We start from the raw sequence: 72,089 nt of genomic DNA, 5'->3' as shown, positions 1-72,089 counted from the left end.
CTGCATTAAGAGGGCAGATACCTTCCCTCCCTGGGGCCCCCCGACCACCCATCTCCAGGTCTCTCTGCAGTGAAGTCACTTGGGCTGCTTCTGCTTGAGTGATGGGCTGCCTGCTGCATCCTCCGAGGGTCCCAGGAGTGGACCAGGAGGCAGGGAATGGACCAGGCAGGAGCTATGGCAGCTCCTACTACTCTCCCGACTAATTAAAGAGAATGAGTTGAAGACCAAGGCAAGCCCTCAGCAGAAAATTTCATGTGTAATAGCTGCTCCTCTTAGTTCTGGTCACTCTTTTAGGACCATCTGAGCTCCCATGAATGATGCCAAGGCTCTTCCTTTGTGAAGGCTATTAGGTCAATGTTTTATGGGCACTGGCGAAGGAATAATAATACCACTCTTAGAAGTTCTGGACTCGAGAGTCAGCTCTGCCACTCTATGACTGTGGGCAAGCCACTTACATTCTTTGGACCTCAGTTTTCCCAATGATAGTCTGTTTAATGGGCACAACAATACCCAGGCTACCTAATTACAAGGATGAGTTTGAGGGGCAAATGAAATTATGTATGTCTCAAAGCACCTTGTAAAACATGAGACTATATGATTTTTATTCAATGAGAATTTGGGAAAGAACTCAAAAGACATTCCTAGATAATATTTTTTTTTTCCTGGAAAAACAAAAACCAGAAAGAAAATGAGAAAACTGGGTTGACTTCACTTTCAAAATGAAGATACGGCTTGGCTTTCGGTTCCCATCTCCCATCTCCAACTTAAAAACAAAAGTCTCTAAACTCAGCATTTTAGAATCTGAGAATAAAGATGCTGCTTTTTTTTTTTCAAACAAGGACTGTGACAAATTTATGCTTTGAAAAAGCATGATACAATGATGACTTTTCCCTGGGTCTTTACCTCCCATCACTATCTATAAGGCAAGGGACCGGAGCCTGGAGACCATAGGGAGCCCAGGAGACAGGTAGGGCATATCAGTTTCACCCCAGTGACCCTACCCATCACTGGTAGTGGCTGGGTTGTCATCAGAATCTTAAAAAGGACTGTGTGTTCAAGTGCCCCCATTGGCTGCTTCTGGGTCATCTTCATTCTTAGCGTGGCCTTTCTGGTACTAGAGGTTCTCCTGGACTCCTTGAAGTGTCCAGGTACTTCTCAGGGTTCCTCCATGCCTGAGGATCTTTGTCACTGGATGGAGTGTTTTTCTACCTATTTCTGAAGCTTCCAGAAGTTCTTTAAAACTTGAGTCCACTGAATTGCATTCTTCTCAGTTTCCTAGGACAACAGCAGATTGTTTCTTATTCTTAGATTTCTTAAAAAATTTCTTTGGGGATTTTGGAAATGAAGGTGAAATCATTGTTGCCTTGATTTTCAGTCTTAAAACCACCTGTCGGGAGCTCGGTACTTTTTTTAGAATTGATTAAAATCAATATTGGGAACTAAAAGATAATTCTTGGACATGTTTTATGGAAAAATTTAAAGACTATGGTCTTCCTTTGTAGGGAATATAATTTGATATTAAATCAGCCTTATTATATTATTCAAATTTTATATCTTTATTTAATACTCTTGAGTCCTTTTGTTTGAGGATTATCTAATTAAATAACATATTTAAAATTCTGAGAATCTCTGAATTTAATAGAGTTAACTCATTTATCTGGTTTTGTATTTAATAGTTAATCTATTTATATATTATGACTAATATTTGGCTTTCTATTATTCCATTTTGCTTTTAGGCTTATTTGCTTTCCTCTTCTTTTTTAAAAAAAATAATGCTTAATTTCTTTCTTTTATTAAAAATTTTAGAAAGGCAGACCCCAATTTTGTTCTGTTAGTGGCAGCCCTTAAGTTTTTCAAGTACATCTTTGATCATTTTTCTCTGTCACTATAAGTCGGTATCTCTCCGACTTTCCCATGTGTATAATAGAAAATGTCTTGAATTTGTCTTTTCCCTCATTAAATTGATTTTCTGCAGTATCCAACCTGCTGTTCAGAAGATGGTTTTTAATTAATCAATTGTGCTTTTTTTCTATTTGCTCTTCTCTTATCTCAGATTGTTTCTTTCTCATCCTGCTTGCTCTAGTTTCTGGACTCATTGTCCTTTGAATATTGTTGAAAAAGCAAATCAGACATTTCCTAAAGTTGTCTGTTTCTTGCAGTAAGTCTATAGGGTGAGAAAAGGGTGGCCTTTTTCTTAGACCTGCAGGAGTTTCAGCGTCCAGTGCCTTCTCTGCCCCATTAGCAGGAGGATGGCTCTCTCTGCCACCTCTCCTCCAAGAAAGGACAGTTCTGTGGGCTTTTTTAGTGTCTCCTCCATGTACTTCCCAAGCAGCTCCTCTGAAATGGGAAGAGGGATGAGGAACTGGTCTCCTGAACTCTCCCCCCATGTCTCTGGTCATCCTGATGAAGGGCAGTGATATGTGACAGACAAGACAACACCAACCAACTCTACTGATTCCTCACTGCCTTGTGGGAGAAACAAAATAAAGCCATGGAACATCACTCAATCAATCTGAGGCTGTCCCTAGATCATGGGTATTCTCTGATCTCATACAGAGTTAATGCTAACAGGTTTCTTTCAGTGACAAGTTTGATCTTTTTTTTTTTAACAAGTACATTAGTAGATGTAGCATCTCCTGTTCTTGAAATTGATTCATATGCAATCATTATGGCAGTGTACAAAGATTCAGTCTACGATGCTGAATACACAGTGGTCTTACATTAGCATACAACTGGAAGCAGCCTAGAGGTCTAAAAATAAAGGATCGATCAATTGGTTAAGACTTGGTGATGCAGCCCTTCAAAATGCTGCTGCTGCTAAGTCTCTTCAGTCGTGTCCGACTCTGTGCAACTCCACAGACGGCAGCCCACCAGGCTCCTCCATCCATGGGATTTTCCAGGCAAGAGTTCTGGAGTGGGGTGCCATTGCCTTCTCCCGCCCTTCAAAATAGAGCAGGACTATTTTATGACATGGGCATATTTTCATTGTCAAGCAAGTAAAAAGTCACAAAACCTTGTTTGATCCCATTTTTTGATAAAAATAGTGTAAATAAGTGTGTGTATGTGCAATAGAGAGAAAGCAGAGAGAAATAACAGAATAAATAATATGTGTACTTAATCTTTCAATCATGTCTGACTCTTTGCGACCTCATGGACTCTAGCCCATCAGACTCCTCTGTCTCTGGAATTCTCCAGGCAAGAATACTGGAGTGGGTTGCGTTTTCCTCCTCCAGGGGATCTTCCTGACTCAGGAATCAAACCCGTGTCTCCTGCATCAGCAGATGGATCCTTTAGCACTGAGCCACCTGGGAAGCCTGAATATACCAATATGTTAATCTCTGCATGAGGCTAACTACTGAGATTTAAACATTTTTTTCTTTCCTGATTTCACTTGTATTCTCTTCAGTGCACATATAATGCTTCAGTATTGAGGGAAAGAAGATATTTTTTCTTTTTTCTTTTCAGTTGGAGGATAATTGCTTTAAATTGTTGTGTTGGTTTCTGCCATACAACAACGTCAATCGGCCATAAGTATACATATGTCCCCTTCTTCTTGAACCTCCCTCCCACCTTCCACCCCATCCCACCCCTCTAGGTTGTCACAGAGCATGGGGCCGAGCTTCCTGTGTTATTCAGCAACTTCCTACTAGCTCTCTATCTTACATATCGTAATATATGTTTCAATGCTACTCTCTCAATTCATTCACCCTCTCTTTCCCCCACTGTGTCTGTGCTTTATGTCTGTGTCTCTATTCCAGCCCTGCAAATATGTTCATCAGTACCATTTTTCTACATTCCATATATATGTGTTAATATATGATATTTATTTCTCTCTTTCTGACTTACTGCACTCTGTATAATAGGCTCTAAAAAGAACTTATTCTTTAAAATATTAGTTCACTGGAAGATTTCTGGGAATCCTTATAGATGCTATCTCAATATTAGATGATCTTACTATTGTCTTACCATTCCCCCTCCCCTGAAAGAACAAAATTGGAAAGACTGGATATTCCGGGCATCCTTTTCCATGAGAAATCATATTGATGTTCATTATTATAACCCTGGTGTGCTGGAGGGTTCTGAAACAATTTCTGAATTATCAGAAACAAAAAGTATAATTCTCTTCTTGTATATGTACATTTAAAATTTGTTTTTATTCCTTCTCTGAAAGCCAGTACATCCATAAAGTGATGAAATTCTTGAACTAGAAGGGATCTCAGGGGCAGTGGTAAGCTGGAACTCACTCAACGTGGCTTGAGGCATCATCCCAACTATATGTCCAGTCATGTCAAACCCGAGGCTTGAAATCAGCAGCAGTGGGAGTATTGACACCATGGGAATGGGCAAACACTGCCAGTCAGGGGCCTTCCCCCTCTAAGGACTGGTTGTTTATCAGAACACCATCACTTTAGGGATGATCTAATCCACGAAGGAACGGGGGAGGGGGTGGTGCTTAGGAGAAGTAATCTGCCCAAGGTCATGTGACAACTTGAGGCTGGAGCTGGCCTGACAGCTGGGGCCTCTCAAATTCCTCCAGCCAAATATCCCACAAGGGCTCTGCTAAAAACAGCCACAACTCAGGTTTTTCCAGTGCTGAAGGGAAGCCTGTTCATTTCATTCAGGAGCAGGAAAAAAAATCTCACTTCTAGAGTCTGAAGAAAAATGAGCAGAGTGCCCACAACCATTATTTAACTTTATGCGGATTCACAGAGAGACTTGGAGCGATGACTCAAGACAATTAATCTACATGGGAAACTAAGCACTTATCAGATAATTGTTAAAAAAGAAAAAAAGCTTAAATCCCTGTATTAGACAACAAAATATTCTTACCGTTTCTGCAATGATTTGTTAATTAAATTGCTGCTAAAACAATATTTATTTTTCACCTTAAAATCAGCTGAATATCAATCTACAATCAATACAATGTTGCCTGGAGGCATCACTTGCTTCAAATTTGCTTCACAAATCTGCTGCAGGTAATTTATACCCAGTCAATAAGACATGTTTCAAAAGCCACTTTTCCCTCCCAACAGGCAACCCTGGTCTAATTTACAATTGGATAAGAACTAGCAAACTATACACACCTGAGTTAAATGTAATTTGTAATAGGATTGTTTTGTTTTTTTTAAGCAGTAGTGAAAGATTTGATTTCGTCTGTTCGGTATGCAAGTAATCTTTGGCTATTTCTGGGATGATAACTGGAAAACATAAATTGCTTTTGTTTCCCTTTCAGGCATCATTTTTTGTTGTTGTTATTTGGGTGGGGAGGGGGGACCTTCAGGGACAGTGAACATCATAACTGCCCTCTCCTGTACACGTTTGCAGAATCCACTGGTAAAAATTCAAGAGGCGATATGATTGTTTGGGTTTATTTCTTAAGAAAAGGAAATCTTTATTCCAAGACAAATCTTCCTCTTGTTATCTGGGAGGAGGCAGAGGCAGAGGCGAAGCAAGAGCCGTCAAATTTTGGCTGAATGAAAGACTTACAAATTAATCCCAGGGCTTGAAATCTCAACAAAGGTTGAAATCTATAATTAGCGTTAGGAAATACAATTAACTTATTTGGCAGCCGCGGTGCAGTCTGGGTACATCTTCAGCCGCGGGTGGATACCATCCTTAGAAACGTTCTCTGGGAAGTGGGTCTCTAAGCTCTCACCCACCCTCCCCATTTCATTCCACCAGCTGCCCCATTTGATTGGTTAAGTAGTTCGGATTGCACAATCCTCTCTTTTTCTTTTGGATTGATGTGTTTATTACTTTTTGTGACAGTGGCTCCCAAGGCAGATGTTCAATAAAGGGGGGAAAAAAAATCTGATACAGACCCAAGTCAAGAGAGAAGCGGTGGAGATTGCAGAAAATTGGGAAAGTTATCATAAGCATGGAGCTGTTATTGGCGATTTTGCTCCCAGCGTTTGTAGCCGTTGTGTTATTTACTCTTCTGCAGCCGGCAACCTAGCGGGGAATTATTGAAAGTCGAGTTTCCCGAGTTTTAAATTGCCCTTGTTTTTTGTGCACACCGTGCACATCAAAGGGAGGGCTAAATTGAAGCTCTGAGAGATGCGAGCTGTGCTGTCTCTCTGTCTCTTTGTCTCCCTGTCTCTCTTTTTCCAGAATGAGGAGAGTGGACTTAGCTTCCTAAGGATATTGTTGTGGTTGAGTTGCTTAAATTGTGTCTGACTCTTCTGCGACCCCATGGGCCATAAACCCTGCTAGGCTGCTCTGTCCGTGGGATTTTCCAGGCAAGAATACTGGAGTGGGTTGGGATTTCCCAGGCAAGAATGCTGGAGTGGGTTGCCATTTTCTTCTCCAGGGGATCTTTCTGACCCAGGGATCGAACCTGCGACATCTGCATTGGCAGGCGAATTCTTTACCACTGAGCCACCTGGGAAGCCCCTCTTAAGGATGAAGTTGTGTTTATTTGATGGTACCAGGGAGCAGGGTCAGGCTTGGGCATGACTGTGACCCTGGTCTTCAGGGTTCCTTGGGGCCCCAGCTTCCCATCCTTGGCTGCCTCTATGGCTCTGCCCTCTCCCCGAATTCCCTGCTCTCCTGGCTCTCCTCCTTCCTCTTCTTTCCCAACTCCTGCTCATTCCTGAGTCCCTGGAAGATTTACCTGCCTTAGACATCTGCAGGGGACCCAGTGACAAATCCATGCAAATCAACTTCCTCTGATATATTTAAATTGAAGTATAGCTAATTTATAATGTTGTGTTAACTTCTACTGTACAGCGAAGTGATTCAGATATATATATATATATACATTGTTTTTTGGAGGGGGGGACTTCCCTTGTGGCTCAGCTGGTAAAGAATCCACCTGCAACTCGGGAGACCTGGGTTCGATCCCTGGGTTGGGAAAATCCGCTGGAGAAAGGCTACCCACTCCAGTATTCTGGCCTGGAGAATTCCATGGACTGTATAGTCCATGGGGTCTCAAAGAGTTGGACAAGACTGAGTGACTTTCACTTTCACTTTCTTTTTTTTTTAATATTCTTTTCCATTATGGTTTATCATAGGATGCTGAATAGAATTCTCTGTGCTATACAGTAGGACCTTGTTTTTTATCCATTCCATATATAATAGCTTATATCCACTAATGTCAACCTCCCAATCCACCCCTCCTCCCTTGGCAACCACAAGTCTGTTCTCCATGTACATGAATCTATTTCTGTTTCATAAATAGGTTCATTTATGTCCTATTTTAAATTCCACATATAAATGATATCATATGGTATTTGTCTTTCTCTTTCTGACTTACTTCACTTGGTATGATAATCTCTAGTTGCAACCATGTTGCTGCAAATGGCATTATTTTGTTCTTTTTTATGGCTGAGTAATATTTCATTGTGATTATATTCCACATCTTTATCCATTCATCTGTGGTTGGACATTTAAGTCAAATCATCTTCCTCTGAAACGCTATGTTTTCTCCCTGCCCCTGATGTAATTGAAACACATTCAACCAGATGCCTTGTAGAGACAACGCACTTCATCAGGATTTCCATCAAATAGGCTTTCAGGTCCTTCATGTTTCCAGGTTTTCCATAGGTCCCCATCTATACAACTGCTTCTCAGTCTGCCCAAAGGCCATTTTTATCAGGTTTATGCCCCTTCACTTGCTTCTTAATGTTCTTCTTCCACACAGCACAGGAAACTCTTCATCTATAAAAATTAACCCCCTCCCCAAAAAGAAAAAAAAAACCAAACTACCCCATAGGAGAACAAGAACATCTCAGTTTGGCAATTAACTGGATTTGGGAATATTGTTGTTATTCAATTGCTAAGTCATGTCGGACTCTCTATGACCTCATGGACTGCAGTAAGCCAGGCTTCCCTCTCCTTCACCATCTTCTGGAATTTGCTCAAGTTCACGTCTGTTGATTCAGTGATGCTATCTAACCATCTCATTCTCTGCTGCCCTCTTCTCTTTTTGCCTTCATTCTTTCCCAACATCGGGGTCTTCTCCAATGAGTCAGCTCTTTGCATTAGGTGGCCAGAGTATTGGAGATTCAGCTTCAGTCCTTCCAATGAATATTCAGGGTTGATTTCCTTTAGAATTGACTGGTTTGAACTCCATGCAGTCCAAGGGACTCGCAATAGTCCCAAATAAATATGTTTCCAAGGAAGTTTCCTCTCTTGGCCTTTCCTAAGGCACATCCACTCATTAAAGCTCTGCAAAGGCCCAAAGTAAGAAAACCTGCTTCATGTTGGCTTTCATCTGAGGTTTCATGAAATTATCTGGCTGGCTAAACGATCATTCTAGAGAGACTGACTGCATAGTCTATGTTGCAGTTTTCGTGCTTGGGTCTAGGACGGCAGTGTGTAAAAGAAGAGGTAGTCTCTCTTCCTACCACCCCACAAGCCAAGGAGAGATGCCACAGAGGAAACCAAAACTGCCGACACCTTGACCTTGGACTTGCAGCTTCCACAGCTGGAATAAAATCGATTTGTCTTGTGTAAGCCACCCAGCCTGTGGTACTCTTTATGGCAGCCCTGCTAAACAGAGGGAAAACTGGCTTTGGGTGCAGAAATCAGTCATAACTGTCAAACTGATTAGAGAAAGTAAATGTGCAGGTAGTGAGGAAGGAGAGAGAAAAAGGGGAAGGAGCTTGAGTAAACATCCAGGAGGGCAGTGGACTTTCCCCAGAGACCCTTGGGGATAAGCCCTCCTTTTTACTTGAGACATGCCAGCCAAGATGGAAGCAGCCTGAGAACTTGGGAAAGAAGCGTGTGGACAGCACAGCTGGCTTCCTGAGTGATAGCAGTGGGTCTATTGATCCTACCCTGTCTTTTTTTTTCAGATGAAAAGTGAATTTTTGAACCCATGAGGGGCATCACCCATCAAACAGTTTTATTTATTTCTAACTTTCATGTTTGACAACTTTAGGCTCAGAAGCATTGGTACTGGTCTCTGTAGAGTTGGAATGATGGACGGGAGGGAAGTGAAGACTCTCAGGTATGCATTTCAAAATATTTTTTTTTAAATCAAGAAATTGCCAGATGGCCAAATGATCAATAGAAACCTCTAGACGGAATGGGTATTTGGTTGAGGCCAGGAAGAAATACTCTAAATAGCATTGGAAAATGACCATTTTTTTAAAAAAAACAAACCTCCCTCGGATGTCTGCATCATATAAATCTAATAAGACAGAGCGAAAAATATTGGATTTATTTTTACAAGTTAGCGATGACCTTCTGACCTTCTGAATGGATTCACTTCGCACGGTTCCTCTTAAGGGCCTTAGGGTGATGACTAACTCATAAAAATAAATCCAATATTTTCCCCTTAGCCATGTCATAGCCAATGTAGGAATTCAGATGATGGGGTAAGGGAGGTGGGTTTTCATTTCATTTGACCTCCCATTATGAGAGGTGCTGAGCCCTCAACCCTGGCAGGGCCTCTAGCTTCCAGCTCTCCTGTAATCAGTGAACAAAGGAAGAAGAACAAGCTACCTGTGTTGGGACCAAGCCCAGGGCTGGGCATCATGGGGATGTGGTGGCCAGACACAGGAGACCCGTATACCTGGAGGGAAAATCCCACTTTGGTCCAAGGTAAAAGGTAATCCCCTTCTCTTGTTTGTGGGTGGGGCAGTGGTTTGGTAATGAGGCTATTCTTCCTTTGGTCCAAGGTAAAAGGTAATCCCCTCCTCTTGTTTGTGGGTGGGGCAGTGGTTTGGTAATGAGGCTATTCTTCAATGAGAAGAGAAACCCCACCTTTGATGAAGGGTCTTCACAGAAGAGGGGATTTGGCCTCATGGAATAATCGAGGTTGGGTCTTCCTAAGGCTGGAAACACCACTTGGATCAGTGCTTTGACTCCTGTCACTACCAGGAACCCTTGTTGATCAAACATATATATCCAGGCATGGGAGAACTGTGAGGATATGCAGTTGACAAAACCAGACTCTGGCCCTGTCCCAGACTGTTGGAATGCAAGATTCCAACAGTCACCCAATAAACACTGTCATCACAAACTGAGATCAAGTCCCCAACAGGGCACATGTGAGTCCTAGGCAAGCCAATGATGGCAAGACCCTGACTGCAGGGGGGAAGAGGGCAGTTCAAGGGGACTTCCTGGGGGAAGTGGCGCTAGAGCCGAGAGATGACAGGCAGCAAACAGGTAGCAGGGAAGTGGAGGAAGAGGGACCAGCATTCATGAGGCAGGTGGGGTTCCCCCAAAGCAGGGGAACTCTGTGACAAGCAGTGTGCCTGGGATCGCCACATGCAAGAGGAGAGGGAGGAAGCAGCTGGGTTCATAGGTGGAGGCCTTGGGGAACCTTGGGGAACCCCCAGGAGCTGAGAGGCTGGGATGGCCCCTCAGATCAGTCTTGAGCTGGGCTGAAGGTGCTGGGCCTAAATACTCCCTCCCCCAGCCCCCACCCCTCTGCCACAGCTGTTAGTCACTGAATGCAGGCCCTCTGGGGTGGGTGGGTGATCTGGGTAAGGCAGCACAGCTTCACCTGGGGCATAGCTCTGTCATTTAGGATTAGGCCCACGTCCTCCTAGTACCTGTTCATTTCTTTCTGCCAACACCCCTCTGGACCCAGGGAGCATTGGAAGTTTCTCAGCTACCTTGTGAAGGAGTGTTTATTTCTCCTTTATTTATTTATTGGCTGTGCCGGGTCTCAGTTTTGGCACGCAGGGTCTTCATTCCGGGGTGGGGGGCTGTGCGGGGAGTTCCCTCTAGTTGTGGTGCATAGGCTCCGGAGCTGGGCACTCTGGCTTAGTTGCTCCGCAGCATGTGAGATCTTAGTTCCCCGACCAGGGATCAAACCCATGTCCCCAGCATTGGAAGGCAGATTCTTAACCACTGGACCACCAGTCATTGTGTTAGTTGCTGAGTCATGTCTGACTCTTTGCGACCCCATGGACTGTAGCCCACCAGGCTCCTCGGTCCATGGGATTCTCCAGGCAAGAATACTGGAGAGGGTTGTCATTTCCTTCTCCAGGGGATCTTCCCAACCCAGGGATCGAACCTGCGTCTCCTGCATCACAGATGGATTCTTTACCGTTGAGCCACCTGGGAAGCTCCTTTGCATATTTTACCACAATACAAACAAATGATGTGCCCTTTGACCAATGCCTCTTTATTTCTAGCTCCCCACCCACCACCCCCACTTCTGGCCACCACTACTCTACTCTTGGCTTCTGTGAGCCTGACTATTTTAAATTCCACATATAGGTGAGATCATGTAGCATTTGTCTTTCCGAGTCTGGCTGATTCCACATAATGCCCTCTAGGTTCATCCATGTTGTCACACACAGCAGATGTCCTTCTTTTTTAGGGCTGAATAGTATTTTCATTGTAAAAACAGACCTCTATTTCTTTTGAACAAAGGGTACGATGTTTGAGTTATACAGGATGTTATGAGTTCTGGGGATCTAATTACAGCATGGTGATGATAGTCAACAATACAGTATTGCCTATTTGAAACTTGCTAAGAGGATAGACTTCACTTATATCTCAACACACACACACAAATGGAAACTCTGTGAGGTGACAGATATGTTATTTAGCTTGATTACAATGATCTCTTCACAAGGTCCACATATATGAAGGGCTTCCCTGATGGCTCAAAGAATCTGCCTGCCAATGCAGGAGACGTAGATTTGATCCCTAGGTTGGGAAGAGCCCCTAGAGAAGAAAATGGCAATCCCCCTCCAGTATTCTTGCCTGGAAAATCCTGTGGACAGAGAAGCCTGGCAGGCTGTATAGTCCATGGGGTTGCAGAAGAGTTGGACACAACTTAGTGACTAAACAACAACATATATCAAAACATCGAGTTGTACATCTTAGACATACACAGTTTTTAGTATTTTTATATATTTTTAAAAATAGAAGTATTGTTGATTTACAATGTGATAGTTTCTGGTGTACAGCAAAGTGGTTCAGTTATGCTTCTATGTGTATATACATTCTTTTTCATATTCTTTTTCATTATTGGTTACTACAAGATACTGAGTATTTCCTTGTGCTATACAGTAGGACCTTGTTTATCTCTTTTATATAGTAGTGTATATCTGCTAGAGATATATACGATTTTTATACATCAAAGGTATCACCAAAAAGTTGTTTAAAAATGCTGTGTTTTCTCTGCCATCCACGTTTAACTGGCCTTCCAGGATGTTATTGGGGACCATGGTTCCTATGGCTGCAGGAACTCTGGGGTCTCCTCTCCACCAGGGAAGCTGCTTGGCTCCTTCGGCTCAACCTGCAGCCTGGAAAGGATGGGAAGTGGCTGTCTGAGACTCTGCTTGGCCTGTTTCCTGTTTTTTTTTTTTGCCTCTTGGTCAGCAGTGACCATGTTGCCCTGTCCTCTTGGCTCGGCCTGCAGGGACAACCCCAACGTTACAGAGAACCTCATGCAGTATCTTTGGACTAGTTGAGTGGCTCATCTTGATATGGGGGAGTGGGGGAAAATTTGGAACTTCCAGCAGTCAAAGGCCCTCTCTCCACCTCCTGTGTCTGGTTCCATATGTTCAATCATGGGCTCCTCTTTCCCGGAGCTGCCCTGGAGCAGATCAGGGCTGGCTTCCTCCTCCATCCTGATCTTTAATATAAGCAATATCTTCCCAGCCAGGGCTCCTGTGACAGCAGTTTTCCTTCAAGAGCACAAATTAAAGTGATGCCACCCAGGGCATGAATGGTCTTAGCAAAATCAACAGCAGGGAGCATCGGCATCCTTATTTAATATGAAAGGTGACTAAGCAGAGACACTGCCCTTGCAGCCGGACCTGGTCTGAATACCAAAGAAATGGCAGGGAGGAAGGGGGAAGGGCAAGCTTGGAGCTGCGGGGTCACCCCAGGCATGGCTCACGTGCCTGCCCTGGGGGGCTGTGGGACAGGAGGGAAAGGTCAGGAACTCTCTGCAAATATTTGGAGGGCTGTTCCCACGCCTGGTGGGTCTGGACACAAGGTAATCCTTTTCTGGAAGGGGCCCAGTAATCTCTGAGCAAATGCTGGCCTAACCGGTAAGGCCCTGGCTGAGCCGGCCTCTCTCCCCCGGGGGCAGTAGCCAGGAAGAAGGTGAGCACCCCAGCCTGGGGCCTGAACGGAGCACACCTGCGGAGAAATGCTTTCGTGCGAGACCCGAGGCAGTGGGGTGTACAGTATTTTGTTATCTATAAAAACATTCATGAAGCCTGTGCTGTATATCAGACTCTGGGCTAAGGATGGGGCTTCAGAGATGAGAGACGTGGTTCCCTAGAGTCTGACCTGTAAGCTCCCAGAGGACAAGAAGCATCTCTACTGCTCACTGTTGGATCCCTGGGAGCTAACAGTGAATGGATGACTTGAAATACAATGGACCTCTTCCCCATCCCGTGGGACTTGAGGATGGCTTCCTGGAGATGAACTTACAGAGCAGTTAGAGAGAGCTGGGCAGAGAGGTGATGGAAGGACAGAAGGAACAGCCTATACAAAGACATGAAGGTTCCATGGGGTGTGAGACTTGAAGCTGGAACCGGGGTGGGAACCATGTGTGGAAGGACCTTGCAGGTGGTGGTGAGGAGCTTGGATTCCTCTTTGAATCTCCTGAAGGATTTTAAGTAGCAGAGTGACAAGGTCTGATTGGCATTTCAGATCATCTGTCTGGAGTATGAATTTGCTCATTGTATTTATTAAGACAGACAAAAATAAACCCCTATTCTTCATCCTATATTGTGCTGGATCTAGACTAGCGCTGTCCAACGGAAACATAATGTGGGCCACATCAGTAAATTTATATTTCTCACTAGTCACATTGAAACATTGGAACCTAGTAGCCACATGGGTTTCCCTGGTAGTTCAGCTGGTAAAGAATCTGCCTGCAATGTAGGAGACCCTGGTTCAATTCCTGGGTTGGGAAAATCCCCTGGAGAAAGGTTAGGCTACCCACTCCAGTATTTTTGGGCATCCCTGGTGGCTCGATGATAAAGATTCCACCTGCAATGTGGGAGACCTAGGTGTGATCCCCGAGTTGGGAAGATTCCTTTGGAGGAGGGCATGGCAACCCACTCCAATATTCTTGCCTGGAGAATCCCCATGGACAGAGGAGCCTGGCAGGCTACAGTCCATGGGGTTGCAAAGAGTCAGACAGGACTGAGCAACTAAACGCACACACACACACACACACATTGAAAAAAGTAAACAAAACCAGTGATAGACTTACTATTTTATTTAACCAATGGATCTGAAATATCACAACACCTTTCACGTTGTCTTGGTTCTACATCTTTGAAATCCAGTGTTTCCTTTACTCTTCCAGCCCTTCTGAATTCAACTTCATTTCAAAGGAACAGTGGCTACTATACTGAATAGTGCATGCAGGTGTAGACAAGGGTGCAGGTATAGACAGTGGCGTATGAAGCCATCATGGTCTCTGTCTTCACAGAGCTCAGAATCTAGCAGAGAAGACCCAAAATTAAACAAGCAAACAAAATAGTACAATGAAAGTTACAGTGGTGGTGAGAGTGGAAGGGAGGATCATGACACATAATTCAGGGAAAATTTGAATCCTTAAGGATGAATGGGGGCTCCGTTAATTGAGAAGTAGGCATTCCTGGTGGGCGGAACCAATGTGTGAAGCGCTGATGACCACACTTAGTGAGCTGCCCTAAGGCCAGGGAGCACGGCTTGAGATGACTCTGTCAAGGGCACCAGGACCAGGTCAGGCCAGCCTCCAGCCACAATGGGCATTCAGGCTTTCTGGTAAGAGCAGTGAGAAACCACTGGAGGGTCATAAAAAGCAGGGAAGTTACCATGACCTGATCCTTAAGAATACATCACTGGGGTTGATGTCGCCAGGAAAGGGGGCACTGAAAATGGGAAGCAGTGGAAGGATGTAGGAGAAGCCAGATGTTACAAGCAAACAGGACTTAGTAGTGGGTTGGAGGGGTGTGTGGGGGGAAGAGAGGTAGAGGTTGAAAGAAAAGAGGGTAACAGTGGATGACTCCCAGGTTTCTGGTGCTGTTTCTGAGACTGGGGACCTAAAAGAAAGGCAGCTTTGAGGGGCCCAGGAATTAACAGGTTCAGTTTAGAGTGTGTTGAGTTTGAGACACGTGTGAGATCTCCAAGATCTGATTTTACCTGACAATAAGTAAGGCCAAACTTGGGAGAGAGGTCTGAACTACAATCGCATATGAGAGATGGTCTGTATTCACATGTGTGGTTGGTAATTAAATACACAGTAGCAGGAATTAAGCTGAAGTTCCAATACTTTGGTGACACGATGAGAAGAGCCAACTCATTGGTGAAGAGCCTGATGCTGGGAAAGACTGAGGACAGGAGGAAAAGGGGCCAACAGAGGATGAGATGGTTGGATGGCATCACCGACTCAATGGACATGAGTTTGAGCAAGCTCTGGGAGACAGTGAAAGACAGGGAAGCCTGGCATGCTGCAGTCTGTGGGGTCGCAAAGAGTCAGACATGACTTAGCGACTGAACAGCAAGCAAGAGTTAAAGACATTGAACTGCATCTAGAGCAGTGGTTCTCAACCAAGAGTGGTTTTATGGCCTCCATCCCTACACTGGGCGATTTGGCAATGTCTGGATTGATTGTCCCATTCATGGGGTTAGGAGGAGTGCTACTGGCCATTTTTAATATACTAGGAAGCAGGAAAAAAGGCACCAGATCATAAACCCAGGCATACCAGACCTTTTCAAAGCAAATGAGAATAGACTTGAACCATTCTTCACCCAGCCTCCCAGGGTTTGGGATGTGATGCAGGCAAGTGTCAGGTAATAAACTCCAGGGAAACATTTTCTTTCAAGTCCCCTGTTTCATCTTTAAAAATCAATAGATTTAAATTCTAGTCATAATATATCACTGTGCATCTTAATATAATAATAAAAATTTTATATTCTTTTCTAGCTGAGTTTCATGATCCCTCCCCATCCTGTTAGTTTTCCCAAGTCTCTGAGAGACACCACCTTATAACCCTGGGAGAGCAAGTCCAACTTGAGATCAAGTCCAGCTTGATCCCCATAAACACCTACATGCTCTCCTTGGATACCATGGACCTCTTGGATAGTTGCTGCTGCTGCTGCTAAGTCGCTTCATTCGTGTCCAACTCTGTGCGACCCCATAGATGGCAGCCCACCAGGCTCCCCCGTCCCTGGAATTCTCCAGGCAAGAATACTGGAGTGAGTTGCCATTTCCTTCTCCAGTGCATGAAAGTGAAAAGTGAAAGTGAAGTTGCTCAGTCGTGTCCAACTCTTCGTGACCCCGTGGACTGCAGCCTACCAGGCTCCTCTGTCCATGGGATTTTCCAGGCAAGAGTACTGGAGTGGGGTGCCATCGCCTCCTCCACTTGGATAGTTGACAGATCCTTAATGATGTAGGGGATGATGAAGTGTTGAAGGAACAGCCATGGAGAACATCATGTGGAATAAAGAGTTCTCCTGGGAAATGGGAGGAGGGTTCCTGAATTCTCTACATCTTCTACAAGAACTGTGATTCTGATTTGATTTTTCCAGCTGGCAAAATTTTTCTAAGTAGAGTTAGTAGAAGTTAGCAAGAAAGTAGAGTTAGCAAGAAACATTGCCAACCTCTTTGAGGAACCTATTGGAGGTGCTTGATGTAGTTTCTGTTTGGTAACAGTTTAACCCTCACAGGTATTGAAGTTGGAGGTGTTTGCCTACTGCAAAGTCATCTATTACAGACACCCTCTGCAATAGTAGACATGGCCAAGCAAGCTGGCTGTCAGAACCTCCGAAGAAGGATGCCAGAAGATAATGTCCTCTTCTTTGTCTCTTAAGAAAGAAGTCCCCAGGTTGCTCAGGCCAGGATGGAGTTGACTCTTCTCTGCCACATCCCACGCCTTGCAGTTAAGTGTGCCGAGATTCCAAACAGGGACTACATTTCCCTCTATGGAAAAACAGTCTGCTGATTTTGAACAAAATGGCTCCGAATTTACATAATTAAAATTCCAGTGTCTTTCAGATCACAACAATGGGTAATTAACATCGTTACTTGTCAGCTGGGAAATACCTCAGGGAGGAGGCGATCAGAGCCCAGCCGCTTTATTTTGGGCCACATCTCACGGACAGTCGGGGCTAATTGACTCACCCCAGTCTCATCGAAAATGAATGAAAAGAACATTGAAAATCACTCAGCCTGGCTGGCGATCCACGCAGAAAGGCTGCTGGCTCAAACAATCCCACGTGAGATCAGAACCCCAACCCTGCGTTTGAGGATGGCGGCCTGACAGTCTAATTTAGAAGCGTTGCTTAAAATCTTAATCAGCGTGTTGAAATTAGCAGAGGCAAGTTTTGACACCGTGTTTGTTGTCTATGGTTATCATTTTTAATAAACGTTAAAGTGTTTTTACAGGTGTGGAAAAAAGCACATCCCTGGGACACCTATCTCCTAGGTTTGTACTTTTCTCTCAAGGAAAAAAAAATATGTCATCGTCAAGAATGAAGACGTAACATATTCATCAGAGCTCGTCTTCCTTTTATTTTGCGGATCCCCGAAAGCTATCTGCAATCCTAAGCCTGCGTCCATCTTCCCTGCACAAGTATATCTTGATTGACACATCTCCAAATAAGCTTGTGAATAGCTTTCCATATTAGCCTCAGAATAATTCAGATGTCAAATTACGGCTCACAGACTCCCTGACTCCTCTCGCGCCCCAGAATGAATTTTTTAAATATTTGGGAGAAAATATTAAATTTTGTTCAGGTTGGGTCAAAGTTCATATCATTTGGTAATAAAGAGCCACAGAGGGTGTTTGCACAGAACTGGGGGCTGCATTGATTTTATTTTGTGCGACAGCTGCAGGTCAGGCTGACCCTTGGTGAGCTGTTTGGAGTTTGCAAGCCTGCAGCTTTCGGCATCTCTGGCAGTTTGCTGTGGGTTTCCTTTGGACAGAAAAGGGAATGAGGGAAGAAAGAAGGGGAAAAAAACTCGACTCATTCTCTCTCCGTGTGCAGGAGTCCTAGCTGATGTCATCTCTAAATATGCAGCTTTAATTGCTCCTCTCGGCAGCAACAAGGGGAGAGGTGATCTTAGTCTGTGTTTTCATCCCTGTTGAAACTACACTGCCGATTCAGCCTGGATTCCTGTCCTGCAAACCGCACAGAAGCATCTCTTACCAGCAAAAAGGCAAAGCAGTGCTTGCCTGGCTGATAATGACCACTTTTCATAATATTTGTTGGATGCTCTGTAACGTGTGGCTGAGAAAACTCTCATTATTACCGGCTGTTTGCGCAGCTGTAAATATTTAACCAAGAATGCTACCTGCTTTGTGGAAAGACTGGCTAATTACACCTGCTCCTCTCTATAATTACATATTGTTGTAAAAATTCCAGGATAATGACACAACTGTGTCTTCTTCGTGCAAGGGGTAAATTTATACCGAGGACAGCACTTGAATTTCCATAAGCAATTAGCCTACACGTTTTCATCCTTGTGTTTTCCTGTGATTTTATTGAAATGAAAGATAATGAATTAAATCCAATTACAGCAAGAAGACAACCAGCAACTGGATGTTCATTGGGAACCACAGTTCTACTTTGTAAGCAAAGTGAGGAAGAGAACTATGTCCCTGCTCAAGACAGTAGAAGCGTCTCGATAAATTAGCAGTATCAGCCTGATAGCACGGTTCCTGCTGAACAGCCCTTATTGGAGACATGGGTTCTCTTCACAAAATGTTTCTTCTAAAGGTGCATATTTCTAGTCTGATGAATGTGAAGTACTGCTCTTGGCTTGTAGCCTGGTTATGAGTGGAACATCTCTATAAAAAAAATGTTTCCCCAGATGCCATAATAAAGCCCAAGACAATAATCCATAGTTCACAGGGTTTGTCAAAGAGAGCGAGAGAAAGAGAGAGTGCTCTGGAATCCAGGAAATATGAGGCAGGTAATATCCTTATCTTCTTACTTAAAAACATGGGCATTCCTATTCTTTTGGAAATCTTAACTCTCCAGGAGATGTAGAGAGACGTAACCCCTCTCTAGGCTACAGAAAAGGCTCACTTGCTTTAATCAGGAGACTGTTCAAAGACGCAGAGCCACGGTTCCCGAAAAACAAAACAAAATGAGTGGCTTGACGGCACAGACATTTCCCAAATCAATACGCCTCTACATCTTTATCTCTCTCTTTTCCTTTTTTGCTCCCTCACCATCTTTCCTTTCCATCCCTCTTCTCCCTCTGGATAAATGCAAACACCTCCACATGTCAAAAGCAGAGACATGACCCATCCTTTAACCGCACACCGAACGATGATGTTCTGAGTGCCGCGTCATTTCAGACACAAACACATCTCCCCGGCTTACGGGCTCCCTGGAACAGTTTTAAACCTGATGGTGATGAATTCACTTATTTATCTAGTGATCATGACTATTTCTACTAACACTTTGGTAAATATGAGGGTGATGGTGTAATTATACCAGGCAGGGGGAGGAGAAACGGTGACAGCCGGGGACGGGGAGCTGACAGGCTGCCCTGCCCAGCCCAGCCAGGCAACTCTTCTCTTCGATTTCCTCTCAGTGGCCAGGCTGGAGTGTGGCTGCCTAATGGTTTGCTGTCAATACAGTAAAAATGCTCCCCCGTCTTTACCTCTAATCCATTCTGAGAGCACTTTTTACATAAACGGTCTGTGCCATTTTTTCATTTTCAGAAAAGGCAATCGAGTAAGATCGAACCACATAGGCTGTTGGTACAGTGTTTGGGGAAGCGTGTGTGTGTTTAAAAAAGCACAATGATTAATTCTGAGACATAGCATTTTGTGTTAAGTTGTCTTTGACTATTTTCTTCCTTGCTGTTTTTTTCTTTTAAAGGGCTCTGAAAATCAATGCCATGTTTCACTACCATCCATCTTTATATAGTAATAAATTAAGTGGGAGATATTGATATTTTTGACTGAGCTTTTAAAATTTACATACTAATGACAATTATACCCTTGTGGCTGTTGATTTCTGCTGCTGTTTACTGCTCCTGACTTGGGAAAGATGCAGTAGAGGTTTGCCTGGTTTCTCTGATGTACATGAGGGTTCTGAAACCTCCACCTATGGCTCAGATGGAGGGCAGTCAGAGACCTGGTCCCAAGGAGGTGAGAGCTCAGAAAAGCTTTGCCTGTCTGCTGTTTTTCATGTTCTCCTGAAGAAACTCTGCAGGAACTCGCCAAGGCTGAGTGACCTCAGACTGGGCAATGGATGTGCTAGAGCTAAGCTCGGGTGATATCAAAATATCTACACAGGTGTGGGGTGGGCAGTGGCCCCCACCAATCAGATCGTGGCAGAAATGGCCTGGAGGTTCTCCTGCTTTGCCAGGGGTTAACCCTTTAGGTGCTGAATTAAGGGAAGGGAGGAGGTTCTGGGGAAAGGCCAGGGCAATGGGCAGCAGAAGGCTTGGGAGAAAATGACTGTTTATCAGCTAGTTCAAAATATCCCAATATTTACTATTGGTGTCCACTGGGTGAATTTTAGCCCTGGATGTGAGTCCCTCCACCCAAAAATTTAAGAATCTTGGGGAATTCTTAGATGTATGTGTGCCCTTCCCATTCTTTAAGAAAAAATAGGCTAGAATTTTGAAACCTTGACATGGCCTCATGCTTCCAAACTATTCCTGATAAACTCTGTTCTTGTTGTTTATTTGCAAAGTCGTATTCGACTCTTTTGCGGCCCCATGGACTGTAGCCCGCGAGGCTCCTCTGACCATGGGATTCTTGAGGCAAGAATACTGGAGTGGGTAGCCATTTCCTCCTCCAGGGGACATTCCCAACCCAGGGATTGATTGTGTCTCCTGCATGGCAAGTGGATTCTTTACCACTGAGCCTCCTGGGAAGCCCTGGTAAACTCTGAGTTTGGGCAAAAATGTAGACTACCATCATTTGCCCTCCTCTGTACTCCTCCCTCTGTCAAGTAGGTTAAAGGCATCTTCTCAGCATCTGCAAATGTTTGTTCTGAAGCAGAGGGAAAGTCCTAGCAGAGAGGGGATTCAGGGAGCAGGTCAAGCCTCCTATATGATTTTATTTTGGGAAATCAAGTCCCTCTGGACAATCTGAGTGCTACCCACAGGTAGATGACCAGGAAAACTACCCACACACTGGCACATGGGCCTCTATTGCATTTACATGATTATTTGGGAAGACTGGGACAGCCTTAAAGTGCACAACAATTTATTCACAGAGATTAATATGTCAGTAATATTGATTGTCAGAGGTCTGCTTCATTCTATTTAGGATTCCACAGGCCACAGACAGCAGTCATTCAGGCGTGATTTTTCCCTCTAGAATTTCTAGCATGTTGAGGCGGCGGCCGGTCCGATAGATGCTGAATGGTAAATTCTGTCAAACTAGATACTGCCAAGGCGATCCCCAGGGCAAGGTGCGTGGATTTTGTTTACATGTTGCCAAGGCAGGCATCAATTGTCTGCTTCTATGTTAGGATCCTTTCCCCCAACCCCTTCTAAATAAAGTAGGTCACCCGATGGCCCAGGCACCTAGGGTGTAGAGGAGCCAGAAGAGTCTTCCAGAATCAATCCTGAAATCATGATGCAGAATTAACCAAATATTGTGGTTGTGGTTTAGCCAGTAAATTGTGTCCAACTCTTGCGACCCCAAGGACTGTAGCCCGCCAGGCCCCTCTGTTCTTGGGATCCTCCAGGCAAGAATACTGGAGTGGGTTGCCACTTCCTTCTCCAGGGGATCTTCCTAACCCAGGAATCGAACCTGGGTCTCCTGCATTTCAAGCAGGTTCTTTACCAATTGAACTACAAGGGAAACCAAATATTAAGGGTGCTAAAAGTTCGGTGTCTCTGGTTTCCCACTGCATGGAGATTGCTCCGTTACATGCAACTGTCCAGGAAGTGCCTTTGCAAGAGTGTCTGTGATGAAAGAACAGAACCTGTGAGAGGTGTGGAGAAGAACTCACTTTCATCAAAGGATCGGCTTTCAGGATGGTCTGGGAGCCCAGAGCATTATTGTATTACACACCGCACTGAAACGCGCCTTGTTCTGATTTTTTTTCCCTCCCCCTCCTCCTCTCTTTTCTTTGAGTGTTTTCGAAATAAAAGAGTTTTTTCTTCCAAATTGCGCTGGGAGGCAAATTCTTGAACGGTGTAATAGAAAATGTTAGACAATATTCCTTACCGGAGCTATTGACATTTTGGATAGTTGTGACACTTTGATTTTTCTCAAAACATATGGATCAAGCCTGGCTGCCTTATTGGACAGGAAGTCCGGATGAAAGGGCTTCCTTTATCTTTCTTTGTATTTTCCCCCCTCTGTTTGTTCATGCCTTTCTCTCTGAATAGAATCATGGTTTTCTTAAGCTGTCCGGGGAGTCGTTATTGCCTTACTAAATATTTCATGGTGCACAGCACACTATACCTGCCAACTGCTTCTTATTTGTTGTCAAAAATAAAGGGTTCATCCTTCAGAGGGGGAGGGAAAAAAAAATAAGATAGCAGGTTTCTCCTATTGTTTTTATTTTAAAGTTTCTCGTAGTCACCCCATGCACGGGAACACTGGAAATCTGAGAAGGATGCTTTTATTTTCCCAGGGACGCACGGCTGGCCACTTATTTATTTATTTGCGGCTTATTTATTTAGTTGCCGCACAGTCTTTGCTATGATTCCCAGCACTTGTTTCTTGGCGGTTTCCCTTCCGATTTGTTCAAAAGCGAAAAGTTCAAAGCGGCTCTGTCAGCTGAGGGAGAAGCCTGCTGCATACTAACCCTCCAGCACCCGCCTGCGCTGACCTTGAGAGAAGGGCCCTAAACGGTTCCATCTCGCAGCCCCGCATGTGTGTTTTGTTAGACCAGGTCGGGAGGGGTCAGGGCTCACCTGAGGCCAGCGGAGCCCGGGCCGACCTGCCCGAGCAGCGGGGTAATGCATTTTTAAAAGGGACATTCTCGCCTCTGAGTGGGCCTAATATGGTCTCTGTTTAAAAACCTGTCAGAATCCCAAGCACACACTCCATAAAATATAAATAAGTACTTACTGTTTGCAGATGTTGCTTGTTTTTTCTAATGTGTGTATTTGAAGTCCCAGAATCCTCACTTCCTGTCAGGCTCCCCCATGCCTCTCTCCTCCGGTTTCTGAAGGAACAAGGAGGGGGGAGCTTCAGATCGCAATTTCTCAATGAAGACACCTTCTGTCAAAGCTGTCAGCATCCCTGGAGCAATTAGCATTCCCTTTTTCTTTCTCTCTCTCCCCAACCTCCCCCCCCTCCCTCTCTCTCTCTCCTTCAACACTGAGGTTTATTTCTTGTCACAGCTTTACCTGGGCCTTGGAGAGCCACCTCCCTTGTTAGCTGCCTTTGAAAGAGGCTTAAAGTCTCAGGAAAGAGTGATTTTTGGAGGCTCTGAAAGGCAATGCTGTAACTTGATAGGCCTGTAATCTGCACGCTGAGATTAATTGGAAAGAATTAGGGAAGGGACTACAGGGAGCCGCCATCATCCTTCCTGGGGAAATTCATAGATGGGGCCTCGTACGTCTTTGCCACCTCCATCCCGAGAGTCCCATTGATAAATGCGCGGTGCAGGTGTCTGATTAATTTAGACCTATGTTTGGCTGCATCTGGGCCACCGGCCCCTGAGTCTGACCCACGATTTCTAGATTCAACCACAGCAGTCTTCCTCCTGCTTCCACTGCACTGCACCCAGCTCACCCCCAGCTCCAAACCCGCTTCAAAGACGCTGGGTGAGAGCCTGATGGAGAAGTCAACTCCTGGCTCTGCATCTGTTGTTACCCCTTCTTTCTCCTCCTGTTTCCTTTCTTAGTTACTGCCGGCTGTCCTGGTGGGGGTGTTGAGTGACAGGTGGAACCTGGGCACACTTTTCTACGTAACCAAGCCAAGTAGTTCATTTAAGCCAGTGTTCCCGATGGGCAGTGCGTGAAGAAGGCTGTGGAAGTGACTGTTTGCTCTGCAGCCCTCCCAGGATGCACACCAACATTTTACTAACTCACTCTCTGGGGACCCCGCCACATGTACTTGGAAAGCAAGCCTGTGGACTTTCCGAAATCAGCAGTTCGGGCTTGTATTTTTTAATTTACTTATTCTTTGCCATGTATGCACTCCTCTGGTTAAAATGGCCAGCTGAGCCCTTGTTTCTTGGCTCCTTTCTTTCTTTCTTAGAAGGTGGTGCTTCAAAAGGAAACCCACTGCGAGGTCCCTGCTCTGTCTGCACAACCTCTTATTTCTGACTTCCCCAGTTTTGAAGCCAGTGGTCATCAATAGTTTATCAATAGCCTCATGAACTGAAAGCCAGCTGCCCCAGACCCAAATTACTGCTAAGAATCAAAGACTTCCCTCCCACCCACTTAACCAGAGACTCATGACAAATGCTATCCACTTGCCACATGCTTTAATATCTATTATTTTTAAAAAAAGAAAAGAGGAGACAAACGCTAAGCCTTCCCTCGTTTCTACACCATTTGGGGAGGGTCTGATTCTGAACACACACCCAGGACAGCGTGGCTCCATGCTCGAGTCGGGCTAGTTGAGTTTGCTTCATCTTTAAAGCACAGGAACCATAAATCAAGATGAAAATCCTACAGCCCCAAAGCCTTACCAATTGATACAATTTGAAAATGGGCAACCGGAGAGGCTGGGGAGAAAGCTGACATGATGACTTTTATAATAGCAGAACGTTTAAGGTTATAGAAATAAAAGGAAGAGGATGAAATCAGGAACGTTGATCTCTGCCTGCAGGCTCTCAGCTCACTGGAAGCTCCAGCAATTATTTCTGCTCTGGCTTTCCCCTCCTTTTTTTTTTTTCCAGCAGTCTGTTTGAAATGAAGCAGAACCGGGCATGGCAGGCTTATCAGTGTCGTTAGCTGACAGGGCGCCCAGCACACCTGCTTTTACTTGCTGCCATTTCAGGCACTAATGCCACAGAGAATGTTGCTTGGGTCCTTATAATGTGTAAAGATTCATTTATTTCACCTTTTGAACCTTCCTGACCCCCTGGGCTTGTGTTGGGTGGTGGGAGGAGGGCGGGAGAGGTGTTTTTTTTTTTTCCTGGCACTTAGAAGAAGCTGGCAATTAGGGATCTGGCCCTCGGGCTGTTGCTATGATAGAAACTTAAAAGAGAGGTAGGGGCTTAGCCAGGGAGGTGCTGGGAGCCGGCAGGACTTGGGCCACCGGAAGGGGACTGGGGGAGGGTACCGAGCAGAATTCCCCTGACTGCTGCCTCCCTGGCTCCAAGGTGTCCCAAGTGCTGTGTTATTTTTACACGTGGGTACCCCTACTTTTGGAGACTACCCCCATCACATCACTTGTATTCAAATGTACCTACCTCTCTCATCGTCACTAAGATTGTTGACATGATATTTTTTAAAAATATTTATTTATTTATTTTTGGCTGCATTGGGTCCTAGTTGCCCACAAGGGCTCCGTAGGCCCGTGGCATGTGGGATCTTAGTTCCCCCACCAGGGGTTGAACCTGAGCCCCCTGCACTGGAAGGTGAGGTCCTAACCACTGGATCACCAGGGAAGTCCCTGTTGACAAGATTTTTAAAAATCATTTCGCCTTTGCAGTGACTTGGCCATGGGTATCTCATTTCACTGACAATGGCTAAGACTTCCTGGCAATTATCACATGCACCTAGGAATTCCTGTGGAGAAAAAGACCTACCCTCCAAACTGTTGTCCAATGTAATGGAATTTTTATGAATACTTAATTTAGCCATTAATGAAGTTGACGTAATATTAAATTTTGCAGACCTTTTAATTGAACACCTATTCAGTTTCATGGTTTTCTTTTTGAATTTTGGAGCCAATAAACGTAGTATATATTTTTTGGTCTCAAACATTTTAATAGGTCCCAGAAAAACAGAATCTGGTCACACAAAACCTGATGGCCCATGTGCGTAATGATGCTTTTCCTTCCCTTTTCCTTCTTTTTTTCTTGCCTTCCTTTTATATGGGTTTGACCAATACATTTTCCCTTCAAGAAGTCTTGGTTTAAAGTTTTGGTTTCTCAGGAGTAAAACTGTAATACTTGTTGGTGAATATTATACTCTGGTAGGACTTTGATTCTGTTTCCTTCTATTTCATATCTCATGACAAGCACTGGAGAGAGTAGGGCCTATTCTTCAAGCTCTACATGGAAATCTGGAAATTCCTTCATTTCTTCATGTTTCCTTCTTTCCAAGAGGTTGATCATGTACCTCTGTTGTTTATGCCTCAGTAGCACTTCCTCTTCTGCCGTGAATACAATTTCAGCTTCCTTAGGGAGAGGCACCCCTCCCCAGCGATTTAGTCCATTTGTCTCCAGGTCAGTTAGAGCATCCCATCATCCTGGCCAGTCATTGGTTTCAGAACTTCTATAACTATTTGGAAAAATAGAGCCTTTCGTTTAACGCAGAGATTGCTGGCTTAAGGAGCTACCAAGAGAACCACCGTGCAGACAATATGGTTGAAGCAGAGAAAAACAGACTAAAGAAGTTAAGGTAGAAGAACAAAGTCTTAATGATAGTACAAAAGCCCCTGGATCCAGCCATGCCTGAAAGCCATAAAGCTATACCACCCCTAAAAGAATTGATTAGATGAACAGTCAAATTCCTACTTTGCTTAGGCCAGTTTGGCTTGGGAAGCTGTCACTTGTGATCAAAAGGATCTTGCCATATTCTGATATCATTAAGGGGGCAAGGCCAGGAGAGAGATCTCATTTCATCTCCTCTGTTAGGAAACAGTTTGAATTGGAATGTGAGAAGTGGGCATTGGAAGGCTGGGGAGGGGAACAATGTTATCAATAAGGAGAATAATGTTGAGCACAGGACCAGTCACTGTGCTCGTGTCTCCCAATAACTCTCACAAGTTCATTGTCCCCATTTTACAGAAAACAAATTGAGGCTCAAAGCCACCTACCCAGGAAAAACACAGCCTGATTGGTTTCGGATCTGTTTTACTCTAAAGTGGCGCAGACCAACACCTAGAACTAAATGTCTGAGCTCATGTTTCTAATCCTTAGGGCACAAAGCCCTGGAGGCTCAGGTCCTCCTGTTGGATCCTGTGGTCTTGCATTGCTCTGCTGCTTAGTCACTCAGTTGTGTTCGATTGTTTACAACCCTAAGGACTGTAAACCGCCAGGCTCCTCAGTCCATGGGCCTCTCCAGGCAAGAATACTGGAGTGGGTTGCCATTTCCTCCTCCAGGGGATCTTTCCAACCCAGGGATTGAACCTGCATCTCCTGTGGCTCCTGCATTGCAGGTGGATTCTTTACCGCTGAGCCACCTGGGAAGTTTTTGTGCTCATTATTCCACTTTTTTCTCACTGCTACCTCCATGGAATTCCTACCATTTAAAGTTCCATTCCTTTGAGTCTGGAGAAATTTTACACTACTTAGAATCTTCTATGAATTTGCAAATTCCAGTTGATATTTCAGGTATTCAGACTCCTTGGAAAGAGTTTGGGGAAGGTGGGAGATGGAAGCAGGTATCAAAGAAAGAAAAACTTGCCTATGTCCCAATCATTTCAAGACTTGGCCCTAACAAAGGAAAGGAAGGCAGACCCTTACCTGATAAAGAAGAAGTAAGGGTCTAGAAGAAGTGGATCTTGGATTATTCTGCCTGTTTTGAGTCTTGGAGTGACTAAATTCTCTTTCACATAAATAACCTTCCTCTTCCCATCCTCCCACCTGTGATTCTGACAACTCTCACTCATCATCAAAGCCAAAGAATCTCGAATACATCTTAGGAGGTGCTTCATCAAAACCAATTGACTTGGCATCTGGGTTCCTCTATTGATAAATTCTCAATAGAAACTAACCGAGCCTTTGATCTAGTGAGGGCAGGTGTGTGTGCAACCTTGTTGCCCAGGCTACCCAAGTGGGGAAGGTACCAACCGGAAGGTCTTAGTAAGAATAATAACCTCCTGGCTCTAAGTCTCCTTCTACTAGTTCTATGGACTCTCTACCCATTTAGACTCATTCCAGCTCATTCTGGGAGCAACCAGAGGTGTCTCACGAATATTTACACTCCAGTCATCTCAGCTACAATCAAGAGTCCACAATTTTCCTCGTGTCCTGCTTTTAATTGTTCAATTACCACTGCTAACGCTGCACGTGAGGTCTTGTCCGTTTTCCCAGGGCGTCCGCAGGCAGTCCTGTCCCCCGAGTTCATTCATTCCTTTAATATTAGCCCTACTCTTTGTGCCTCAATGACAGAGCAGTTCTAGTTTATGCTTTCAGTATTTAAAGAGCTCTTATGATGCTTTGAGAAGTTTTTCTCATTAGCTTTCTAATGAAGCTAACATCATTTTCCTCTTAGCTCTTTTCATTTTACTCCCTCTTTCTTTTGGCTTCTTATTCCTAGAATTCAGACATCAGTTCCCTGACTGGACTGGATGACCATCTGAGTAGCAGACAGCCTTCCTTTCCCACACTGACCCATCATTGTAGCCTGGTAGCTCCGCAGCTTGGTTCTCATCTCCTGGAGGGTAAGCTCTTCCCCAGGAATTCCTAGGTCCAATGAAGCTCACCCTGCCCTCTCTGCTGAACCCAGGGTGAAGTGTTTTTTTTTTTTTTTTTTTAATAAATTTATTTATTTTAGTTGGGGGCTAATTACTTTACAATATTGTAATAGTTTTTGCCATACATTGACATGAATCAGCCATGGGTTTACATGTGTTCCCCTTCCTGGACCTCCCTCCCACCTCCCTCCCCATCCCATCCCTCTGGGTCATCCCATTGCCCCAGCCCTGAGCATTTGTCTCATGCATCGAACATGGAATGGTGTTCTGTTTCACATATGATAATATACATGTTTCAATGCTATTCTCCCAGAACGTCCCACCCTCACCTTCTCCCTCAGAGTCCATAAGACTGTTCTATGCATCTGTGTCTCTTATTCTGTCTCGCATATAGGGTTATCGTTACCATCTTTCAAATTCCGTATATATGCATTAGTATACTGTATTGGTGTTTTTCTTTCTGGCTTACTTCACTCTGTATAATGGGCTCCAGTTTCATCCATCTCAATAGAACCGACTCAAATGTATTTTTTTCTAACTGAGGGCATCACTGCTCTACGTTCTGAGGTCCCCTTGAAATTTGAAAGAGTTTATGCCAAAAAAGGGCTTGCTCTTCAAACATAAAACAGACTCGTTACTGCCCAAGCTAAAGATTTTAGGGGTTTAGCATCTTTTTGTGAGTGCACGATTTTCCAGTGATTCTGTTTTCCACTCTTGGTGGCAAAGTGTTCCTGGATTTGTGTTAAGGTTTGTTTCTTTCTTAAAAACTGAGAATTCCAAGTGGAACCCTCCATCAGTGGACTTCTATCTGAATCCCTTCCCTGGTGACATTTTATTCTTGCAGATGCTGCACAGCTCAAATTTCATAGACTTGAATTCTGAAGATTCTTTGAGATAAAAACATTCTTAGTTCACAGGACTGGGAAGTGAATTTCGCTGCCTATAGTCTGGGCATGTATATGGCTGCTCTGTGAATTAATACTTGTCAGACCTTGTTACTGTGAAATAGCTGTGGCGAGGTGATGACCATCATTTATTTTATTTTATTACTGTTTTTTATTTGATTTCATTTAGGCTTTGGCAAAGGTGAGAGTACTGACTCGTATTTCCCATTTATGTTTGATATACAGAAGCCCCTTGGGAAGGGGAGTGATGCTAACTGAAATTATGTAAATTAAAGAGGAAATTTGCTAAGACACCTTGATAAACTCAGAAATGAGAATATCTTACTTTAACCATTTGGTCATTCCCATTCTTGGCTTTGGCGCTTATGCTTAGCGCGAGAGGTCTGGAGGCGGCATGGAACAGGTGTGGTGGCCTAGGGAGTGGGTTTTTAATGTCCAAGTGAAATGGTGATTAGGGCTTACTGTGTATAAGCAAAAAAAGCTGAGACTGGTTTAGCCAATAATTTAGAATAGGGAGCCAGCAGAGTGATGAAACCAGGTTTTACCAACCTACGAATCCTCCCGAGACCTGCAGAAGTACTTGAAATTATGAGCAGCGTCATTCAGTGAGGCCTGGTGCTGGTGAGGGAGGTGGGTGTCTCCCTGGGCAAGAGATCATTCTAAGTGAACAGAGACTCAAGAGCAGACATTTGCTGCTGGCACAGAAATCAGCATGGTGTCCTAGAGAGCGATATAGGTTCAAATCCCACTTTTGACATTTACTGGGTATGGGGCTAATTGTAAAATAGACTTTCATCTCTTATTACAAAAGCTATAGTTTTTTTTTTCTTTTTTTTAAATAGAAGTAAAAAGAAGAAAAGGGAAAACTCACTCAATCTCTCTCATCCAGAAAAAAAAATCTACTCTTACTTCTTTCAGGGCTATTTTCCAAAACCTCTTTTGTATATAGACCAATGTACTTACCTGTGTTACAAAAATAAAATTGTGCATGGCATTTTGTAAACCTCCTTTTAATGTTCAACTCTGAATATTGTTAGCATCATTTTTAATGGCTGTACAATATCCCATCTTATGGACATACTTTTATTTACTCAATCCTCTCTTGTTGGACACATAGGTTGTTTGCCGAATGGCTGTTGTATATACTTGTAGCTGTGAGTAGGAAGGGAAGGTGTGGTATGGTACACTCGGGTCATGACATTGCCTCCCCCTTCTCCCTTTGCATAGACTCGTAAAATTGAAGTAGGTCCTCCTGTCCCTCTGGCCAGAGACAAGGCTGAGATGGGAGCCCAGGCTTGTCAACCACTGCATCACAGGGTCTCTTGTTTGAGGACTTCCGGGAGGCAGTGAGCATGCCCAGGAGGGTCAGCTCACCTGGAGTGAAGGATGCAAATGGAGAGAAGCTCTGGAGTTGTCTGACAGGCTTCAGGGCACCAAGCAAAGCTGAGTCACTGTGATCTGGACTTGCCAGCCTCTGAAACTGCACTTTCCAAACCGGTCTTGGAAGAGAGTCTTCTTTCTTATGAAAGTTACGCTCCAAGCTCTATTCAGGAACTGATCTCAGACAAGTCTTGCTGGGGAATCCTCTATCTTTAGATCACTCTCCTCTCTACATTTGGGGTGATCGTTTACTTCTCCTCCTGGAATCCTCCAGGGAGAGAAGAGATGGAGGCCACATATAGAGACAAGTGTGTGGTCTGTGCATCCCAAGGAGACACAGGGGCAGGTGACCAAGCTGGTGCTGGCTTTGGAATCTGCTTTGGATGCTAAGTAGGGCTTCCCTCATAGCTCAGTTGGAAGGGAAAGGCTACCCACTTCAGTGTTCTGACCTGGAGAATTCCATGAACTGTATAGTCCATGGAGTCGCAAAGAGTCAGCCACAACTGAGCGACTTTCACTTTCGCTTTGGATGCTAAGTGGAGTCTTTGCTTCTGGAGTCATGACTGGACTTCAGTGTCCTTTCTTCCTGGTGATATTGTCATCTGAGCTGAAGCTTTAAATAATAAAAATTAAAAGCCATTAGAGGATAAGACTTACATACTTTATACCCATGAAGATGGCTCTTCTCCAAAAATCAGAAAAGAAATATTGACAAGGATGTGACGGAATTAGAACCCTTGTATACTGCTGGTGGGAATGTAAAATGGTACAAATTCTGTGAAAAACACAGTATGTATGACACAACTGTATGATCCGGCAATTCCACTTGTGGATTTATATCCTAAATAACTGAAAGCAAGGACTGCCATAGCAGCATTATTCACAATAGCCAAAAGGTAGAAACAACTCAAATGTCCATCAGTTGATGAATGGATAACAAAATGTAGTCTATATCTACAAAATAATATTATTCAGGGTTAAAGAGGAATGAATCTGATTCATGCTACAATTTTGAAGATATGCTAAATGAGCTTTAAATAATAAACATTATCAGCTACCAGGAGGCTTCCCTGGTAGCTCAGATGGTAAAGAATCTGTCTACCATGCAGGAAACCTGGGTTTGATGCCTGGGCCAGGAAGATCCCCTGGAGAAGGGAATGGCAACCCACTCCAGGATTCTTGCCTGGGAAATCCCATGGACAGAGGAGGCTGGTGGGTTACAGTCCATGAGGTCTCAAACAGTAGTACATGACTTAGTGACTAACACTTCATGCTAAGTGAAACAAGCTGGGCATAGAAGGGCAAACACTGTACGATGCCACTCATATGAAGTGCTTAGAAGAGTCAAAGTCATAGAGAAAGAAAGTAGAATGGTGGTCTCCAGGGGTTACGGGGAGGGAAAGGTGGGGAGTTACTGTTTAATGGGACAGAGGGTTATGGACAAGGATGATGGTGATGACTATACAATAATTGTGAGTTGAATGAACAGAATTGTACACTCAAAAAGGGTTAAAATGGTAAAATTTATATTATGTAGATTTAAAGAATGATTTATCCTTTTTATAACTGAAGAAACAGGCTCTAGGGAAATGGATGTAGCACAGAACTTTCACCTTTTGAGGGAAATTCAGTTCTCTAATGACTTTTTTTAAAGAATTTTTTTTTTGATGTGGACTGTTTTCAAGTCTTTATTGAATTTGTTACAATACTGCTTCTGTTTTGTGCTTTGGGTTCTTGGCCACAGAGCATGTGGGGTCTTAGCTCCCTGACCAGGGATAGAATCCTCACCCGCTGCACTGGAAGGTGAAGTCTTAACCACTGGACTACCAGAGAAACCCCTCTAAAGACTTTTTCAGCGCAGGCTTACTGATCATCTAATGAGGGTAAATCACACGCGTTCCCGCTGTGCGCTGAGGACTCGAGACAGTGCCAAGGGGCTCACATTTTAGCTAGTGTGGGTTGAGGAGTCGGAGAGAATGGGGAATGTAGATGCGTTGTAAGGCAGAATGTCACCAGGCTGAGGAAGGTGGAAATGGGCTCTGGAAATGGAGGGGAGTGGGGTCTCACTCCTGCTTGGGGAGGCGAGGAGATCCAGGGGTAGGATGTTGATAAACAGAGCTGGTGAGAGGGGATTCCAGAAGGATACGATGTTGATAGAGTAACAGGAATGAGAAGATTAATAGTGCCTGTTCCATGCCAGGTGCATTCTAAGTACTTGATACATGGAATCTCATTTTATCCTTATAACACTTCAGAGAGGCAGCTACTTTATTAGCCTCATTTTACAGATAAGGAGAAAGAAGCCCAGAGAGGTTAAGGAACCTGTCAAAGATCACACAGCTAGTTTTAACAAATACATAGCTTGGAGTGGGGTGTTGACCATCCGTATTTAGGGATCTTCAGATCATTGCAGATGGCAGAAACATGGGGTGGTAGAAGAGAAATGGTAGAAACAAGACAAGAGAGGGTGTCAGATCCCCTTGGACCTTTAATACAGGATGATAGGTGGGCACTGTTTTATTAAAGTGAATAAGTTAACTCATGCTTTCTTCTATTCCAAAAGGAATTTGAGTGATGGTAGCAAGTGGGAATCTCTGTGGGGCAACTGTAGGGACTGGGGGCCAGTGATAGGTGGAGTAGAGTCAGAGATGGTGGTGCTGGGGGTTACTGAATATGAATGTTAATTACTATGGTAGCCAGTCTTCAAGATGGCCCCCAATGCGAATTTCCCTTGGGGTGGTTAAGACTCCTCGCTTCCACTGCAGGGAGCATGGGTTTGATCTCTGGTCAGGGAACCAAGATCTCGCATGCCACGTGGCACAGCCAAAAAAGAAAAGATGACCCTCGATGGTCTCTGCCTCCTGGTATGCATGCCCTTGAGTGATCCCCTCTCATACTCAATAGAAATGACCTGTGTAACCAGTAGGATATTATGTAAATGATGGTGTGTGACTTCCAAGGCCAGGACAGACAAGACAATTGGCTCTCCTCCCACTTTCGCTGGCATCACCTGCTCTGGAGACAGCTGGCGGCCGTGTTGTGAGGCTGCTCAAGCAGCCTGTTGGAGAAGTCCACATGGTGATGAACTGAAGCCTCCTGCCCACCTTGGAAATGGAGTCTCCAACCCCAGTCACACCTCCTGGTGACTGCAACCTCATAAAGAACCCCTGGACCTACTCTCAAATTCCTGACCTGGAGAAACTATGTGAGATAAGAAATGTTTATTGTCTTATTAAGTTTAGGGCTTTAAACATTACCCCCAGGTAATTTTTCAATGCAATACCTAGACAATAAATAGTTAATGTAACAACTAAAATGACTCATTCTCTAGCCCCTGCCTAGACTTCAATGCTTCTTTCAGAAGGAAACATGGTTTATTGGTAGTTTAACTTTTAGCTTAAGGAATATTTCATTTCCGTGAGGAGTAAAGGGGGAATCACAGAGTATTTCTTACATGCTGATACCATATTCTTCATAACCTGGAGATCTTCCCACCATTGGCATCCCTTACAAGCAGAGTCTAAAGAGAAATGGTACTAATGAACTTATTTACAAAACAGACTCACAGACTTAGAAAACAAACTTATGGTTCCCAGGGGAGGATGGATAGTTAAGGAGTTTGGGGTGGACATGTGCACACTGCTATATTTAAACTGGATAACCAGCAAGGATCTACTGTACAGCCCAGGGAACTCTGCTCAGTGTTATGTGGCAGTCTGGATGAAAAGGGAGTTTGGGGGAGAATGGATACATGCATATGTATGGCTGAGTCCCTTTGCTGTCTACCTGAAACTATCACAACATTGTTAATTGGTTATATGCCAATATAAAATAAAGAGTCTTTTTTAAAAGGATACCATATATAACTGGGAAGAGGTGGAAGCAAGAGCAGCTAGGAAATTTCTTTCCTCTCCAGGCCTGCAGGTCTGTTCCTCCCAGGCTCACTTAGCTGTCCTGCCTGGCTGTTGTTACCCACTCTCCCCTCCACCGGCCTGTGAGCTCTGTAGAGATGGGCCTGAGATGCGCTGCTTTTCTTGCCCACTCCTTTTTTGTTGTAATGTCTAAGATACATAACCTTGTACTCAGCCAGGTTCTGGTATCAGACCATAAAGTTGTATCCAGTTATTTTGCGATTGTAAGTAATGCTGCCATGAAGATATTTTGGAAAATTTTGGCTGGTGCATCCATAGAGTAAATTCCTGGTACTGTGTATCTACATAGGATGCTTTAGTTCTTAATTTTCTGAATCTGGGGAGATACTATTATGACAGGAGATGCCAGAGTTGTAATAGGAGGGTGAGCAGGTAGTCATCTTAGAGGAGAAAATCTTGCCCTGAGGTAGAGGAATGGAGGAGAGGGTCTCTTTCCCCTTGTTTACCCTTAGATACATATCATATTTATAAAATACTTTATTTGGCTATGCTTGGTCTTAGTTGTGGCATGTGACATCTAGTTCCTTTACCAGGGATTGAACCTGGGCCTTCTGCATGGGAAGTGTGGAGGCTTAACCACTGGACCACCAGGGAAGTCCCTATGTGTTACATTTTAAATAAAGAAGTCCTTTTAAATAAAGACGACCAGATGGAGGGGCTCATGTTACGTAGGCAAGCTTGTCAGCCACACACCCTGGCTCCTGCGCGTATGTGTGTTTGAGTGTGTCCCTTAGGCACTGTGGACCAACCCGTGTTGACCCCTCCTCTTAGCCCAGCTCGACCTTGACCTTTGCAGTGTCCCTGCACTGCCTTATGGCTCCACCAGAGTGCATCTCGTCCTGGAGGGAAGGTCCAAAGGGGCCGGATGCTGAGGGAGGGGGGCCTGGAGTCAGGCAGGCTGGCCTCTCAGGGGTCTGGAGCTGCACACCCGCAGGGACCCCTGGGCCTTTCTGGAGATCAGCTCTTGAAGGCCCGGCTACTGTGGACCTCGTTTTTCATCCCCTGGAAAGGAGAGGCAGGGACAGACCCCAGGGGACAACCTGGAACCCTGTGCTACTGTAACCCAGGGTGGGATGAGAAGACGATCTGATTCAAGCCGTGAGTAGTAACCTCCTCTCCATCTGAGACTCCTCTGGTTGTCAGGAGTCAACAACGCAAGCCACCTTGGGCCTCAGCCCACCACATTTCAGCCAGCGAGGCCACACTCTCTAACGATTTGCTGGTGCTGAGTTTTCCTCTCTCTCCCTCTCCCTCCCTCCCTCTGTCTGCCGTTGCTCCCCAGCTGACTGACCGTGCCCTTCACTCCAGCAGTCTGGCCTCCTCCCTCTTCCTGTGGATGCCCGTGGGTGAGTTGCTCTAGGAATGGAAACCAGACTGGGGCGACCACTGTGCCCAATGCCATTGGCACGAGTCGGGGCCTCTAATGCACACAGCATGGCCCCAGACGCGTCCAGACGGGTGTGGTTAGTCCCCGCTGGCGCGTCATGGGCGTGTTGGGGAACTGCCACCCCTCCCTAAGCAGCCGTGAAGCCACGGCTGTGACAGCCCTGTGGGTCGGGTGTCGTCCGAAGGGTTTCCTCCTGGGTGGTTTGTGGGCCTGGGGTGTCAGGGAATCTGGGACAAAGGCCCTGGGTATGCAGTCTTGGGAAGCAGCCACCTTCTGGAGAGCTCGTGTTCCATCCTGCAGGTTGTCCTGTCCCTCGCCCAGTTCCTGGTACAGGAGTACAGCTTCAGTACCTGGATACAGTTTCGTGCCAGATACCCTGCTGTCCAAAAAAAATATAAAATATGTAAACTCTTTTTTAAAAAATTGTATTTGCAAGGTGCCTGTATTTGGGTCCCAGAGCTGCTCCATCTATGGGCTGAGACCCATCTTTGGCTGAAAGTGGGCGCTTAGCCCATCAGCCAGAAGAGCAAAGGAACTCTCTCGATGGGCTGAAGGGTGGCTGCTGAAGCCCTAGTGGCCAGAGCTGGGCAAGCAGGGGCCTGAAGAGAAGTCTGACTTGTGTCTGCTGCGGTGACAGAGGGAAGAAGGAACGGAAAGCTGGCATTCCCCGCCTTTCCTCTGACTCACCGTGGTTTGACCGGGGAATTGGCCACACAGTGCAATCCACAGACACAAGGACTTTTGAGGGGCCTCAAGCCACACTTGTTTCTGCAGGTCCACCCCGTCTGTGCTGGTCTCCCCACCCAGCCCCGAGGCCTCCGAGGGATGGGAGATAGACGATCTGGCAGCCCACGTGAAAGGCCCTTTTGTGCTCTTGCCTGGAAAGGTCTCCGGTGCTGCTTGGAGCGCTCTCGGAGAAGGGGATTTGTTCCTTTAATTGATAATGAGTATCAGAAAGGTCATATTTACATTATGAGCTGGTTGGGAATTGTGTGTGTGCTGACAGCGGGGGCGGGGAAGGGGGGTCACACAAATAAATGACATCCAGCTCCCTGTCTGTGGCCGCCAGAGGTTTGGGAAAAGTGGGGAATCCAGGGGGGCTGAGAACAGAGAAATGGTGGAAATGAAGACGCAGGAGAGAAGGTATGGGAGAGGGAGAGAGACAGAGGCAGAGGAAAAAGCAGACAAAAGGTGGGAAGGAGAAAAGACAGACCAAGGGAAAGGGAGCCCAGAAGGAGAGGGACAAGCCCAGAGAGACGGGGATGCAGAGAGTCCAAGTGACCCTGTGTAGCCGCCATGCTGTATCATTAGATTGGTGTGTCAGTTATGGGAAGAGAATGCACTGCAGGAGTCAAACCATCAAACTCCTGGGGTCGTTTCTCAAATACCCACCCCATGACCCAAAGTGAAAGAAAGTGTTAGTGGCTCAGCCATGTCCGACTTTTTGTGACCCTGTGGACTGTAGTCCGCCAGGCTCCTCTGTCCGTGGAATTCTCTAGGCAAGAATACTGAAGTGGGTTGCCATTCCCTTCTCTGGGGGATCTTCCTCACCCAGGGATCACATCCGGGTCTCCCGCATTGCAGGCAGATTCTTTACCATCTGAGCCACCAGGGAAGCCCTAAGCGAAGTGCAAATAAGACTGCATCACTACTTAAAGTGGTTTGATGACTCGCCATTGACCTCAAGAGGAGCTCTGCAACACGGCTCACCAGTCCAGGGTGGCCTGACTCTTTCTACCCTCAGCCCTTGCTCGCCTTGCATTTCCCTGGCCAACCCCCTCCTCCACACAAAGCCCTGCCTGATTCCTGAAACTTTCCTCTACGTCCTGCCATCCCCAGCCTTCCCAGATGTCTCATGCTGTGTTGTAATTGCCTGTTGAGTTGTCTGCTCCCCCACGGGACTTCTGGCTCTGAGGGTTGTCACCACTGCACGTATGCACACGGTCCTGGCTGTATGTACATATGTGAGTCTGACCCTCCGTGCATATTTGTTGACCTAGGTGGCACCATTTTGGTCTCTTCTAGTAGAGTCTCCAGAAGAGGGTCTTCCTCCTTGTTCTCGTAGATGGGGGGATGTGATGTTTTGGAGAAAAGAACTGGAAGAATAATGCATCTAGGTTTTTCATCGGAGTCTTAGTGTGGGGACTGTATAACCCCACTGAGTCTCAGGTTCCCTCCGGCTGCATTGTGATTGGAAAAGCATCCACAGGAGAGGTCCCCTAAGCCCCAGGGTGCCGGCAGAGAGAGCCCAGGGATAGATGGGGAACCTCTTTTCTCCTACTGACATCACTCAGGACACTCATGGAAGGACAGGAAGCTGTCACGGGGATAAGCCTGTCGGCAAGACCATCACAGAAAGGCCCCCACCCCCTGAGGTTGGTGTTTTTAACCTTCTAACAAGGTCATGCTTCCTGATGTCACTGACAACAAATGGGAAGAGTCAGCGATTTGGGGACATGGCTTCCGGCTGGTTCTCTGACTGAGGAGCCCAGCATGGCATCAGGGGCAGTTGATGAATTGCAGGGGAAACCCAATTTCCATCCACATGGGAAGGTGTGAGATTATCAGTGTAAGAAGAAAGCAGACAAGTGTGCAAGGGAGAGAGGGAGACAGAGACAGAGAGGTGAAGACCTGGGGGTGATGAAGGAGGGAAAGGGGGGCCAAGGACCTTGTTGTTTTCCAGATAGAAGAGAGGAATTATCTTTCTTGATTTTTATAAATGATGTTATCAGACTTCCCTGTTTGTCCAGTGGTTAAGAATCCTCTTGTCAATGCAGGGGACATGGGTTCGATCCCTGGTCCAGGAGGATTCCACACATCTTGGGGCAGCTGGGTCTGGGTGCCACAACTACTGAAGCCCCCACGCCCCTACCCATGCTCTGCAACAGGAGAAGCCACCACGATGAGAAGCCCACGTGCAGCAACTAGAGAGTGGCCCCTGCTCACTGCAACTAGAGAAAGCCCGCACACGGCCGCGAAGACCTAGCACAGCCAAAAAAAAAATATTCTCATTTGCTTCTTTGAAAATCTAAAATCGAAGCTTGATTGTTATATGTACAAATGGCATCATACAACAGTCATTTGTTCCTGACAAATGAATTTGGTATCAGGAGAGGGTGGAAATGTCCACCAGCCTGTTAAGTGGGCCGGTTGGATGTTGTCAGTGGGCACACATGTTGTCAGTGCCCTCCTGCAGGATGACCTAGGAGTTCAAGTCTGGGCTGCGATGATTTGAGTCAGCATCTCTGTAAGGGACTGTTCGCTTCATCTTTGCACGGCAGAGTCAGGCATTCAGGAAGAGAGTTCGTGTGTGTGACCATGTGTCCTTCCCTATGCCTGTTATGATTATTCATTCTCCAAATTTATGAACTCTTCCCATGGGCAGCACGGTTCTAGGCATTGAACATACAATGATGCATAAGGAAGACAGTCTGTCTATCACATTTTATAATAATATCCTAGATTCTAAAGAAGTATAAATGTTTAGTGGTATATTTAAAATAAAATAGGATATTATCTATTATAAACATCTATTTGTTGATCTATTTAATGGGAGTAAGGATAATAATAGAGCTCATTAATTGATCTCACACTATAATCAAGGTTTGCCTGTTTCATTTTTGCAGGATTATCAATAATTTTTTAAATTTGTGTATTATAGAAGTATACTTGACGTACAATGTTACATTAGATACCTGTGTACAATACAGCAATTCACAATTTTTAGAGGTTATACTCCATTTATAGTTATTATAAAGTATTGGCTATATTCCCTGTGTTGTACAATATATCCTTGTAGTTTATTTTTTGTTTATTTTTATTTTACTTTAAAAACATTTTATTTATTTATTTGGCTGTGTCAGATCTTAGCTGTAGCATGCAGGATCTTTAGTTTTGGCATCTGAACTCTTAATTGCAGCATGTGGAATCTAGTTCCCTGACCAGGGATCGAACCCTGGCTGCCTGCATTGGAAGCCCAGAGTCTTAGCCACGGTACTACTAGGGAAGTTCCCTCCTTATGGCTTATTTTATACTGAATAGTTCATCTCCCTTAATTTCTCCTGTACTTCCCCGCCCCACCCCACATTCTCCCCACTGGTAACACTTAGTTTGTCCTCTGTATCTGAGTCTATGTCTTTTTTGTTATATTCACCAGCTTGTTGTAGTTTTTAGATTCCACATATCAGTGATATTACATTTGTCTTTCTCTGTTTGACTTTTTCACTTGGCATAATACCCTCTGAGTCCATCCACTGCCTGTTTAATTTGATTTGATCTTCCCAGCAGTCCTTTATATGGGTATTTAACATTCCCATTTTACATGCAAGAAAATGGAGGCTCCTAGAAATTAAGTGGCCAGAGCTAGGACTGGAATGTTAGACCAGACTTTTTGACTCAAAAGCCCACGGTCTAACCATGGCATTTATTATGTGATTAAAGGGACTCAGAGGATAAAACAGTGGGCCCCCCGGGACTGTTCTGGAATTCCTCAGGTAGATACTCGGGAATGCCTGGGTCCTGGGAAGGGCTGGAGGGCACGACAGGGAAGCCTGATTCCACATGAGATGCCCTGCAATGAGTCAGTTCCTGCTTTTTTATTTAATCCTTCCCCCTAATGTGTGTTCATCATGTAACCCAGGGAAGATTGGTTTTCGGGGAAGGAGCGTCAAAGGCAGTAATTAAACTGTCCCTACTGATGTGCTCAGGCTCTGAGAATAGACCTGTTTGATTCCGCAAAGGAAATCATTGGTATTTTAACAGGAGGCAGGAAACTTTTGATTAGCAAGTGATAGATAAACAGATCGATGCCTTTCCTGGTGACATTTTCAGCTTCATTATTGTCACTGGAAAAAGCCAGGGGTGGGGTGTGGGGAGGCAGATGTTGGGGAGAGAGGAGAGGAGGTCATGGTGGGCCCTTCAGAGCTTGAATTGGCGAGGAGCTAGGGAAGGGGCTGAGCTAGGGGGGCGTCCCAGGAAGATGAGGCTGCCCGTCAGTACCTGATGGGGGCAGTGGAAGAGGAAACCATAAAGCCTCCACTCCTGAACAGGCTCCTGAGTGGTCCCTGCTGCAGCATTGCTGCCCCACCAGGGTCTGATGGGATTCTGCCTGCCCGGCTTCTCCCTGATTGTCTAAATCTCTGCTCCCTGGTGCTCCAGCCCCTCCGCTTTACTGCTGCTTTCTCAAGGTCAGGGGGAGTTAAGACCAGAGATTATACTGTGTCAGGCTTGCCTTTTTGAAATATGACTCAGTGTAATCTCCTTCCACACCAGAGGAGAGATGCCAAAATCGCACTTCAATCTCCAGCTCTCAATGGGCTTATTGGGATTTTCGCAGGGCTCTGGCAAGATAAGACTTTCTTCTCTCAGGGTGCCCTTTGACAAACTTTGGTTAAGTGAGGCCATAACTTAGCAAGGGCAGGTTTCCAAATGTCATGGACTCTGGGCCCAGCAGACAGAGCAGAGGCCAGGCCACCCCTAGCACCATTGATCATGGCACCAGGGCAGGAGGGAAGGTGTGCTCCCTGGCACCCACCCCTGCTCCTCACCTACATGCCTTTCAATTGGGAGGGCTCAAGTTCCAGTTCATCTTTCTGAGCCTCAGTCTCCTTATCTGTAAAATGGAGACAGCATGCCCACCTCTCAAGGTTCTCCTGGGGATTGGGGGTAATGTTGGAAAAGCATCTGGCCCCGAGTAAGTGCTCAATGAATGGGAAATCCATTCTGCTTTCCCCAATGATAGGCTTTGTGTTTTCAGATACCTGGTGGGGGGTGGGGAAAGAGTAGAAGATATTCAGAAAATTCCATGATGTTATGAACGTATTTGTTGCTGCTCTTGTGTTGCTAAGTTGTGTCTGACTCTTTGTGACCCCATGGACTACAGCATGCCAGGCTCCTCTGTCCTCCACCATCTCCCAGAGCTGGCTCAAATTCATGTCCATTGAGTCAGTGACGCTACCCAACCATCTCATCTTCTGCCTCTCCCTTCTCCTCCTGCCTTCAATCTTTCCCAGCATCAGGGTCTTTTCCAATGAGCTGTCTCTTTGCATCAGGTGGCTAAAGTATTGGAACTTCAGCTTCAGCATTAGTCCTCCAATGAATATTCAGGGTTGATCTCTTTTAGAATTGACTGGTTTGATATCATTGCAGTCCAAGGGGCTCTCAAGAGTCTTCTCCAGCACTGCAACTCGTAGGCACCAATTCTTTGATGCTCAGCCTTATGAACATATACTGTTGTCCATATCTGTCAACTTTCCCTCCCCCAGTGACAGTGGGTCTGTTTGTTTCTCTCACTAAACGGTGCATGTGTCTGCTGCCAAATGGTAGAAAGATATGGGGGCTGGAGGAAACCTGGTGGTGAGGAGGTAGGTGCTGGTGGTAAGAGGGACAAGCCTGCTGCTTGGGAGTCAAGACCCCCAGCCTTGATTTCCTCCTTTGGTGTGTTGGTTCCTTGAATTTCCGCCCCCCACCCCCACCCCACCCCCTCTCTTTCTCTTGCCTTTCTTCCTCCTCCTCCTGTTCTTTCTCCTTATCATCTTTTCCAAATTTCCCCCTAACCTGTGTTCCCATTCTGTCCCTGAGGATCGGTGGGGCACAGTGGATTATTGTCTGGGCTGGGGATTAAAGTCCTGGTGATGGGAGCTATGAGTAGGGATGAGTCCCTTAGCTGAGCCTCGGTTTCTCCACCTATCACCTTGTGTGGCTGTGACAAAGTGAGGCAATATCATGGGTGCAAAACACTTAATCCACTGCCTGGCCCAGGGTGATGGCTCCGTAATGTACCTCCAACAACTGCTGTTCCTACTGACCCTCTTCCCTGCTTTGTTAGGGCTTGGAGGGGTGCCTCCTAATCACCTGATCAGGCATAAGTAGAGACAGAGTAAATTGCAATTCTTAGGGAAATAGTCTTTCCTGAGCCGGAGGACTGAAGACCCCTGCCGTGGCCATGTGATGTCTTCTTACCACCAGGGATGGTGTCTGTCACATCCATTCCTCCTGCCTCCCCCTGCTCCATTTCTGGTAAGACGACTGATTTGAGCTCCGTTAGTGACCCTGCCCCAACTGGTGGTGCTCTTGGTAAGACTGTCAGTCAAGGTGTTCTGCTGATGGGTGGGGCAGTGACTCAAGCCAATGGTATTTCCCTCTGCTCCTCTGGGGAGCACTCTGCTGTTTCTAGAAGACAACTCTGGCTGTTGCTGAAGAAGAGGCCATGACTCTCATCTCCAGCACTTGGAACGAGCTGGCTCCTGATCCCCTCTGATCCTATTCAGAATTGCTAATTCCTTTCTCCTTCCCTCTGTTTTAAATGGCCTTTTAATTTTTGCTAGTTACCCAAACCCAAGTCAAACTAGTAAGAGAGGACATATTTTGCCTTAGTTGACTATAACGGTCTTCAGGCACAGGTCTATCCAGGGGCTAAGACACTGCCATTGGGATTCTATCCTTCCTCTAGCCTCGCTCAGCTCTGCTGTCCTTTCTTTGGCTCCATTCTCATGTAGCAAGGTGGTGGCCCACTGCTCCAAGCTGTCCCCCTGTGCCCTCAGGCACAAGTCCAGTGAAGAGAATATTTCTTCCCTGATCACGGTCATGATGATCCTGGAATTGACTCTTTCTTACTCTGGTTTGCCTAGATTTGGACATGGCATGTATACCCGAGTCAATCGCAGTATCCAGAGAGATGTGATGCTCAGATTGGTCAGGCTGAGGTCACATGATGGCTTAGAGTTGGCCCCATCCAACTGCATGGACAGAATGTGTGATGGGTGGAACCCCAGATGCTGTTTCCAGAAGAATGGGAGGTGTGCTGGGCAGGCAGATGTCTGAGACAGAACTTACCACCAGAGTCTAGTTTTGAGACAGAGGAAATGCCTGGCTCTTTCCAGTACAATTAACTAAGGAGAGAATTTTGTTCAAGTCAACCTTGTTTAGCTCTTGGGAGCTATCAGAGCCTCACTGATAGGGAACAGTGATTGTGGTTGAAGTTCTTTCTGTTTTCCTACCTGACCAAATTCTGGCCTTACCTTGAAAGCAGCTAACATAGGGCTAGGAAAGGAATCAGGACAAAGATGCAAGTTTCTGTGAGGGTGGACAAAGAAGGGGGAGACCTTCTCCATTTCCCTGAGCCATGGCTCCCCTAGGCTTGGCACCCAGTCCCTACCCACAACCTGACAATCTTGTCTTGCTGGCGGAGAAGTATGACTGCTTTTTGAGTGCCCATGGGAGTGGCCATTGGTCCAAGAAAGTACCTGGTAGGGGAATAAGAGCCCTTGAGATCTGGTGGGAAGAGTCACTAATTTAGCATCTGGCTTCTGCCAAGGACTGGGTTCAGATCTAGACTCAACCACATTTATGCACAAATATTGTAGATTCTTGGGCCTCAGTATTCTCATATGAACTGGGGTAATGATGGTTATGATAAACATGGGTAATACTCATAGAACATGTTATATGCCTGCTAGTATGAACTGAGTTATGTCCCCCTGCCCAACTTATATGTTGAAATTCTAACCTGCAATGTGACTCTATTTCCAGATAGGGCCTCTGAGGAGGTGGTTAAGGTTAAATGAGGTCATAAGGGTGGGGCCCTAACCCAACAGGTTTGGTGTCTTTTGTATTATTATTATTTATTTATTTGGCTGAGTTGAGTCTTAGCTGCAGCACACAGGATCTCTGTTGTGGCATGTGGGCTCCAGAGTACACAAGCTCAGTGGTTGCAGTATCTGGGCTTAGTTGCTCCACAGCATATGGGATCTTAGTTCCTTGACCATGGACTGAAGCTGTGTCCCCTGCATTGGAAGGCAGATACTTAACCCCTGGGCCACCAGGAAAGTCCCAAGGGTTGGTGTCTTCTAAGAAGAAAAAGAGACATTGAGTCTCTCTTTCCTTGTGAGCACAGAAGAAAGGCCAGATTATAGCGAGAAGATGGCTGTCTGCAGGCCAGGAAGAGAGGCCTCACCAGGAATTAACTTGGCCGGCACTTTGGTCTTGCATTTCCCAGCCTCTGGAACTATGAGAAATAAATTTCTGTTGTCTAAGCTACTCAGTCTATGTATTTTATTATGGTAACCTGAGCAGTCTAACACTCTTGGCTTTGTTTGTTTGTTTTCTCTATTAGAAGCAAATGTTATTTAAAGAAAGTTTTTTAATTAGGGTATAGTTGTTTTACAGTGTTGCTAGTTTCTATTGTACAGCAAAATGAATCAGCTACAGGTATACATATATGCCCTCGTTTTTGGATTTCCTTTCCATTTAGGTCACCACAGAGCACCTAGTAGAGTTCCCTGTGCTACACAGTAGGTTCTCATTAGTTGTCTGTTTTATACATAGTGGTGTATATATTTCAATCCCAATCTCCCAATTCATCCCCCCTCCCCTTACCCACTGGTATCCAAACATTTGTTCTCTATGTCTCTGTCTCTGTTTCTTTTTTATAAATAAGATCTTTAATACCTATTGCTTCAGATTCCACATATATGCTTAATACATGATATTTGCTTTTCTCTTTCTGACTTACTTCACTCTGTATGACAGTCTTTAGGTCCATCCAGGTCTCTACAAATAACCCAATTTCATTTTTTATGGGTGAGTAATATTCCATTGTATATATGTACCTTATCTTCTTTATCTATTCTTATGTTGATGGACATTTAAGTTGGCTTTGTCTTAAATACTCTCTGTCTCTCTCTCTATTACCTCACTGAAGCTTAACAACAACCATGTTTGCAAGGTGCTGTTATTTATATTTTACAGATCAGTTACAGGTATCGAAAGCCCAGAGAGATTAAGTTACTTGCTGCAGGACACACAGCTAGTCAGTGGCAGGCAGGCTAGCTCCAGAATCCAAGCTTTCACGATGAAGCTGTATGTACTTAGCCAAGGCTTGGTGTGCAGATTAAATGAGATATGTAGAGGGCTTCTCCAGGTGCCTGGCATGTGGGAAATAGCAGAAGTTCCTCACTTTCCCTGCTGACCTGTGACCTTACGGGCGGGTTAACCATCATGCCCCATGCCTGCAAGAGCTAGATGAGCCACCTTGCAGGGTTTCCATGGCAGGCCCTGCACTCACAGCTCCCAACAGCACATGTCAAAGACCTACTGTGGGAGGCTCCTGTTTGCCCATCTCACCCATCACCAGGCAACATGGTAGTGTGGGGAGGCTGAGTAAGCACATACGAAATGAAAATGGTTTTGGAAACAAAGAGCCACCACGGGAGAGGTGTTTGTCTATGGGGCCTTGTGATTTTTGAGGTAGCTGACAGGGTGATTGGCAGTGAGATGGTATCATCAGACTAGATGTGGAGGTCTTAGGAGGCAGTGTCGGGGGCAGAGGGTGATGACTGCCCCACCTGCTTGCAGCTTCGATCTCAAAGCATCTCCGTTTTCATTATGACTCTGGCAGTGGGGGGCTTCCTAGGTGGCACAGTGGGTAAAGAATCTGCCTTCAAAGCAGGAGATGCAGGAGATGCGGGTTCGATACCTGCATTGGGAAGATCCCCTGGAGGAGGGCATGGCAACCTACTCCAGTGTTCTTGCCTGGAGAATCCCATGGGGAGAATCCCATCCACCATAGTCTGGTGGGCTATAGTCCATAGAGTCATATAGAATTGGACATGACTGAAATGACTGAGTATACACACACACACACACACACACACACACACACACACACACACTCGTAGTGGGGACAAGGCAGCAGGGGCTAGAAGGGTGGGGTTAAAGACAGAAGGGTGGAAGAATCCTGGGAGCAAAGGCAGAGGGGTGGGGCAGTGGGCAGGGCTGACCACTTAGTACCAGGGACCTGATGGACCTTCTTGTTCTATCCATGGAGCCAGTCTTTAAAGCCACCTCAGGTCAGGAAAGCTCAAAAAGGACAGCGCATTTTTGAGACCATCTTCCATGACCTGGTGAGGCCGCAGGCTGGAGAGAGACCCTTCAAAGGCTCCTGCCCTCCTTTCTCAAGGTGACCTTGGCCTTGAATGAATGCTCTGTCTCATTCTACCCATGATGGAGGGTGGTTATTAACAAAAGTGGGACTTACCGCTGATTATTTCCCCACTCCATTAATTTTCATTTTCCCTGGATCCTTTGAGGCAGGTTGTGGGCTGAGGCAGTGAGGACTGGAATGTGCTTGTTACTTACTCCTGATTTCTGAGTTAGAACATCTTCCCATCTGCCAGGCATCTTTCTGCTCAGTGTCTTGGCTACACACCTATGCTCACTTATCATCAGCCAGTTCTTCTCTTCTCTTCCATATAATCCAGAGTCCTTTCTACAGTCCCTATATCAGGAGAACTGAGAAACCACAGCTAGGCTGAGGCATCCATCTCACACCTGGCCCAGGTCCTTGGCCAGACAACAGAGCTCAGCCAGGGGAGAGAGCGGCGCAGCCCTCAGACTGAACAGTCCCTGGCCTCTCTGTGGGCAATCCACAGAGTGGTCAGTGGTGTGTCTCCTGGTACATGAAGTGAAGACTTGCTGGGGGAGTAGTGCTAGGTACTCATATTGCATCAGAAGGACCTGGAGAGCTTTTCCTAACTCCGGATGCCTGGTCTCTGTCTCCAAGAGACTTAGTTTCGATTATTCTGTAGCATGGCCCATGTGACTCGAATATATAGCCAGGGTCGAGAACTACTGATCCATGGCCTCCTCCTCTTCATGTGGGTGAAGGCATAATGCTTGGACTTTTTCCAAGTAATCTGTATTTTAATACTGCACCAGGCCATCGCAAAGGAATGAATCCCTAATGGTGAAATATAGGATACACAGAAGTATGGGCTTCCCAGATGGCTCTAGTGGTAAAGAACCCATCTGCCAATGCAGGAGGCATAAGAGATGCTGGTTTGATTCCTAGGTCAGAAAGATTCCCTGGAGGAGGGCATGGCAACCCACTCTAGCACTCTTGCCTGAAGAATCCCATGGACAGAGGAGCACAGCATGCTACAGTCCATGGGGTTGCACAGAGTTGAGTCAGACACAATGGGAGTGGCTTAGCACACACACACACACACATACATGATGATGGTACATTATCTCTTGAGATGTAAAAGTTCCTCTGCAACTCACAAGGCAAGCCCTCATTGCCATAATGGACACTGCTGCCTATCTTTGGAGGGGATGCCCTGCCAGAAATTAAACTTACGTTCTTCTCTTTTCTTCACAGGAAGAGTTCCATGCATAGGAACAGACTGAACATCCCCATGTAATCTACATTTCACTACTGCATCTGGTCAGCACAAAGGAATGAATCCCTAATGGTGAAATTTAGGGGAAGTGGAAGTGGTGAAGCCTCCTTGGAAAGATAGGGGAAAGGTAACTAGGTCAATTACCCTGAGCACAGAAGCAGCCCAGCCAGAGCTGGGTGTTTACTATGGGGAAAGCAGGTGGTGGCCCTGAGTCCCTGGATGGTAGATGAGAAAACTAGTCCAACCAGGGGCTCATGGGGAGACCTTCCAATTGTGGAATAGTCAGGAGCTTCAAGCACAGGCCCTCTGGGCTTGTTGGTGGCTGCGTGGACTCCATGGGAGCTCGAGTGCTACACAGTGGGCCCAGTCCGGGCTGGGTCTCCTGCTTTGCTTTCTTCTGCAGAGAGGTTGCAGAGAGGCCTCAGGTCAATTTTGAGCCCCACATCTGTGAGGCCTCCTCCTTGGTACCTGGTGGCCATTGACTTTTCTTCTCTCTGCCAATCTCGCTGAGGCTACTCCCTCTCCTGGTAGCTCATGACCAGGACCACAGGTCTGTGGAGGGTGGGCAATGCACAGTGTGGGAGCTTCAGGGACCTGTGCATGCCTGGATTTCAGGGGTGCTGTTTGGGAAGCTGGGGTTCCAGGGACTGTGTGTGTGTGTGTGTGTGTGTGTGTGTGTGTGACTATACATGATTCTTTTTCCTTTCAGCAAGCTGGGTCCAGAAGAAAGAAGAACAGTCCCCACTCTGGGAACACTATGTCTATGGCCATACCACCCTGAACATGCACAATCACATCTGATCTCAGAAGCTAAGCAAGGTCAGGCCTGGATAGTACTTGAGACTGCCTGGGAACAATGGGGTGCTGTAGGCTTTCAGATTCCCTGGTGGCACAGATGGTAAAGAGTCTGCCTGCAATGCAGGAGACCCAGGTTTGATCCCTGGGTGGGGAAGATCCCCTGGAGAAGGAAATGGCAAACCAACTCCAATATTCTTGCCTGGAGAATCCCATGGATGGAGGAGCCTGGCAGGCTACAGTCCATGGGGTCGCAAAGAGTCAGACACGACAGAGAGACTTCACTTCACTGGGAACACTGGAGCCCAGTTCCCTCCCCTGTGAAGGCTCTTCTCAAATGGATGGAAGGGGATGGAGGCAGGGAAGGGCCCATGGACCACTCTAGGTAGAGCTTTGGAAGCATGGAGACTAGACCTTCTTAAATGGACCGGATATCTTGATGGTGTGAGTGATATAGGAGGCTTGTGGGTCTTCCGTTGGGTCTCCAAAGGGCTTAAAATATGGAAGGAGGCAGGAGGCAGAAACAGCAGAAGCAAAGGCCTGGCAGTGGCTGCTCAATGCGGCTAGCATATCTGCTCAAGGAGTTCCATGGCAGCTGGGTCATAATTTTGCAAGTGGAGAAACTGAGTCAAGTGAGTGGAACCAGGACTTAGGGCAAATGGATGTCTAGCCTCTGAGCTTCCTTCTTGGAGCTCATTCACTCACTATTTCCTGAGCACCTACTGTATGCCAGGCATTTGCTATGGAGTCAGGGAGGGAAGAGCTGGGAGATAAACTGGGTAGGAAATCAGGGAAGGCTTCTCTGAGGAGGTAACACTGGAGCTGAAGCAGGTATAAGACGATATCTATAGGGACTTCCTTGGTGGTCTAGTGGTTTGAGACCTCTCCTTCCAGTGGAGGGGGGTGTGGGTTCGATCCCTGGTCAAGGAGCTAAGATTCCACATGCTTGCAGCCAAAAAACCAAAATATGAAAACAGAAGCAATGTTGTAACAAGTTTAATGAAGACTTTAAACATGATCCACATCAAAAAATCTTTAAAAAGATGATATCTATAGCTGTAAAACAGAGACACATAGATATACATATGTATGATATAGGAAGGAAGGAATTTGTGTGCTCAGTCGTGTCCAGCTCTTTGCAATCCCATGGGCTCTAGCCCGCCAGGCTCCTCTGTTCATGGAATTTTCCAAGCAAGAATACTGGAGCAGGTTGCCTTTTCCTCCTCCAGGGGATCTCCCCGACCCAGGGATCAAACCCAGGTCTCTTATGTCTCCTGCATTGGCAGTCATTGAGCCACCAGGGAAGCCTATGTGTTCGGTATATTATGTAATCACATCACATCACATCACAGTCCAGCATTTGAAGACACAGAGGAGACACAAAGAGCAGTCCAGGAGGGTGCCACAGCCTTGGCGAAAACCCTGAGATCAGAATAAACTTGGAGTGTTCAAGAGCACAGCTGATTGTGTGGGCTAGTAGCCTACCAGGGGTTGGAGAGGTAAGGGTGGGTAAGGGCCACTTCCTGAGAAGGCTTGTCACTCCAAGCACTGTGGGAAGACATGGAGGGTTTTACATATAGGTGCACCAAGACCTGATGGGTAATTTTTAAAAGACCTCTTTGGTTGTCCTCTGAAGGATGGATGGGGGCGGGAAAGAAGTAGGGATGGGCTGGGTTGCTCCCAGGAGTATTCCGGGTAGTTTGGACTCCAGGCGACACTGGCTTGATGGCAGCAGCGGACACAGAGAAAGGTGGGCAAATTCACCCTACACATTAGCAGGAAAGAGGCCAGTAGTCCAGGATTCTATCCCAACAGGGGGGCTCTCATCAATAAGATTGTTTTCAAGAGGGGTCCTAAGTGTCGCTGCCTCCCCGGCATCGCCAGCAGCTCCGGGAGTGTCTTTGTTTTCCATCTGCTCTGGTGTTTGTGATTAAATTGATCTGCATGTAACTGATGCTGCTTCTCACTGGTCTGCAAACCGGACCTGCATCCATGGGGCCACGACGTTGTCCACAGCACAACTGCTCTGCAGAACCCTCCTCCTCTCCCCTTCCTGGATGAAGGGAGGAGGCGCACCCCGCAACAGCAAAAAATCTTGGCCCCTATCATCTCTATGATTCCTGAAGAGTGTCAGCCAGGGTTTCAAGACAACATATGTTCCCAGAAAATAGCCCTGGCTTCGAGATGCTCCAGGCATTATCCTATTCAAATCACAAACAGATAAATCATTGCTCCACACCATCTCCAGTTAGCCCACCTCGGAAATTAGAAGAGCTTGCATATTCACCGTAGTCGGCTTCTGTCAGATTGGAAATGCTTATGATAATCGGGATTGCAGCCTACATGCAAAGTTGCGGAGTGTGTAAATAACCAATTATGAGGTTTTTAAAGGAGAAGCTTGTTTGGTTCTGAGAGACAGATTCTCCCCAGTGGAACTCGCTTTTGCCTTTGTACAATATGGATGTAATTTAAAGTATCCCTGGGTGTTCTCCTTGCACTATTTATTTAAGGTATTTATACAAGAATAGACTCTATCGAGATGAAGCAGTGTAGATTGAGAGGCGCTTGCTGAAGCTGGAGTGATATTGATTACAATGGCAGAAGACAGTGGTTGTCAGGTCACCTTCCCACCATTGATTGTTGACTGCTCCATAACACCCCCTTCTCCAGCCCTCCTGCCCCTCCCCTCTGCCAATCACAGACACATTAATTGTGGGGACAAATTTAATCATTGCTCCCTTGCAGTCCTCTTGCAATTCCAAGTCATTTTTCACACACAGTAAAATTGTGGTCAGGCTGCGGGAAGGGAAATTGTGAGAGAAGCAGGCTACTGCAAAAAGATACAGTGCAATTCCATCGTTTAACGAGGAGAGCTGGAAGGCTAGTTAATTCTCTCTGATTATGCTCCGGCTCAGTCTGGGTATTGGGCTGTGCAGAAGAATGCAGGATTGACCCTTTCAATTGCTAGGAAAATTTCCCTGTCTTTGTCAGTAATGTGTGGCCCTCCACCCTCTGGGGGTGTGATGGCAGAAAATTAAACAGCCTGGCAGATCAGCTACCTACTTGCTTAATGGGGGCCAGACCAGCAGTTACTACTGTGGTTGGTGTCAATTTCATTGTCTCTGTGGCCTGTTTGAAAGGAAAAAAAAAAGACTAACTAAGCACTTTGGACTGCAAAGATTTTAATCTTGCCAATATAGATAGCTAGGCAAATCTTTAATTAACTTTGCAAAGTAGGATCTAAATCTTTACCACTTCAAGTTTTCTCAGTGTAATGGAAAGATCATCAACATCATATAGCAAGTAGTCATTCATTCATTCATTCATTGTGTAAGTATTTTGGTGCTAGGTGCTGGCAATAGAGGGGTGAACAAAACTTGCCTTTATGGAGTTTATATTCTAGAAAGAGCAGTGGTTTTTTGTTTTTTGGTTTTTTAATTGTGATAAGAACACAACATGAGATCTAGCCTTTTAATTTTTAAGTGTGCAGTATGTTATTATTGACTATGGGTGCAATGCTGGCCAGATCTCTAGCACTGATTCATCTTGCTTAACTGAAACTTTATACCTGTTGATGAATAAGTCTCCATTTCCCCTTTGCCCCTCCTCCTCCTGGTAATCACCATTCCAGTCTTTGATTTTATGATTTTGCCTCTTTTAAATACCTCATCTGAGTGGAATCATGCAGTATTTGTCTATATGTGTCTGGCTTACTTCAGGAGCATAACTTCCTCAAAGTTCATCCATGTTGTTGTATATTTCAGGACTTTCTTCTTTTTTTTAAATCAGACTGCATGGCCTTGGCACTTATTGCCACCTCAGCCAAGAATGAAGACCTCCTACTGTTTGAAGTCTGTATAGTATTCCACTGTGTGGATCCACCACATTTTCTTGATCCATTCATCTGTCAGAGAACATTGAGGCTGTTTCTGTATCCAACAGCACTCAGATATTTTGCCTAGTGCTGCGATGAACTCAGGCTTGTACAAACGACCAACAGGAATATGAAAAAAATGTACTTTGTCGCTAGTTATCATGGGAATGCAAACCAGAACCGCCATCATCTCAAATGTCAGGATAGCTTTATCAAAGCAAGCAAAGTGAAAATCACTGTCGTGTCCGACTCTTTGTGATCCCATGGACTATACAGTCCATGGAATTCTCCAGGCTAGAATACTGGAATGGGTAGCTTTTCCCTTCTTCAGGGGGTCTTCCCAACCCAGGGATCGAACTCAGGTCTCCCACATTGCAGGCAGATTCTTTACCAGCAGAGCCACCAGGGAATCCCAAGAACACTGGAGTGGGTAGCCTATCCCTTCTCCAGAAGACCTTCCCGACCCAGGAATTGAACCAGGGTTCTCCTGCATTGCAGATGGATTCTTCTCTAATTGAGCTATCAGGTCCCAGGTAAAGCAAACAAACAAACCCCAGAATCAGAAGACATCAAGTGCTGGTGAGGATGTGAAGAAATTAGAACACTTGAGCACTGTTGGTGGAAATGCAAAATGGTAAAACTGCTATGGAAAATGATATGGCAATTCCTCAAAAAGTTAAAAATAAAACTGCCATATGATCCAGCAGTCACACTTCTGGGTTTATATCCCCAAAACCCCCTGAAATCAGCATCTCAAAGAGATCTTAAGCCATGTCTAGAGCAGTGGTTTTTAGGCTTTAGCGTGTTTCAGAATTACCTGGAGGGGTTGTTAAACTATCAACTGCTGGGCTCCTCCCAGCTCCAGAGTTTCTGATACAACAGGTCTAGGGTCAGTTCTGGACTTTGCATTTCTTTTTTTTAAATATAATTTTATGTATTTATTTTTGGCTGTGCTGGGTCTTCACTGCTGCACGGGCTTTTCTCTGGTTACGTCAAACTGGGGCTACTCTCTAGTTGCGGTGTGTAGACTTCTCATTGCAGTGACTTCTTTTGTCGCAGAGTACAAGCTCTAGGGCTCGTTGGCTTCCATAGTTCCAGCACGTGGACTCCGTCGTTTTGGCTCCCCAGCTCTAGAGCATAGGCTCAGTAGTGTGTCACACTGGCTTAGTTGCTCCGAGACTTGTGAGGTCTTCCTGGATCAGGGATCGAACCTGCATTAGCAGGCAGATTCTTGACCACTGAGCCACGAGCCTGGACTTTGCATTTCTCACTAGTCCCCAGGTACCACTGCTGCTAGACCAGGGAACCCCACTTTGAGAACGACTATACTAACGAGATCAGTAGATGTCATGTCTGGTTGCACATTCACATCACCTTTTGAAAGCTTTTAGAGAATCCCCGTGTCTGGGGCCCCACTGCCAGTGATGCTGATTTAATTAATCTGAGCAAATGTCTGGGCAGGGGTGTTTTGAAAAGAGCACCCCAGGTGATTCTGTGCAGTTGGGTTCAAAAACACTACTTCATCTGAATTGAAGAGTAGAGGATGGAAGATCTTAGTGCAGGAGTCTGACATATGTCACTGAACACTCTGGGTCCATTCCTAACCCTGGCAAATTAAAAAAAAATTTTTCTTAATTTAATTAAAAATTTATTGTGGTCTCACACACAGTATGGGATCTTAGTCCCCTGACCAGGGATCAAACCCAAGCCTCTTGCATGGGAAGAATGAAGTCTTAACCACTGGACAGCCAGGGAAGTCTCTTATCCTGGCAGATTACTTGATCTTCCCATGCGTCATTGTTCTCATCTATAACAATCAGAATATCCAATTTGTAGAGCTGTGGTGAGGATTGAGGGAAGAAATATATGTGCCTGGCATATAGCAAGCCCTCGATCCATGCTGGCTTTCTGCATTGTTTTTCCAGTGGTGCATACAGCAGGACTCTACCAATTTTAATTATTCAATATGTGCTTATTTGCTCAGTCATCATGTCTGAATCTTTGTCACTACATGGCCTATAGCCCACCAGGCTCCTCTGTCCACTGGGATTCTCCAGGCACGAATACTGGAGTGGGTTGCCATGCCCTCCTCCAGGGGATCTTCCCAACCCAGGGACTGAACCCAGGTCTTCTGCATTGCAGGCAGATTCTTTACCATCTGAGCCACCAGGGAAGCCCAATTATTCAGTATATTTCCAGTCAAATGCCTTGCCTATTAAGATAGCAGCACAGGCTTACTCCATCTTTCTTAGGCTTGCCATTTGCCCTGATGCTGTCTAGAGGGATCCCTGCCGCCTCCCTTCTCTTTCTTCATTCAAACACCAATAATAAGGTCCTCCTGCTGCTCTGACAACCCCAACTTCTTAGCCAAAGTGGCTTGTTTGCAGCTGTGGAAACATTCATCATTCCGTGTAACCAAGCAAAGCTCCCCGCCCTGGGATGGGTCTAATACACACGCTGGAGATGCGATGCCAGGAGAGCAAATGGTACCCGAGGATAATTCCTCAAATGAGCCACAGGCAAGTAGTGAAAGCTGTCGGAAGCCAGAGAACCTGTTTTTAAAGATTTGACTGGCAGTCAAGTTTGCGCCTGTCTCCATCACTTTCTCACTCTCTGCTACGCTTTGGACACTGTTCATTTAAAGAAAGTCATTCTCATTGGGGTGTGCCTGGGGAGAGGGTGGTGGGACCGACAAGAGTTTGGGAAGGAGACGAGGCACGTGGGTGAGGGTGGAAGGCATGACCGGGGATCCTGGGTTGCTCTAGGAGGTGGTTGGCGGTGGAGTCAGAGTTCCCAGAGGGCGGGGCAGGGGAGAGAATGTGCTCTCCTGTAGTCGCCTTTTTGGACTTGGTGCATGCACGCTCAGTCACTCAGTCGTGTCCAACTCTTTGCGACCCCATGGAGTGTAGCCCACCAGGCTCCTCTGTCCATGGGATTTTCCAGGCAAGAATATTGGAGTGGGCTGCCATTTCCTCCTCCAGGGGATTTTCCTGAACCAGGGATCGAACCCATGTCTCTTGTGTCTCTTGCATTGGGTGTGCAGATTTTTTTTTTTTTTTTACAACTAAGCCACCTGTAGGACTTCATGGAAGCTAAATTTGTACGTGGCACCTGCTGAGACCAAGCATCCAGACGAGTCTCGGGGTGGGGAAAGCAGGGAAGTGATTCCAGGCCCAGTTACTCAGAAGCTCTTATAAAACAGCCTCACCTTTCTACTTGGGTGATGTGGGAGACACAGCATCCTCCTTTTGGGTCATCCACAAATTGAGGTCGTATAGCCTAGTGGTCAGCAATAGAGGATCTGGTATCAGAAACAACCCTGGGCATGTGTCCTCACCACCTCCTCTTGCTAGGTTGTGTGATCTTGGGCAAGTGCTTCATCTGGTTTTGTTGTTGCATCTGTAAAATGGGCATTATAATAGTCCAGTAGCCAGAGTACAGGATTGTCACAAGGACTGAATGAGGTCATGTCTGTAAAGTACTTACACCATCTGGTGCATAGTTAGTGCTGCCCTTCAACCGTCCAACAACTCTTTACTTGTTAAGCCCTACTACGTGCCTGGCCTCACTCACATAGGAGCTGGCATTGTCCCTGAACAAGGCAGGCATGGTCCCTGTCCTCAGAAAGCTTATCTTATATCCTGGAACAGAGAGGTTGAAGAAAGAACAACAAAACAACGATAATAAATACACAAAGGCAATACCCTGAAAAAACCATAATTCAAAAAGATTCATATACACCAGTGTTCACTGCTTCACTGTTTACAATAACCAGGACATGGAAGCAAACTAAATGTCCACTGGCAGAGAAATGGATAAAGAAGATGCAGTGTGTATATATACAATGGAATATTACTCAGCCATAAAAAGGAATAAAATCGGGTCATTTGTAGTGATGTGGATGGTCCTAGAGTCTGTCATACAGAGTGATATAAGTCAGAAAGAGGAAAATAGATATTGTATACTAATGCATATATATGGAATCTGGAAAAATGGTACAGACAAACTTATCTGCAGGGCAGGAATAGATACCCAGACATAGAGAATGGGCTTATGGACAGAGTCAAGGAAGGAGAGAGTGGGACAAACAGAGAGTAGCACTGACACATACACACGACCACATGTAGAACAGATAGCTAGCAGGACGCTGCTGTGTAACACTGAGATGTTCAGAGATGCTCAGTCTGATGCTCTGTGATGACCTAGAAGGCTGGGATGGGGTCGTGTGAGGGAGGTTCAAGAGGGAGGAATATAATTGATTCATGCTGTTGTGCAGCAGAAACTAACACAACATTTTAAAGCAATTATGCGTGTGTGTGTGTGCTAGGTCACTTCAGTTGTGTCTGAATCTTTGTGACCCTATGGACCATAGCGCACCAGGCTCCTCAGTCCATGGGATTCTCCAGGCAAGAAAACTGGAGTGGGTTGCCATTTCCTACTCCAGGGGATCTTTGGGACCCAGGGATTGAACCCACATTTCTTATGTCTCCTGCACTGGTAGGTGGGTTCTTTACCACTAGCGATTATATATCAATAAAAAAATAAATAAATAAAGAAGAGCAAGGAGGTGGCATTGAACGCTATGATAATAATTAGAAGGTGGCGTGAAGGGGGGGCCACACTCGACTGAGTGGCAAGATAAGGTCTCTGTGAGGAGAGAACATGTAACCTGAGATAATGAGGCAGCAGCCATGCAAGTATCTGGAGCACCAGCATCCTGGGCGGGGGGCCAGCATGTGCAGAGGTCTTGAGCCTGGAGCACAGGAAGGACAGAAAAGAGGCCCGGGTGCTGCTGCAGAGTGATCCATGGTGAGAGCAGGAGGGGGTGACATGGTGGAAAGAGGCCAGAACCAGATCTTGTAGGGCGTCGTGGGCTCAGGAAGGACTATGGATGCTGTGAGTGCAGTGGGAGGTCCTGGGAAGATTGTACAGGTGAGAAAGGGACTTGGTGGGGTTTTCAGTCTCAGATGATCCCTGGGGAGGCTCAAGGACAACGGATTGAAGGGCGTGAGCAGAAGCAAGGAGACCAGCAGGGGGCTCCTGCCATCTTGGGGGAGAGATGCTGGCGGCTCAGCTGTCCCTGCTGATGTCTGCTTTCAGCCCTCCTGCTCTCTCCTGGGATGGGAAGCAGAGAGAAGAGCCTCCAGTCCAATCCCCCGGAATGGCAGCTGCAGGCTGGAGAATGGGTTTGGTCCTCCTCACTGTGCATCCCCCGGCCTCAGGGAATTGAGCTGAGATACAGCAGGAGGGAAGACTGCTCCCATGCCTAGGTCCCCCAAAGCCCCTCCTGTCTTCCAGGGAACCAGGATGCTGCCCATCACCTGCCCTGGAGGTGGCACTAGGTGGTTGCTAGGGGTTTTCTGGATCACTTCTGCTCTTGGAGGCAAGCACATCACCAACAGGTGTAGGAAACATGCCTGCTCTGCCTGCTGCCCAGATGCCCAGCCAACCATTAGAAAGTTGCTTGGAATTTTTATCCCCATCTCCTTGGGTCCATCTGGTTCGGATACTGAAGAGGCCTAGGCCCTGACGTTTGACTAGCTCCCTCTCCCCCAACCTTCTGGCCTTCTTGCAGGATTGGGTCTATCTGAAGGCCTCTGGGGTAGAAAGGAATTAGACGTGAGGCAGAAACCTGGTCTCACAGAACACATCCCTGGGCACAGGACTTGCTGGACAGGTTGGCAAACCTGAGTCTATCAAACCAGAATTCCTTCTGGGGTCCCCACCCATCCTTCAGCCTGTTTCATGCAACCAGAGAATTCGATATTTCATGAAAATAGATTTCTCTTCCTTGTCTGGTATTCTATGGAAGCCCCCAACTTGAAGAAATCTCTTCCTGTCCTGTGCATTTTTTTTCAGCCCATCTTTGTATTCCTTCGATTTTTATAGCCGACCATTTCCTACGTGAACTAAGTACTAAACAAGCATTATTACCGCTTTGTGCACTGCACACCACCGAGGCATAAATCCCACATTAACCTCATCCTAAAGAGCAGCTGAATGCATTTTAATAAATGTCCCAAATGGCTTCAGTGTCTAGTAGCCAAACAGAATAAAAAATGCACACACATTACAGGATGTTATGAACCTTTCGATCAAAAGTAGTAATAAACAGACTGCTTGTTGGGCTTGGTGATTGGGTTACATTTCTAAACAGCAGATTGAGAGACAAATCAAGGTAGAACTGAGATGATGCCGTGATGTGATCCAAGGGGGCCCAGCGATTTCCAGTGGTTTGTGATGAGAAGGTAGACATCTCTCTTTGCCTCGCGATACGTTTTCATTCTAGGCTCTCCGTCTAAATGGTACCAAGAGAAACGAGCAAATTAAGAAATCTTTGCTGCACTCAGATATTGAATCTAAGCAGTGAGATAAAGGCTGGGATGCACATCATTTGTCAGTGGAATAAAAATTCAGATGAGGTCTTTTCCTTATGCTGTGCCAGGCACATTAGGAAAGCGTTCTATTTTCATGTGTCAGTGACGGCGTGCCGTTGGGGCCAAACTTCATCCTCCTACAAGGTGTGACTTGAAGGCAGGCACAGTGTGGTCTTCTGTTAACGGGCAGCCTATCAAGATACAGGGCCTCTGTCACCAGGCTGCCTTCTTCATCCCCTGTCTAGGATTTCCACTCAGAAAGTTCCAGAAGTTAATTAGCCCTTTCGGTCATCAGCCCGGGGTGGATAAGCTATTCTGCCTGTGGCCATTTCGGATGTGCAGATGTTTTGGTCTGGGCACATCTGTAGGCAATCACTCTGCTTTCTGGGCAGGAATGGTGTTTTATTATGGGATTAGATGTGTAATCTTGGATAAATAGTAGAAATTGGAGGACTTCAGTTGGACGACTTGTTTTCTCTCCTGGAGAGCAGTGTAAATAGCAAACCAGAAACCATTCGCTCATTATTGAAGCAATAATCGAACTTGCCAGTCTTCTCCCTTCTGGCGGGACCTCCGGGGTCAGCGTGAAACTCTTGGCATGCGAGGAGCTAAGGGGTGTCGGGCCAGGCATGGGGTACAGCGTGGGGGAAACACTGGCTGGGGCCTTTGCTGAGGAGGTGGCTGCATTGGGGGCCTGGCCACCAGGGGGTCTGGACAGCATCTCAGTGCCTCCTTGCAGTTTTGGAGGGGTAGCTCTTCCGCCAGCCCCAGCCAAACGCCTTCCAAGTGTGAGGATTGCTGAAATGAGGAGGTGGCGTGGAGGCGGTCCAGGCTGTTACTGATACCTTTCCCCAATTCTGGTAATACACATAATGATGTTACTCAGTTTTGTTTTACATTTCCAAAACAGATGTACCAAATCCCTGTAAACTGATCTATGGTAATGCACTTAATTTTAATCTTCAATGTTAAAAGTAAAAACTGATCATGCAAAGCAGAAACATGTGTCACTTCACCATAAGCTGGCACAGGATCCAGCCTCCCCTTCGCCACTTAACCATTTGGGTCCTGCTGTTGGCTTTCTCCTGATTTTGTCCTCCTTGTTAATTTCCTCCTTGTTTCTCTGGGAGTCTTCCTCTGCCAGGTGTCCTCTGCAGCTGGTGGGCACTTCTTCCCCTGGCTGTGTCCCAGGGTCACAAAGCTTGCTGCTTTGGGCTACCATGAGTGGGCTCTGCAAGACACATGTCCACTGTGGTTTGGAAAGTTGGAAAAAGACGTCTCAAAGTTATGTCAGATTGTGGAGACCATTGTAAAAGCCGGGCCTCCCTGGGAGCTCAGCTGGTAAAGAATCAGCCTGCAATGCATGAGGCTCCAGTTTGATTCTTGGGTTGCGAAGTTTCCCTGGAAAAGGGATAGGCTACCCGCTCCAGTGTTCTTGGGCTTCTCTGGTGGCTCAGATGGTAAAGAATCCATCTGCAATGTGGGAGACCTGGGTTCAATCTCTAGGTTGGGAAGATCCCTGGAGGAGGACATGGCAACCCACTCCAGTATTCTTGCCTGGAGACTCCCCATAGACAGAGGAGCCTGGCAGGCTACAGAACATGGGGTCACAGAGTCAGACACGATTGAGCTACTAAGCACAGCACACATTGTAAAAGTCAATGGAAAAGGGCTTCCCTGGTGATCCAGTGGTTAACACTCTGTCTGCCAATGCAAGGGACACGGGTTTGATCCCTGGTGTGGGAAGATCCTACATGCCGTGGGGCAGCTAAGCCCGTGTGCTGCAACTACTGAGTCTGAGAGTCACAACTACTGAAGCCCGTGTGCCTAGAGCCTGTGCTCTGAAACAAGAGAAGCCACTGCAATGAGAAACCTGCAAACTATAGCGAGGGAGTATCCGCAGCTTGCAAAAACTAGGGAAAGCCTGCATGCAGCAATGAAGACCCAGAATAGCCAAAATAACTAACTAAATAAATAAAATTATTTTTTTTAAGTCAATGGAAAGAAAGTTCTCCCCTGCCCAAGATGCTGGTTAAATATTAAAGCAAGTTGGGTAATAATTACCAACAACTTCATTAGTGAGTGGACTTCCCTGGTGGCTCAGATGGTAAAGAATCCGCCTGCAATTCGGGAGACCTGGGTTTGATCCCTGGGGAACTGTGGTGTTGGAGAAGACTCTTGAGAATCCCTTGGACAGCAAGGAGATCAAACCAGTCAATCCTAAAGGAAATCAGTCCTGAATATTCATTGGCAGGACTGATGCTGAAGCTGAAGCTCCAATACTTTGGCCACCTGATGCTAAGAACTGGCTCATTGGAAAAGACTCTGATGCTGGGCAAGATTGAAGGTAGGAGGAGAAAGAGGCGAGAGAGGATGAGATGGTTGGATGGCATCAGTGACTCCATAGACATGAGTTTGAGCAAGGTCCAGGAGTTAGTGACAGACAGGGAAGCCTGGTGTGCTGCAGTCCATGGGGTCACAAAGAGTAGGACATGACTGAGCGACTAAATTGAGCTTTTTCATGAGTAAGTGAAAGTCACTCAGTCATGTCGAACTCTTTGTGACCCAATGGACTATACCATCCGAGGAATTCTCCAGGGCAGAATACTGGAGTGGGTAACCATTACCTTCTCCAGGAGATCTTCCCAACTCAGGGATTGAACCCAGGTCTCCTGGATTGCAGGCAGATTCTTTACCTGCTGAGCCCCATTCATGAGTAAGGGTCAAGGTAAAAGCCCAGAATTTTTCTTCTAGAAGTTTGTTGTAGTTTCTTAACAGAGGAGGTCCTGCTTCTCAGAGGCTCAGCATAGGTGGCAACTAGGAAAGTCGACCTGTAAAAAGGAGGGATTCTTTGGAATATGAGAGTAGAGGTGCACCCTTGTCATGGATCAGAGGGGCTTGGGGTGGTGGGATGCACGTAATAATTTTTCTGCCAGTACAAGGCCTCTGGCCCCGAAACTGCTCATTCCCAGCTGAGCATCCTACATGGTACCAGCTTTTTTCAAATAGCTCCTGGTGGCCATCACCGAATGACATGGCATTGCTGAAGCTTCATCCCTTGATCAAGGTTAAGAAGAACTGATGGCAGAGGGACATCTTTTATAGCAGAGTTGGGTGGAGGTTAGGAGAAGGTACTGAGTGCCGTGACTGTTGGGGTTGACCTCTTGGGAGCAGATACCTTGGGATACTCCAGTAGATGAATAATCTCAGGCAGAAGGAAAGCCATACAGAGTCTGGAGACCAAGAGCCCACACAGAGGGTGGGAACCAGAAGCTGTGAGTACCAGTGAGTGCTCAGATTTAGGGGAGGTAGTGGGGCCAGGTTACAGAGGGCCTGTGCTAGGGAGTTGCAGACTCGAGTCTGAGGCTGATGGTGAGCCTCAGAAGGAAGTGACATCAGAGATCTGTGACTTAGAAAGATTTCTTGGCCAACTCAGTGGGTGGCATGGAAGGCACAGAGATCAAAGAAGAAATGCTGGTCTATTTCAGCTCTGACCCCTGTCCTTTGCTCACCTGAAGGGGCACCTCATTCTCACTGGGCCCCCTGTTTCTGCTCTTTGTTCTTTCCATTACATCACTTCCTCTCTAGACTTTGCATACAAGATTCAGATAACTTCTTTCTTCTTCTGGGGTCCTAAATTCTTCATCTTGGCCAAAATCAGAGAAAACTCTTTCCTTCAGGAAGTGAAATCCATCATATGAAAATGCTGAGGCTGGTGTGGCATGGGAATCCCCTGGAAGACTTGAGAAAAACACAGATTTCTGGGCTTCGCCCACACAGTTTCTGACTTAGGTCAGGGGTGCGGGGGGCCTGAAAATCTGCATTTCTACAAGCCCCCAGGTGCTGCTGCTGCCGCCGTCCAGTGACCACACTCTGAGCAGCTGTGACAAGCCTCCTGGTGCCAGCAGCCCCTCTTCATCTTTGCTGTGTGATCTGGAGGCGGCAGAGGGATGACCAGATGGCCGTGGATGGTGCGAGTGGATACATTTCCCTAAGGGAGCTTCAGAAATTAAATTCAGAAGAAGGTTCCTGTGCCTTGAGCCCCGGAGAGCCTGTGCACTTTCTTTTGGGCTCTTGGGGGCAGAGTCCTCTCAGCCCTAACCATGCACGGAGGGTCCTGTTCTTTATCCAAAAACAATATGACGAACAAGAATTCAATTTGGCAGGGGCACTTTCTGTTGAAGCATACTTTCTCTTAATTTAATCACCCATGCAAGAGCCTTCCAGACGTTTGGATGGAAGTTTTTAGAAATTCAGCTCATTTTCTCAGATAGTTTCATTCTGGAACATCTGGTGGGGGATGGGAGCTGAGAGGTGGAGAGACAGACTGTCAGATGGAGAGTATTCAACTAGGAATGGGAACCCAGATGGAAAAATAAAATTTTTTTTTGAAAGACACGAAAATGGAGTTGTGGGAAGAACACATTTCTGGAGTCAGGCCCACCTGGCTGGAATTCCAGACTTGTCACTTACTGATGTGTGGCTCTGGGCAAACTTTCTGATCCCTCTGAACCTCAGTTTCCTCATCTGGAAGGTGGGTCCGTAACAGCTACTTTGCAGAGATGCTGTCGAGATTAGAAGTGACATATGTACAGCCTCAAGCACATATTGGAAGCCCAGGAAACCCTCAGATAATGTCATTTATTCTCATACCATTGTTGCTATTATTTTTCTTCTTCTTCTTTTTAATATTATCTCCATTTCAGAGAATTTATTTTATTTTTGACTGTGCTGCATCATCACTGCTGCTCGAGCTTTTCTCTAGTTACGAGCGGGGACTACTCTCTAGTCGTGGTATACGAGCTTCTCAGGGCAGTGGCTTCTCTTGATGTGGAGCACGGGCTCCAGGTTTCAGTAGTTGTAGCAAGTGAGTTCAGCAGTTGCAGCTCCCCAGCTCAATAGTTGTGGTGCATGGGCTTCGTTGCTTCAAGGCATGTGGGATCCTCTCCTATCAGGGATTGAACCCATGTCTCCTGCATTGGCAGGCAGGTTCTTTACCTCTGAGCCACCAGGGAAGCCCTTGAATGTTCTTTCATTCTGCTAATGTTCTGAGGGTGTCTACTCTGTTTCAGCTTCTGCTCGGGGCCACAGGGACAGAGTGTGAGAGAGATGTGCCTGCCTGGGAGGAATTCCGGCCTGGCCCAGGGGAGGACATGGATGATGTGCATACACACAGCTCCATGACAGAGGCATCTGCTGGCACTGTACCTGGCACCATGGAAAGAGATGGCGGGCAGTTGTGCCTGGCCTAAATTTGGGGCCTGTATCCCTGGACAGAGGCCCTTTCTGGGGGCAGCAACATGTAAAACCTTGTCTAAAGAAAAAAAAGACAAAGCTTATCTAGCCTGGGAAAAATATGGCTTCTCTCCTGCCCTGGAAAACTATGCTTCCTGCCTCTGTGACTGTTGTTTAGTCAGTCATGTCCGATTCTTTGCGACCCCATGGACTGTAGCCCGGCAGGCTCTTCTGTCCATGGGATTCTCTAGGCAAGAATACTGGAATGGGTTGTCATTTCCTCCTTCATCTGTGACTCTGCATGGAGGAAAATAGACTAGAAGGATGTCTTTGTAGTTGGGTATGGGTGGCTTGGGTAGGTGGTGTGACCTCTCTTAGCCATGGTTTCCAGGTCCAGGCAGGAGGATGGGTGATAAGAATGCAGTGGCTGTCACTACAGTTCACCTGTGTCTGGTGCTTGCTGGGTGCCCATCACTGATTCCCTGGCATCAACTCATTTAGTCTCTGCAGCAACCCTATGAGATTGGCACTATCATGCAAGACCAAGCCTAGGGTGAGGCAAGTGAGTCACTCACGTAAGCTCCCAATTTACGGAAGTATCCAAAATTCAATAATCAAGACAATATTTTAGGGACTTCCCTGGTGGTTCAGTGACTAAGACTCCAAGCTCTCAATGCAAGGGGCCCAGGTTGTTCAATCCCAGGTCGGGGAATTAGATCCTACATGTTGCAAGGAAGATCAAAGATCTTGCATGCTGAAACTAAGACTCAGCACAGCCAAATAAATAAATGAATGAATGAAGAAATACATATTTAAGAAGAACACATTTTTAAAAATTGTTTATTTTTATGTATTCATTTGGCTCTGCAGGATCTTAGCTGCGGCATCTGAACTCTTAGTTGAGGCATATGGGATTCAGTTCCCTGACCAGGGGTTGAACCCAGGCCCTCCTCATTGGGACCACAGAGTCTTAGCCACTGGACTGCCAGGAAAGTCCCAAAAGAAAATATTTTAATGCCACTTTAAAACATCAATGCAAAAAATTTCTGAGGAACTCATTATCAACATTTTAAATAACAAAACATCCTACTCTACACTTTTGTGAACACTCCCTCACTCACCTCACCTTTAATCCTGGCCCAGCTCATCCCCATTTTACAGATGAAGACACTGAGGTACAGGGAGACTGCCTTTGCTCCTGCCTTGTAATTCAGGGCCTTCTAACTGAAGGGTAGTGACCAGACAGATGGACTTCCCAGGTGGCTCAGTGGTAAAGAATTTGCCTGCCAATTCAGGAGACGAAGGAGATGCAGGTTCGATCCCTGGGTCAGGAAGATTCCTTGGAGGAGGGCATGGCAACCCACTCCAGTATTCTTGCCTGGAGAATCTATGGACAGAGGAGCCTGGTGGGCTACAGACCATGGGTTGCAAAGAGTTGGACATGACTGAGTGACTTAGAGTGCACGCATGCACGACCAGGCAGGCAGCTTCCTTCTGCTGTGAATGGTCCTCTGGGGGCCCCTGTTCATCCACCCCTCACAGAGAAACAGGAAAATAGACGGTGGAGAGCAAGGAGGCTGGGGCAGCTGGGCCATTTCTGTTGTGGTCGCCGTTACTGTTTAACATGCGTCAGACCCCGCAGTGCACTTTGAAATCGAAATGTACCAGGAAGCATCCTGGTAAACTTAGCTCTTCAGTCTTTTGAGAAGGGGGGCACCTGGCTGTACTTCAGAGAGAAATCAGATAGAGCAAAGGCAAGACCATTGTCAGTGACCCCAGATGGGAAGAAAGGGAGAATGAGACACCAAAACAGAGCCTGTGGCTACTTGAAAGAGATCACCCGGGGACGGAGGAAGGATCCATACACAATAATATTTTCCCTTTTTTTAATGACTTTCACAAACATTAGTTCATCTGTTCATGGCAAGCTAGATGCCATGATTTCCATTTTACTGCTGAGAAAACGTTAAGGGCAGAGAAGGTAGGGATTAGCTTATGATCGGTAGCCTGGCGAGTTGGGGAGGCTAGGACTTAGACCCTCTGCTCCCCTTCCTGCCCTTTTTTCAATACTTCTGTACAGCAGGAGTCCCCGGGATCTAATGCCTGGTGATCTGAGGTGGAGCTGACATGATAATAAGAGAAATGAAGTTCACAATAAATGTAACATGTTTGAAACATCTCGAAGACATCCCCCCACAATCTGGTCTGTGGAAAAACTGTCTTAAAGCAAACCAGTCCCTGGTGCCAAAAAGTCTGGGGACCACTGCTGTACAGAGAAGCCCACTCATGACACAGAGCTTGTTTCTTTTTTAACTCAGAAGCCCAGCACTAAACTCATTACATCTTTGAATTGGAAGAAAGCAGAGTTCTCTCTGCTTCCAAATCTACCCCAAACGCACCCACTTTCCTTTTACTCTGCACATGCAAGTTATTCTTTGAACTAACAATCCTGGACTTTGCATTCATAACCTGTTTCATTTCATTGAGCTTCAGTTGGGACCTCTCTCGATGTCGATTCTATCGTTTGCTTCTGTAGTAGATGAGTATTATACAATGGTCCTAAGGAATCTGGTCTCTCTATGTCCACGGGTCTCACAATGTGACGCTGCTGCCCCTCCCATCCATTGATCTATTCCTCTCCCCTGCTGGGTCTGGGCTGTCCTTGGGGTTTGCTTTAACCTGAAGAATGTAGCAGAAGTGAGGCTGTATTATTTGCAACAGTCAAAAGGTGGAAACAACCCAAGTGTCCGCGGACAGAAGAATGGATGAACCAAATGTGACACATACATACAAGGAATATTATTCAGCATGGAAAGATAAGGGCACTCTGACACATACCACATCAAGGATGAGGCTTGAAGACATGATGCTGAGAGAAATAAGCCAGTTACACGAAGGACAAATATTGTATGATTCCACTTCTGTGATGTTCCCAGAGTAGTCAAATTCATAAAGGCAGAGGTAGGACGGTGGTTACCGACAGCTAGGGGATGGGAAGAAAGTGGAGTTAGTGTTTAATGGGTACCGAGTTTCTATTTGGAAAGGTGAAAAAGTTCTTAAAGATGGACGGTGGTGATGGTGGCCCCAAAAAGTGAATGTACTTAATCTCAGTGAATTGTACACTTAAAAATGGTTAAAATAGCAACTTGTATGTTAAAAGTATTTTATCACAATAAAAATAATTTTTTTTAAAAAGTGAGAGTGGGCAAGTTTGGAGCCTAGGCCTTAAGGGGTCTTGCAGTTTCTGCCTTGGTCTTCTTAGAATGTGGCCCCAAGACCGCCAAGCAAAGACCATCATCCCCAGTCTAGCCTTTGAAAGAGTGAGAGGCCACTTGGAGGGACACAAAGCACCCCAATCAGCAGCCAGTGTGGCTGAGGCCTTCTGGGATTTTCCAGCCCAGCTGACATGGCTGAAGCCAGACAGAACCCATGGAAGAACTGCCCAGCCAACCCACAGAACCAGGATGAATAATGGTATTGTTGTTCTAAGCCAATCCTGTGTATTTCCTTTTAGTTACTCTCCTCCACTTCTCTGCTTGTTCATGGACTGGGGGAAGATGTATATTGTACTGTTTCATCCAACTCCTATTTGATATTATTATTTTTTTTAAGCACAAAAGATTTTCCCTTTCATGGTGACAACCCAGCTAGGAATTTTCATCCTATCATGTTTTAGTGATTTCTAGTGAATCAGAAAATAAAATCTGAGCCTTAGCTCTTGTATCACCCAAAAGGCTCATAGGTGTCCCATGAAGACCTGTTTACAAGCCATGGACTCTTTCTCATGAACTCTCCCCCAATCCTCTGTTAACCAAAGGTGATTTTTTTTCCTGTTCCCCTAGAAGAAAGTCAAACTCCCAGGAAATCCATCATTTTTCCAGGTGGAATAATAACTTATCAGAGGCTTTCTTAACCAACTGAGTTAAGAATTTACAGCAATGAAACATGGACTCTTACCCCTACTGATGACAAAAGAAGTGATACAAACTTTCTAGAGACAATGTAGCAATCTTGATGAAAAGAACAAAAAATATACATTCCTATGAGTCCCACATTTCACTTTTAGGAACTTGTCTTAAGTAAATAATTGTGGCTGTGAGTTAAGATTTAGCTACACAGAAGTATATTATAGTACTGACTGTATTAGTGAAAAATAGGAAACAACCTCCATTTCCAATAAGAGGAGATTTATCAAATACTTTTAAGTTATAGCCATAGAAAAGAATGTTATGCAGCTGTTAAAATTTTTTTGCAGAAGATTACTCAATGATATGGGGCTTCCCTGGTGGCTCAGATGGTGAAGAATCGACCTGCAATGTGGGAGACCTGGGTTTGATCCCAGGGTCGGGAAGATCCCCTGGAGGAGGGCATGGCAACCCACTCCAGTATTCTTGCCTGGAGAATCCCCATGGACAGAGGAGCCTGGCGGGCTACAGTCCATGGGGTCGCAAAGAGTCGGATAAGAATGAGTGACTAAGCACACACGCAATGATATAAAAAGATGCTCAAAATCTGTTGCAAACCAATATTCAATAACCAATTGAGTGTGATTTTGCTTTTATGAAAAATGTATTTATGTAAAACATGTTATAATGCAGATGCGTACAAAATGCACAGAAAGAGTTATACCGAAATGTTAACAGTGGTTACCTCTGGGAAGTAGAACTAAGACTGATTTTGAGTTGTTTTTTTTTTTTTCCCAGCTTGTCTGTGTATTTTAAATAGTTACCAAATATTCTACACAAAGTGGTTAATTGCTTTTGTTTTAGGATGTAACACAATAGAAGAAGTGGTGAGATTTATTTAAAAACAGTCTTCAAACAAAATATGTATTAATTACGGAAGAGAAGTTGGAGAAACATTGTCTTCCTTCCCTTGCTGAATCTTTTTTTTAAAAGAAACTTAAAATAATTTTATATATTTATTTATTTATCTTTGGGTATGCTCGGGGTTCATCGCTTTTCTCTAGTTGCAGCAAGTAGGGGCTACTCTCTAGTTACAGTGCACGGGCTTCTCTTTGCAGTGGCTTCTCTTGTTGTGGAGCACAGACTCTAGGTCGTGAGGGCTTCAGTAGTTGCAACTCTCAGCTCTAGAGCACAGACTCAGTAATTGTGCTTAGTTGCCCTGCAGCTTGTGGGATCTTCCCGGACCAGGGATTGAACCCATGTCCCCTGCGTTGGCAGGTGGATTCTTTACCACTGAGCCACTAAGGAAGCCCTCACTGAATATCTTTTTAATGCATGATTTGGAAGTAGTGAGGCCAGGTGTCCATGTCTCCACCATGAAGCAGAAGAGTGAGATGTGAGGACCTGGTCAGTATCACTAAGGGACATCTGTCCACTCAGCTTCCCACAGATCCTTATTTAGGGAGCATAGCTCAAAAAACCTAAATGTGGTCTCCACCTGGCTAGCCCAAGGCAACTGTATTAACACAGTGGCTGGTGGAAACAGACCTCTTGGATCAAAATCCTGGTTTGGACTGCTACCAGCTTTGGGATCTTAGAAAGGAAACAGAAACTTCAGCCTTTTGTTTACATGAAGCAGGGTCAGCTGCCGTCTTGCTGGTACTGGCCCATCAGTTGGTCAGAGTTGAAGTCAGAAACTTCCTGAGCACCTACGATGGAGACATTTTTCCCAGAAGAAAGCCCTGGAAGTAACTTTAAAATATCCAGGTCCCAGGATTGCTTCCTGGGGCAGTGAGTGGTTCACCACCTTCTGCTCACTGGAGCCTTGCGTTGGCTTTCTGGGTGCTCCCATGGCGAGGAAGGACAGTGCCCTTGGAACAGCCCCTTTCAGCTTGGACTCTGTGTTCCTGAGTCTGGTGTCAGCTGCTGAAACCCCAAATGGCTTCCCAAGGGTTCGAGGCATAGAGAAATAGCCTGTCTGTGCCCCACATGGAGAGGCCAGAAGGAAAGACAAATGTTTTAAACTCTCAGCCACCCGGCCTCCTGTTCTTGCTATTTCCCTAACATATGCTAACATATGCTTTCCTCCAGAACTTCAAAAACCTGCTTTTAGCAGCAATGAAAATAGGACCGTGCATCCAATTCAACTCTGAGCTTCAGAGTTTCCTCTAATACCATTACCTCATGTACAGAAGAAAATGTAAATCTGAAATATGCTGGTGATTATAACCTTTCTTCCTGACAGACATTGTAATATAAATGCACATAAATTGAATTTCTTCTTTAAAGAAATTTGAATACCTTTGGAGCATTTTAGCAAATCATCTGCAGTCCTCACAGCACTACATCAATGATCTGTGGAAAAGTGATCTCTCTGCAGCATGACTTCTGCAAAAGAAGGATGGAGCAGGGCCGGGACATGCCAAGAAAAATAGGACCCACCTTATTGATATTCAAAATTTATTTTATTAAACTTGCACAAAAGACAGAGACGTAGGGAGCGGGCACTACCAGGGAAGGGGATTCAAATATTAACTCCCAAAGTCCTGCTCACCATCATCTGCCTGCCAAAATTGGGGAGAAAATGAAGAAAGAAGGGGAATGACAGGTTTTTGGTTTTCCTTCATTTTGACTCTGCCCACTGGGGCTGTGTTTGGAGGCCCCGTGTTAACTATTAAATGAGAAATAGAGTGGAGTGTGGGCGTGGGAAGCTGTGTGCATCAGATAAGAGTTCTTGGGCCCAGATTTCTCTCCAGGATGGATGGAGAAGGGAGGTCAGAACAGTGTGTGTTCACCAGCTTGTGCTTGGACGAGAACATGCCCACTCAGAGCTCTCGTCCCTCCCAGGGGCTAAGGACAGGGCTTCCAGAGGCTTGATTGCTGATTGTTGCTGCTAAGCTGATAAGACTTGAAAAATCATCATAATAAAAAGTACGTTTCAGTTCAAGTCTTAGCTTTATAGGTTCTTGTTTGCATGACCCTGAATACAGTACAATCTGGGTCACAGTTTTCCCTCTGTGTAGAATGGATCCTCCTGTGATTGTTATAAAGATCAGCTGATTTTTGTATTTAAATCACCACATTTCTTTCATATGGAAATTTCTTATTTTGAATAAGAAAACAGAAATTGTTACTTAAAGACAGAAAGTGCACCAGCTTTCAACCCTTGGCTCCCGCAGCTTGAACCCTGGTCCTGTGCCCAGGTCCATTTTTCAGCTCTGAGTTGGCATTTGAAAGTGACCAGTGGACTGGGCCCTTTGGATCTGGGCCCAGTGGGTGCCCGAGAACTCTAAGGCTGTGGTTTGGGGGCTTGGCCTTGGCTTGGCTTGGGGTTTCCCACTGTCTAGAAACCTCCAAGATGGTAGGAAAGGAGCTGGTGGATTTTGGCCAGAAGGAATTTTCAAGTTAGGAATGTTGCTTAGGAGCCCTTCAGCCATAAATGCTGGAACATTAACAGAGGACATTGTCCTCTGAGAGCACACGTGGTCTGTGTTCCTCAGAGTGATTCACCAACAATAATGAATTATGGGTACGTGCACTTCCACCATTACCTCCCAGCTCCAGGAGCCCATAACTACACTTTTCTTCAGTCAAGAAGACAGCTGAGGCCACAAGATCCTTTGAGCTACCTGGAGGAGGCATCTGGAAGTGCCTTTCTTGGTCTGCTGGCCCTAAGATGGGTCAGGCTCCTGGGATGCTCTTTCTTAATCTATCAGATCACAC

Source organism: Giraffa tippelskirchi, chromosome 7, assembly GCF_054371585.1.
Source record: "Giraffa tippelskirchi isolate mGirTip1 chromosome 7, T2T-mGirTip1v1.2.pri, whole genome shotgun sequence".
Taxonomy (NCBI): domain Eukaryota; kingdom Metazoa; phylum Chordata; class Mammalia; order Artiodactyla; family Giraffidae; genus Giraffa; species Giraffa tippelskirchi.
The sequence above is the reverse complement of the archived record's forward strand: the minus strand, read 5'-3'. Positions refer to the sequence as shown.